This window comes from Haemaphysalis longicornis, unplaced genomic scaffold, assembly GCF_048455015.1.
Source record: "Haemaphysalis longicornis isolate Haplotype H1 unplaced genomic scaffold, Haemaphysalis longicornis Haplotype H1 scaffold_10, whole genome shotgun sequence".
Taxonomy (NCBI): domain Eukaryota; kingdom Metazoa; phylum Arthropoda; class Arachnida; order Ixodida; family Ixodidae; genus Haemaphysalis; species Haemaphysalis longicornis.
The window spans coordinates 102590140-102653553 of NW_027526204.1; the positions used below are offsets into that span (position 1 = coordinate 102590140).

At 45.2% G+C, this 63414-nt stretch overlaps 1 protein-coding gene across 1 annotated transcript; it reads right to left on the reverse strand.

The window, feature by feature from the left end:
• Positions 1-426: 426 nt before the first annotated feature.
• On the reverse strand, positions 427-42960 carry LOC144157882 (uncharacterized). Its single transcript, XM_077688599.1, has 11 exons — positions 42823-42960; positions 27107-27256; positions 23667-23874; positions 22412-22518; positions 17789-17988; positions 11932-12100; positions 8497-8668; positions 7062-7162; positions 6035-6179; positions 3568-3840; positions 427-901 (listed from the first exon to the last, which is right to left on the reverse strand). Exons 1-11 carry the CDS (start codon positions 42829-42831, stop codon positions 756-758), a joined length of 1680 nt encoding a protein of 559 aa, XP_077544725.1. The 5' UTR covers positions 42832-42960; the 3' UTR covers positions 427-755.
• Between the last annotated feature and the right edge of the window lie 20454 nt (positions 42961-63414).

Below are 63414 nucleotides of genomic sequence, written 5' to 3' on the forward strand. Positions count from 1 at the left end.
CGATAAGAAAAATAACTTCTTTTCTAAGAAACTCCATACAGTAAACCTGCAGATATTCGTGAATTGCGTATTTTGCATTCAAAAACATATGTGCGTTTGCTGCGGTACTGTGTTTGTTGGTATAATCAACGTATGGCTCGCATCGATCCCCCAAGGGGTAAAACGTGGAATGGACTGTGATAACCTTCATGGGTATTTTCAGAACTGTGGAGCCATGCTTCAGTGGAATCAACAACGTAAATGGGTGCTATCAGGATAAAATTGTTTTACAACAGACGTAAACAAATGTAGAAGGAATATGTTAAACCTAGTTAGAGTTTCTTTTCCCTCACCCTGTTGACATGCGCTTCTTATAGCTAAAAAAATTTACTAACACCATCTTTATGCTTTCAGGTTTGCTTGCTTGTGTAACTTTTCAGAGACATACGTTTCAACTCTTTCCCCAAGCTTTATTGATTGAACCAAATAACGAAAATCCACAAAACAAGAAACCGGTTTAGCTGAAAAACTCTTGAGTATAAAGCGCTTTCACAGCGTTGCAGTTAGTGCTCAGTACAAAAATGCAATTTAATTTCAACAACACATACCTGAAAAATCAGTCACGCGGAGTGCCTATATTCTAACATTAGGACGGTGAAAATCGTTTCCGCAAGAGAAGTTTTTAAAATATAGGTGCGCAGGTACGGTTTTTTTTTCTGTTTTTTCGGTATTATGAACAAAATAGCCATTTGTGTACAGAGTGCGTTGAGGCGGCGCTATTTCTTCTCCGGAGCTGCAGGTCCTGCTTTCTCAAGAAATGTTTCTCTCAGCTGGCGGCGGTTGGGCTTTCCTGTCGGCGTTTGCGGGATGACATCCGTGAACTCTACACCACCGTGAAGCCGTTTGTGCACAGCCACAAGATCTGCCAGTAGACATAAACACATTAGGTTAGCGGCGTCCACCCTCGTGAATGTTCGATGATTTGTTAAAAATGCGCGTAATAAAGCGCTTGCTTATGAGCAGGTTATGAAAAATCACGCTTTCCTTCAAACAGTGCAGGGAATTGTTGTGCATCTGCTATACCGAACATCAATGAACACCTAACTCCTCCACGTACCCAAGATAGCAGAAAACCTGCACAAAATATAATACCATTTGATAACTTCACGACGAACGTCTAATATGGTTGTCCTTATTTTTGTGGGCATTGAAAAAAAAGCAGCCCTGCTGCCGCGAATACCAGAAACGCTCCTCATCGGGCAGTTGTTCCACCTTGTACAATAAAAAAAGACGGCTAACAAGATTATGCACTCCTACGTCTAACGGCGATACGGTTAAATGAGAAGCTTTCGTGTGATGGATTCTTTCGCTTGCCAATCCCAGACTGCGAGGATATGCTACTCTGGAAGTATGCTCCACCTTTCTAGAATAACCGCAGCAATTCTGGGGTATGCACTGCGTATACCTAACGTGTGGTTTTGGGGTTTACGGCGGTGATCGGTACCTGCTGCTTGACGTACAGTGCGTACTTTTTGGAGCGGGTGCCGGCACAATGCGTTAAGCTCCAAATGCGACGTTAGGCCCAACGTTCTGCGGCTAACACCTTTACGGCATGCACTGTAACGTCATTCTCATCGTACGTTGAGCTGTGGGTAACGACTATCGACGCTCAGCTCAGGACATGGCCTAAGGACTATATAAGTGGCATAGTGTCACGATTGCGTCAGCTACTACTTTGCTGCATATAACCGTTTAGCAAAAACAGCCCAGGTAAGCTAGCGCTAAGCATCCCCAAGAAGCGTTTTTTTTATTTTTTTTACACATCAGCTACGATCATCATATTAGACAGAGAGAGTTGGCTTTCCTTCAGCGCGTTCTCGCGTATGCACATCCCCAGTAATAAGTTTAAAGCTCCGCTTTAAAATATATGGCGGACACTATACGACCCTTCACCACGCGAAGCCGTAATGGTGGAAGGCCGGTTCGCCAGCCGTAGGATGCTCTGGCGAGCGTGCACATCAGCGATAGCTCAGAAGTTCACGTAGGCGTATTTAAAACTTTGTCTTTCGGTACACTCAGTAAGGTGAATGGTGAAAGAGCTGACAGGAGCTTCTGCTTAATAAAAACGTCCGTGAAAAAAACTGTAGAGCAACAGGAAATGGCTCAATTGAAAAACACCTCTAGAGCACATAAAAAAGAAACGCAATAAAAAAACGATTGACCATTCAAATTCAAGTGCTCTAAATGACTGCGCACAAACGGTGGAGACCTGAACGGTATAGAAGTGTGTGTGTTTGCTCTGACTTCAAATCTCTAAAACCATTTCTGTTAAGTACTAAAGCTGCGCAAAGTAATAGCGGGTGCAAAAAAAGGTAGACTAAAAATGCACGTTAAGATGCCCACGATTCTTATTAGACAGCGCAGTCACGTGTTTCTATTAGATCGGGTTGCAATTGAAGCTTGGTTCGTGGGACAATTTTATTAAAAAGAAGAAACTCTTAGGATAACCCAGCTTGAAATTTAAGGACTCGTTCATATGAATGAGCCTTCGTAAGATATAGGCTCTGTCCACACATAGGGAATGGTCATCGTAAAGGTAAACCGTGACTTACCGCAGGGTACGCATAGTTTGCGAAAATCGTCATGGAATTACAGAAGAAAATAAACAAAATCTTGCCCTCAGCGCACCTCCATGTGTAGCATGTCCTGTTAAACTTTCAGGCGAAGCCATTGGGGGAATACCCCTTAGCAGTATGCAGAAGGACGAGAGCCTCAGCAATGATCACCTACCAAAACCACAGGGTTTACAATATTTCAAGTGTGATTGTGTGGAAAACACAGCTTTGGGTTGTTTACCCACGCAAACAATACACACTGTTAGGACGGTTGGCGTGATTTACCAAAATCCTATACGTAAAAAATATAATGGTGCTCTCGAACAGAAGTGATCAGGAATTTGTCCATTGTTTTCCCGACGAAGAATGAATGGACATCAAAAAATACTTCTTATTTGGGAGATAAAAACAGACTCGGCTATGATGCCAGGTGCGAAGGACACAAGAAACGGCAGGGAAAAGGACAAGAAAAGAATGAGGCAGAGTTTGGCGGTGCTCAAAGAAAGAATGACCAGAGAAAGTTCCGTGCATTTCTGCCTGTTGCTAAATACCCTGGAGCGCATACACGCTTCTCTGTTGATATGAGAACTTTTAGTTGGCTCCTCAATGCGCAGCGTGCACTGAAAGTACAGGAAGAGATTTGTTGTTGCCCATCATCGAAAGGCGTGTGCCCCGAGCAGCTCATTGATATACATATTTAGCTCTTTCTTCAGGCATTTGTGTGAATTCCGGAAGGTAGAATGTTCAGCCTTCGCATCTATAAACTTTAAAAATTGGTCTGCATACATTCCTTTGTATTAACTGTTTTGTTTTGTCAATTCACTTTCAGTTGTAGGCATGTCACCTTTCTGAATGCCCTTTGAAGACACACATGTTCTCGCTGCAGTCTGCACTTAAAACTCACAATGTTTACCAAAGCAGAGTGCCAGATTTGGGCGCTGGAAATAAGACTGATTCAAGGATACCGCCTTACTTTCGATGTATTTCACAAATTCTTGCTGCTTGGCCTCCTCCTCTTGTGTGGTTTTTGGTCGTGCGTTGGCCTTGAGCACAATAAAGGCCCTGGGTGCTTCTCCGTAGGCACTGTGAGGCACACCAACTACGGCAACTTGTGCGACATCTGCATGGCCTTGGAGCAGCTCCTCGAGTTCCGCAGGAGCCACCTGGAGGTCCATGCACTTTACCATGTCTTTAATCCGGTCCAACACGTACAACTCGCCGCACGCAGTGTAGTAGCCAGTGTCACCTAGAAAAATCACCGACCGTGAGTGATTTAAAAAAGCATTACCATCCCTTACCAAAGAAGGTTGACGGTAGCGCAAAAACTTTCTTGCATAAAAACTGCGTCAAGCGTGGTCAAAATGATGGCTAAAAGTGCGTCGAACTGCTTGCATTCTTATTAAACAGTCGTTTGGCAGCTAGAATGTAGCCCAATCCCGTTGTGGTGAAATATTGAACTTGTCAGTCATCATATTTGTCACCCTCTCCATCTATGCTCTTTTCCCCCTTCCCCCCACAGAGTGCCAAGTCAGAGACTATACAATCAGGCCGACCTCTGTCTTCCTTCCATTCAATAAATTGCTTTCTTTCTCTCTCGCTGAAAGTGTGTGCAATCAATCTTCCAACCTTCAAAGACCCGAAATCGCAAACTAAGAACGAACCCCCGGGACGACTTTTCGTGCATAAATAAACGCATATACGAACAATACAAAGGTACATCGATATGGGGTTTGCGAGATAAAGTTTTCACAATTGTGTTCCTTCTTCATGATCGAGGATTGTATTGTTTTATCTTGAACCATTCGTTTTTCGCGATTTTCAAGTAACCCTATTGACCCAATAGAAGCCCAGTTTCACGAAAGCACTTTGTGTCCAGAGATATGATCACAGTTTTGCGGTCGACCAACCGGTCTATGGGAACATGCATTAGTTTTTTGGCAGCAGAACACCATTGGTCCCACTGAGAAAGCTTTCGCTTTATAAGAAAATGGTGCTTCATATTGCACATGCTTTGTGTGTGGGACAGCTGCCAGTCGGGGTGGGGGCAGACAAGCTGTCCAAGAACATTTGTTATCTGGTGGATGTGACTGGTGGTTCTGGTCGCGTATGGAAGTATTTCACTGATCGCACGCATCGGTTGGAATCAACGGGCAGGGTGGTATAAACTGCAGTTGTCCATCACGAAGTGCTTTTTGGAGGACATGTCTGGGCTAAGAAACGAGAGGCACTACTCTGCATCTTCATGAGACATTGTCTGAATGTCGGACCCGTGGATTGGTTCGGCAGGCGATGGAAGTGCGACCGATTGCGCTTCCCTCCGCGTCGCGAATTGGGTCGGTTGGTTGTGGAAACGTAGTCGGTGGAGTTTCCGTCTGGTCTTTAAAACCTGACGAGGCGCTTGCTTGACTCTGGCGGAGCTTGAAGGTCAGGGGGCTGCCACCAGGCTTTCAGGCGTTTGTATCTTGAGTAACACGATTCGCGTAAAGCTCAGAACCAGCGAAGAACCTTTGATCCGCGGTTACTGTCTTTCTTTTTATTCAGTGCGCCAACCCTCTTACGGAAATGATTAAACGGACGTGTTGTTAGACGAGTTGATGCATGTTGCAGAAAGTACAAATGATGGGAAAAATGGAGGACCAAGCGGACAAAGACTGCGCCTGTCCTCGTATCTTTCTCGCTATGGTAGCCAGTGTTTTGGTGTATTTCCACTTTTTCATAAGAATGCTGCCCCTACTTTCGTTGCTACATGAATTGATATCTTCTTTCGTAATTAAGCGAAGACAGCTAGTAGTAACAAACAACAAAATGATAAGCGTTCTCTCGTTGTGGTTTGGCCGGTGTTATTAAACACCTTGAGCTCATCGTCCGGAGGAGAAATCAATAGGAATTTGTAAAAAAAAAATGGTTATACTGTTCTGTAGCTCTTATTCACTAATTTCAAAACGCAGTGAAGTTGCGGGAATTCTGCCCCTCGTCACGTTCATTTATTTGTGCCTAATTGATAGGCTGCCCGAACACAAACGCAAAGTTTCTCATGTAGCATGCGGTGTTTAGGCATTCGCTGCCAGGGTGGGGCTGCGTGGCTCGTTTCGAACAGTGCACAATAATAAGACGGCACAGAAATCAGACAACCCGCAAGATTAGAGAAGCGGCCGGAATTCTCACACTACAATACCAAAGCATTGGTGTCTCGTCTGCTCAGAGTTTTCTTCTTTCGTTCCTTCTGATGACTGGGGTCATGAGAGTTTTTAAAGCTGTGCGTTTCGAAATGAATATTTAGTTGTTAGTAACACTTTGTGTTGTCGTCTTCCGCTTGTCCTCGTCCGCAGTTCGCGCTTCCAGAAGCAAAGTGTTACACCAGCTTGAAAAACGAATAACCCTATCTGGGAACTGCACTAGATTGCCAAAACAAACGCCCAATGAGGGCAGAGAATACACACCAGACTTGACAAAACCTTCATCGTCATACATTTCCGCTGTTGCATCTGGGTTGTCCAGGTATCCCTTGAAACAAGAGGGTCCTTTGATACAAATCTCGCCACACTCCCCTGGTCCAAGCTTTTTTCTTGTGTCCACATCCACTACCTGAGAAACCATTAACACGGAAATACTGTAAAACAAAATACCAATGCACGTTTCTCTTCAGTAGTTATCTCTTAAAACGTCCCCATTTTTTCTGAATTGCACACTTATGCTTCCTTGTGCACACTTATGCTTGGGCAATAAATGCTGTTCTCAAACGTACCAGACAGGCTAGCTACATTGTTTCATTAAAATTTGATTTTTCTTGCATAAACATAAAGCGCCAGGAATTTGGACGCACGTACCTGAAAAAAACTCCAACCCAAACTGTGATCTATAATATATGCGTGTTGAAAATGCCTATCAGCTTTTATAAGAAATTTAACCTAATGGCTGCGAATATAAACTTTTGTTGGTGTTTGGTTCCTTAGCGACTTTCACGGCCTTCCTGGCTCAGTTGAGAAAATGGATAACGTAAAAATAAAAGACAGACAGGCTTTATTGCGTCGATGTTTTTTGACCTTGTGGGCATGATGTACTCTTACTTAACCAACTTGCAACGTTTTTTTGTGGTACGATAACGTTTTGCGTTAGTACAAGGCGGATGTCGTCACTGAGTCTGCCACATGACAGAATACTTTAAGATTGTAGCTATGATCGGGGGGTTTAGTATAGACCTGTAGGAATTATTTGCTCCTGCTGATGACTTGATGTACATCAGACACCTGAGACCTCAAATATGTGTGCTGAAACAAGAATCGCAAAAAAAATTTTCATGTAAAACAGCGAGTCTGTTCTAGAATGTATTAGACAGAGTGCCTGACGTGAAACAATTTAACTGCTCGCAAGAATTCGCTTAGAGCAATTCCATGCAGCAGCAATTAACCTACAGAAATTGCCCAAAAAACCCAAAAACAATTGCTTTCAATAAATGCGATACTTCACCTTAATGCTTGTATGCGGAATGAGCGTTCCAACGGTTTTGAAGTCGTGGCACATGCCGCGTGTAAAAGAGATCGCACAGCAGACCTCCGTCAGGCCATACGCTGAAAACAATTTGAGGTCGAGAATGAGCGACAAATGTTAGCGCTATTAGTGGCAGTACGCAATTTCGTGTAAAAAGCTAGGTATAAATACGATGTAATATAAATGTTGTATCACTTTTCTCATCGTTAGTTACTAAGCTCTCTGTGTGGTAAACGATTGCTTTATTGGTCGTGTTTGCGGGTGAACCATCAATTACTTGCGGTAATATTTTTACCTGAGTAATGTTGGTTTATTGCAAAGGTGACTCCACAGGCTTCTTTCCCCCCGAGAATGGGCATTTAAGGATGGGTAGAACACGGTTCGTAATTGCTACACTACAATTACGTCATAAGCCAGCACAAATGGATAGATTTCAAACTCACCATAAGCTATAGAAAGAAGTTCAAAATTGGACGTGCTGGCACAAATTTCAAAGACAGTTGTACCAAAGAAAAAAACGCCAAGGTAGAGAAGACGACATAGGCTGCACTGACCCTGAAAATGAAGCGCCGTCCTTGCGGTCCAGTCTTCCCGCTATATCTTTTGCTGGGCTGTTTTTGAAGCTAGAGATTACCGACATTGGCTCTGAATGTGCAGAAATCCTAGCAACATCCACTACTATACTGTGACATAGCGCACGCGCGGTTTTGTTACGGTACGCACTGCTGCTACGAAGGCTTGAACGCATAGTTGGTGACTTGAATATTATGTACACTGTCAAAGGCGGGTATGTAATGCTGTGGCCTCACCAGGTTGAATTTTGGGTGATTACAGTGCTGACGAGGTAGCCATTGGAAATGTAGCGGCAGCCTGGAAAGGACTACAAGACAATGGTATTGGACAACTGTCTTGTAGCCCGTTTTGCGCCCTCACGCCAATACATATTGCTTCATTACGTTAAAATCTCAGGTTTGCGGAGTAGAATAGACCGTCAGTAAAAATAAAAGAGCGTTACTTTCATTCTGAAAACTGCAACATAATGTTATCGTTTTTTTATTATGTACAAAAAGAGTTTGGTAACGAAGCGGTAAAGCGTTCTTGTTAAATTTGGCGGGATAATGAAGACTGCTGCTTATTGCAAGGCTGCGTTCACACCTTCGGAAAAATACTGTAAACGTTCAAAACTTGATTGTTCGTCCACAAAACGAACAGGATCCCGCGTAGAGCGAAATTTTCTCGCAACCGCGAGAAGCGTCAGGCTGTCGTAGCAATGAGGGTTCAGCCGAATGAGCAAGCATGCTGTCAGCGTAGCAGTTACGATGGGTGTCGGTTTTTAAAGACCTCACGCGCAACGCAGACGTACGTTATGAAATATAGAAGCGCCCGCAATGATAACTACCTATAAAGCACTTACCGTGGTAAATATTGGCACGCGGAAACACGTTGAGAAGACCACTCATTATTTGAGGGGGAAGAGCACTTCCAGCAAGGAACAGGGTTTTTACGGTGCTGATGTCGAGAGTGGGTGGCAGTCCTTTCTGTACTATCACCATAGCATGCGTGGGGTATAGCTGGAGGTTAGTCACCTAAGACGTGGAAGAAACAACGCTTTTGACGCAATGCAGGCATGTTTACGTTGTTGAGTAACTGGGCAAAAAAAAACAGCAAACATCAACGCCCTCCTGCAACAACGAAGCATAACTGCAAAGTGTAACGATGGACCTGCAGGAAACTAAAAGAAAAAAAGGGGCGACGACCATGATAAAAGATCATAGCCACAGTCAAAGTAATATTTGGGGTGAGGAATTAAATGAGTGAAATAACGGCGTCCCTGTTAGGATACTCCCTAAACTAATATATTACTAATGATAATAATCAATTACAATACATGGGTCTCCTTCATATTGGCGTAAATTGTGCATATGTTTGACTGTTTTACTCGCTGTTCTGCGTTTTTTTTTTTGTGCTTGCCGCTGACAGGTTTTAGACTGTAGCGAGGCGTAAAATCATGAATTTGTATTTTAGCAGTCTCATTACGTTCACTGGGGCATCTGCTTAATTAAAGTCTGTAGGCATATATATGGCTGCTTGCGGGTGAAACATAATGCAGGCTCCCCGATTTCACTCAATGTGTGGAAAATCAAGGCTTTGCACTGCTTGATACTAAAATTTAGCTATTATTCTAAAGTATCTGACGAAATCATGAAATATACATCTTGCCCGCTATTCCCGGAAAGGATATACTACACCATCAGTAGGTATTATGAACTAAAACAGCAATGTTTGCTTCAGGAGAAGAAGAATGTTTCATGCTGACATTGTGGCTTATGGTACTCACACCAGCATGAAAGGTTTTACATTTTCCTTGCACAATAAATAGTGTACTCAGCCTTCAAATGCGGCTTCAAATGAGTAGAAGAAACTCACTAGGGAAATGTATTTCCCAAGTAAAACAAAATTGTGCTGAGCACAAGGACGTGGGTTCGATTCTCGGCCGCGGCGGCCGCTTTACTGATAGAGGCGAAAAGCAAAAGCGTCCGTATGTACGAGATTTCGGCGCGCGTTAAAGATCCCCAGGTGGTCGAAATTAACCCGGAGCCCTCCACTTCGGCGCGCCTGATCGCCTGCATTGCGTCGGCGCATTTAACCCTACATTCAATCAATCAATCAATCAATCAATCAATCAATCAATCAATCAATCAATCAATCAATCAATCAATCAATCAATCAATCAATCAATCAATCAATCAATCAATCAATCAAAACTATTTTCTCCTAGCCGAATGAAAGTGCTTTTACGGCCGCTATAGCTTTGCCTAAAAAATGTGCAATTTTTTACTTCATTGTTTTATATTATATTTTAATTTTTATTAAGATGTTCCCTCCTACCATATATGTCCCACTTAAACTGACGCAGGCTCACATTCGGTGTGACATTGAGTGCAAGAAATGCACCGTTTATTTAAGGATTTCTTCACTAGCCCGGAACAATACGTGTTTCTACTGGTAAGAGGAAGGAGACGCTTTGATACTAAGTGGAGTGTACATTCACTGGAAAGTTCCAGAATTGCTTCAAGTCTTGATTCCATTGCGGTATCGGTTATGAGAAGTTTTATACGTCCTGCACTCTGCATCGCGAACGCAATCGTAGTTACCATTTATACGCATCTGACGGACGCGCAATCGCTTGGGTGTGGGTCCGATCCTACCTGGGCGGCGTGATTTTCTCATTTTTTCCTTCGGAAATTACGAAAATACCACCATTGTTCGAAGAAGTTAAACTTCTTTTCATATTTTTTCACAGACATGAACCGAAGTGCCGCTGGGGAGCGGCTGGTGAGGATGGATGTCACGTCGGCTCCGTGCTTTTGCCGCAGTAAGTGCGCTTCAGCTACCCCCAGTAATGTAAGAGTTATGTCGTCGGGCTCGTGAAGTACTCCGATACCCCCTAGTATAAGTGATCCCTTAACCATTCCATCTTAGAACCTTCTGTGAGCCAGTAAAATTTCTTGGTAAGGCCAAGCCTACCGAGCGACATGTCATCGCTTCCTCCACCACGGCTTGGACCCACTACACGGGGCCAGCAGCTGTGATCGCAGCAGAGATCCGCCTCTAGAAACGCCGCGTACCCAGCCGAAACGTGCGTCTCAACACCACATCAGACAGCGGCAAACTGGTTCGCCAAATGCACCAGACGTCTACAGGCATTCCTTACGCATTCGCATCCAAGTAACCCTGGTAGAGCATGGTCGGCACGCTGTGACAGTGGATACAGTGATCTCGGAAATATCTCGCAACGCATCCAGACGAATACGACAGCAACAAAAACCACGAGATACCAAGTTATTCGTTCTCGCCTAATGAGCACACTTAGATCAGTCACAGAAGTTTATATCAGGCACATTCCAAAGGACTACTCTGCACACTTGATCGGCATCACAGCCTTTGAAGCCTATCACGTTCAAACTGCATCGTATAACTACGATGCCCACAGGCAAATGCATACAAATTACAGTGTGCAATCGAAACGAAACGTTCTACATATCGCTCAAAACCGAGGTATAAGAATCCGAAGCAATGGCGACAGCAAAAAATCGGCGCGGATGTCAAGGAATCATATCACCGCTCGACCACGGCGCATGGATTCATTGCAATCGAAGCAAACGTATGTATTAAAGACCACTGGTGGTGGCTTTGCTGTAAGCAAGGTCAGCTGCTTAACCGTCACAGATCTGGCGAGACCAGCAATGGGATGTTTACTTTTTGCACTGCACCTTTTCCCAACTTTGTCCTATAAACTAGGCAAAGAACAAAGAAAGGAAATACAATGCGAAAGTGGTAAGTCCAGAATAGTAAGCGATTAGGTAACCCCACTGTTTAAGCTGTTTGTTCAGTGCTATACAAGATGTACATGGGTGGCTAGAGATTCTTTAAACGTTGTTGGGTTACGTTCGATGACCATTTATTGAAGCAGGTTGAGGGAAGATTACCTTCAAGGGGCAGCTGAAGTCTGCCTTGGGGAAATCTCTCCCCAACTTTGAAGAACCAACCATGTCCTTTTCAAATCTTCCAATAGCTAAAGCTCTCTTAAAACACGCGTATTGCGTATTGAACTTACCTTGTACTTTGGTATCAGTGGTAGGACTGATGCCAGGTCCATAGCTGCGAGCATTATAGTCTCAAGATGACTAGCGATGGCCGAGAAAAGCACCGCGAAAGGAGCCGTGTGCATCACTGGCAAGTAGTTTAGAAACACATCTCCCCAACTTTGAAGAACCAACCATGTCCTTTTCAAATCTTCCAATAGCTAAAGCTCTCTTAAAACACGCGTATTGCGTATTGCACTTACCTTGTACTTTGGTATCAGTGGTAGGACTGATGCCAGGTCCATAGCTGCGAGCATTATAGTCTCAAGATGACTAGCGATGGCCGAGAAAAGCACCGCGAAAGGAGCCGTGTGCATCACTGGCAAGTAGTTTAGAAACACATCTCCCTTAATCAGTGCCGGGTTCTTATACCTGCGAAAGTTCGTTTTGAAGAAAAAAAACTTCGGTCAGTTCTGCGCGGCGTCAAAGAGAAGCACGAAATCGTCTTTACACCAATGAAATACTTTACTTAAACTACAGCGCCAGAAGCATGCGTTCAATAGAGACATTGCTGGCAGATTTAGCTTTCGAATGTGCATATATATCAGAAAAGAGTAACGTCATTGTGAACTTTCCGAAAAGCCGCTTCTCGAGCAATTCCACTGTTTTGGTCATGCACCGTTAAAGCGGGGACTCTCCAGCCTCCACTGGTTCTTCGTGCGTTTTGAGCGCCGGAGCAACGCATTTATCTGAGATCGGTGATTACGCCCTTCAAGTGACGACGAAGTGGGGACAGTCGAAGTGACGACAACGGCCACTACATAGGAATAGATGATTAATGCAGGTCAAGAGCAGAAAGACCTGAGCAAAGATTGAGATCCCAACCCCATAGTTTGAAATGACACCTGCGTGATGTGTTTCGCAGACCCTTTCCCGGCTGTTACTTGTAGGCCATTTGAATATTTGCTAACGCCGGTGCAGTGGGACTATGCTAATCTATGACTGTCATCTGCAAGTTGGAACAAGCCATGTGAATCGCTTTTATAAATAAGGGTAAGATGTCCGTGGGGTGGACAAAAAAGTTTCTGAAAGCATGGCTTGAATGCTTCCATTCGAAACACATCGCAGCTACAGAGGCTCGTTGGGGGAACGCTTACCGTCGTTTCTGTAGTGGATGCGCACTTAGCGCACCTTCATGCCCTAAAGATGACTTTCTCATGCGCCGCTGCTCGTGAGGCTCCCGTTACCGGAGGCGATGCCTTTATCCTGTTCTTATATACACCCGCGCTCCTCTCGAGAAGCAGTGAAGTGGCGTCCCACCGCGGAAGCGGCGCGTACCATTTTGATACACAACCATTAAAGACGAAAGAAGTGTGCCACATATGTAGCAAATAAACTGCACGTTTAGATATAGAAGATGAGAAATGGCGGCACTACACGCAAATTATATGATCGGTTCGACCGTTATATTGTAGTTTTCGTGGTCTGATTGGTTGGTCAGTGTTCCTATTTTTAGTCAAAAATTGTGTAATCTTTTTCGTCCATATCTTCACGTGAAGTAAAGATCACCGGGATCTAAATTAATTCTTTATCGTCCCCTGCAGTGCGCCAAGGTCCAGCTCGCATGGATTAAACTGAAGATTTGAAAATTTCAGTGTTGTAGTGGTTGGCTAAAAAGATGAACTTTTTAAGAATTCTCTACAACTTTCTCCTTATTATAGCCTGCAAGAACTGTGTATAAAGCCACCAATGAGCGTTTTGTGGCCATAAAAAGCGAAGAACCATTGAACTCTGCAAGAAAAAAACTTTCTTGTGTGCGACACGTTACTTTGTCTAAGGCTAGGCCAGTGGTCAGTCGGCGGAAGATTTGCATCCTTACTGAAAATGGTTTCTTATTCCGCCGGGGGAAGCCGCCACGATAAGCAGCTCCTCTACAGAGGTATTTAAAATCGAGAGTCATAAAAGGCTCCAAGACACTTTGGCACTGCTCAGAAGTTCAGAATACTAAAGCGCAGTGTCCACATGCATGCCCCTGAGTGCCACTTTGAGTGCATAAGTGGACGTTGCAGGCAATGAGATTTTTTTGTGTACCATGAACCTTTGGGGGAGTGGTCATCGTCCCTGGCCAATCCCTCTGAGCGCGCAATGAAGATTTATTGTTGCTAATGTTCAGGTCGCAATGTGGAATTTCTGAATCCGTCGTAAGCTTCCGACAACAACTGGAATTGTTATTGCCCATTCATTTTGAGCGGGTTCGTCGAAATGGAGGCATGGTGTGCTGATTTCGCAACCAGATGGCAGCTGCGGCCTTGAGCTTCTGACAGCAGCTGTAATGGTCAGTGGCCAATCCTTGTGGTCAGTTAGGCAGTGTGCCACCTGGCGACGTCTTCTAAATAGGGGGCGACAACAAATTCCCTAAATCCAGCGGGGCTTAGTTTGAACCACTGCGTGCTGTGACATCGAGATACAGAGCTCCGTACTGTGAAGGTACATACCCGAATAAAGCCCTGGCACTATCAAGAGGCTGAAAAGTATGCTGGTACAGCCAGGGGCCAAATCGTTTGTTACATGTACGAGCAATAATAATATCTACATACACACAAGGATGGGGAGATCTATGACATTGGGAACAAATTGTGTTAAGTGGTAGTCACCAGAGACAATCGACCACAATTTCGCGCATGGTTGGAACGGGAAATGCTCTTAGGATTTGCTACAGAGGGACCGTCAGAGGCTCTAAAATTAAACGCTACTCCGGAAATTTTCCTCATCAGAAAAAGAGGATTGAGTGCCTTATCATTGAGTCAGGATACTGCGCCGCGTCAATAAATGACCCTCACATGCATTACAGGGACTTTGATGCCCGTTGTGCAGTGCAGTACTTCAAGGGACGCATCGGTAGCTTTGTTAGAGTCATGAAAGCTTGGGAGGCAATGTCTTCTTGGCTGCCTGAAATAAGCAGCGGACGGCATTGAAGGAATATTATCTGTCAACGCCAGCACACGCTGCGTTGCAGCCTCTCCTCCATTATGTGTGAATATTTACACCATGGAACTGCAATGGTTTTTTTTTGTACAAGCGAGGCAGCAAACTAGTACATTGGTGTCGGGGCTGCGATGTTCAGATTCTTCCTGGGTGCAAGCCGGGCTCTTCGTGTATGCCATGGCACGACCTACTGGTCCTTGTTAAAGACGCCGGCAGTTATCTTAGGCAACTGCTAAAACAAACCATAAGTTCGGCACGTGGCTTTCAGGTAAAGTTCGGGGAACTGACGCTGATGGCTAAGCTCAAGCCCCAGCGGAGATAATTTTTTTTTGCAAGATTGAATTCTAAAGAACGTTTTCTAAACCAATTCTGTGCGTGGTTTTTGTAATTAGGGTGATTTGGTATTGTTTTGTTCGGTTTAGCGCGGGGCTCAGCGTTTCAGTACATTTATTTACGTTCTGCATCGCGCCCAAAGTGCAGCGCTTGAACCTACATGAGAATAGAATGTCGTGTCCCTGTTGTGAGGCAGACTCACGTAAGGTGGATAAGTCTTCCGCTGCTGCCCTTCGCAAGGTTAGCTAAATATATTCACAAAGAAATTTTCCTTGATTGCCTTCGTCGTTTTCATTTTTGATTGTGATTTTGCTGCTATAGAATGTTCTGCTCGGAAAGCAATTTACCCTTCAATCACGACGCCTGGGGGAGGGCAACCACGCATCGAGTTTGGCTATAGAAATATTGAATGTTTTGCCGTGGTCAATAAGTATCACGAAGACACGTAAGCACTTTTTGCGATGAAGTGATCCCGAAGACCAGTGTCGAAATGCTGAACGCTTTGTTTCATTTATCATTATGACATTCCTCAGTCGCCTTTTGCATTGGTTACTCTTACTCGTTGCATACCCGCGTTTGTATCAACAAGCCAAAAACATATTAAGCGGCAAAATTCCTGATTTTTCTCCTAATTTGGCTTCTGTGTTTAAAACGCTGAAATTGCCCAGGCAGACGTGAGTACATATATCTAATACACTTCGGTGAGTCGAGAGTCCCGGAGCATGCACTACGTACGCCGTTTCTGTTGTCCTTTTGCGTCTTTTAAAGTGAAGCTTTTATCTCTCACTGATCTTGCCTGTACGCAAGAACGCACCCTAGGAAATCGAACTTTACTCAACCAAGGAACGCGTCTCTGAATTAACTGGTGCGCCACCTGGTGCGCCACCTGGTGGTAGTCCTGGAAAGTAATTAACATGCGTAGTTAAGATGCCAGTAGATAGGGTGCGTGCCCCAGTGCGATATGTTGACCTCTCGCTCACATGCTTGCCTTGTCACCATGCCACAAGAATACTGACAGCAGGTGTTATGTGGCGCGATGTAGTAAGCAACTGCGGTCACTGGGGGTTGGGCGCACGCTAGCGCCCACTCCAGGTGTGTACTGGCATCACATAGCCGACGTAGCTCTGCATCCCAGGTGCAGTGACTAGAGCAAATGACGATTTAACCTCAGTTTTCGACTTTATTTTTGATCTAAAAAAGCTCCGCGTTCCATATCGTTGTCGTTATACCGACGTTGTTGTTAGGCTCAGGAAATAGCGGTGTTCCTAATTGCCAAGCGGGAATAAGCCCTGCTAGTCGCCTGCTGCGGAGTCTATAGTCAGTCTTCTGAAATTAGTCACGTAGTTGTCAGCACATATGTGTCGCACACGTATTCTATTCCAAGGTCATGGCCTTTAGCTAGATCCATCTATATTTAGGGCGAGTGACCGACGTGCCATCTCACCGGATTTGCTTCTTCCTGCATATTTGCACACTTTTTTGAGATGCATTCTTAGCACCACAAAATAGAGACCACAAAGTAAAGTGGTGGTTTGCGGGAAGCGCGTTTTTCTTACATTCGCGATGAGCTTAGTTGGAAGCCTACCCAGGCCGATATTTTTAGAATTTTTTCACCTCACTCACTTAAGTTGGTTTCCAGCAGATACCTTCGGACTCTTTGACCCCAATTTGATCATTCTTGTGTCTTTATTTTCTTGCTTCAGTCAAGGCGTTTGTGAATGCACTCGCGCCGGATTTCCGAGCTGCTGCGGGACCTCAGGTTGTCCATTTCAAATAACGGAAAAACTAATAAAATGTGGCGAAGAGAAAGCTGTAATGAAAAACTGAAGAGATGAGCCCCACTAACGACGGAGCTTGTTACTTCAGACGAGGTCACCTGAAGAACGTGAGGTGCCACAAGCAACAAAAAGGTGGAGAGGGCACAGGAGTGTTCTACAAGCGTTATAACTAAGGCCTGATTCAGGCTAATACATTGATATTCTACAGCACAGATGGTAGGCTCTCTTTTCAGTGAACTACTTGCGATCTTTCTTGTATCGTGGTGTAATGATATTTTAGTAGCACTTATGACTGCGAAACAAGAAGTATTTACGTGTGACGCTGCCTAGTAAATGAAACAATACTTACGCGTACACGCTCATTAAAATCTCACACGAATTGCACTTTGACGCAGACTGACATAGCTGGCTTGGTTCCTAGTTCAATAAAACACACTTTCTGGCCTTTATTGAACATAGCTATCCTAATGGTGGTGCAGAATTGCATATGTTCTATTTTGTCTTGGCACTGGAAGAAGCTAACTGAAAGATACCAATTTTTTTTCGTTTTTATTGTAACGAATTGCGAGTGTCAAGTTTTGTGTTACTTCACATTTATTCTCAAATTCGACAAAGTATTCACAGTCTGTTTTGTTGATCCTGCACAGTTTTGCTGGACGCAAATGTCCCGCCATGAGCGACAGGCAGTTACAATGCTTATGTTGGGCGGGGGCTCGCCGAGGAAATGCAATCCGTTTTGTACAAGTAGCTTAGCTGGATATAGCCTGCTTCTTCGGTGTCTGCCCCAGAGATTGTAGTTACTCGACTACGAGCGCGCATCCACCTGCACATGAATCGCAAACAAGGCACGAGCTTGGGTGTAGGAACACCACGAGTGTGCGCAAATTTTCATCAGACATACTAATCACAGAGGAACTAAGTGACGAAAACGATTTCAACTATTCTCCGACCACAATACTGCACAGGTTCTAGCGCTGGAACTAACATTTGTTATTTGTAGTCGCAACAAAACCGCATTTCTCACCCAAAAGCCACGAGCTGAGAGAGGAAATTGCTGTGAGTTATCAGTGCGGCTTTAGGCAGGCCGGTTGTACCGCTTGACATATACACAGTGAAAACATCCTGGGGGCTTGCAGGGGCTGGTCTCTTGTACTTGCTTTGAGGCGTCTCCTTGACCTTGGTGAAATTCACAATGCCGTCGTGATCACCCGTTGTCACTAGTACCTGCGCATTGATCGGGTTGTGAGTTTTCATCAATTATGAAAACTGTCCATTACAGCCTACCTAATGACTTATATTTCGCCTACTTAAATGATGTGCTTTCAATTTGTGAGTAGTCCAATATATTGTTTCAAGCTGGCAATATTAAAATGATGCTATACCTCCCGGAAAACCTGACTTATTTTACTTTTTCACACCGTATACTTTGATTAAAAGTGTATTAGAACCTTACGTACTTTTTCAACAACCCATTTCAAAGTGAGCCAAAACACCAAACCTTTCGCATTATTCCGGCATCCACTAGACATATTTCATTCAATATTCAACTTTTTACGGCATTTTCACACTCCATTACATTCATTCTGAGCCTCAGCATACAAGAGAACGGTAATGATACAAGAGAACGGTCAAATAAAATAATAAATAAAAAGGTGCTCTCATTGTAAAAACGGGTACACGAGATCACCAATTCGATATCTCGGATCGCCTCTCGCCATCGCAGTCTGAATGAAGAAAACACCTTTGGCGTGGTCTTTGCCTTTGTATTGACTTAAATGACGTAGAAGTCCCCATGATTTCTTCTATACCGGTCACAAAAATCAAAATCTATGCTCTGCTACGCCAAATCAATACATGACTCAAATGACGAACAATTATCCGTGCTTTCATCTACAGCGGGCAGAAAAAATCAAAATCTCTGCTCAGAAGATGCAGTAAGCGGACAATCGGCCCAAGGTTAACTCCACCGAGAGGTTTGAGGCATTAGGAGTAGACAAAAGTTACAAAAAAGCTTGTTTAGGCCAAAAGGGTACCGCAACACGAGCGTCAAGCTAACGGGAAAGTTGCGCCCCACACTAAATACACTCTGGGAATTCCCTGTCCGTACAAAGCTCAGAGAATGCATCCTCAAAGTGACGATGTAATGGCCATGGCATAGCTTTGAACAACTAATCCGCAAAATGCGGCGACGTGGCTTACGCCGACACGGCCTTCTATTTTGGTTGGGGGGGAATGATGTCTGCCGGATATCGTCTGGAAAATTTCGTCCCCCCCCGGCTCTTTCCCGCAGTAACGACTCACTCGTGGGAGAAGAAGAGGCAATTGCTCTAGATTTGAAGGCCTCTATTAAAATCAGAACAGTGATAAACGACTGCAAGTCGGCAATTCTCAATTTCTCGCATGGGAAGATCTCCTTAATGGCGGCCACAATTCTAACTTGCGGCTTCTTACCCACGAAAAGAGCCAGTGAGATTCACCGGATCTGACCCCCCGTCCACTATGGCCTGGCGGGCAGGGGATCCGCCCACGACAAAAACCGATTTTTCCCCTACAGAGCGGACGTCAGTTCAGACGAGGCTTTCATCTCGCTCTTGGGGAGGGAGCCATTTTCGTCTTATAAAAATATAACTAACATTTACCGCCAGTCCAGGGACCCACATGTGCACCCCTCCCCACCTAAACAATAATCCCTGGCTTGGCCACTTCTTCCGACCAATTCATATACAAGTCGGATTTTCTATAGCTACTGTTACCCAGAGCCTTACCCCATAGTACCACCGTTTCCAGAAATGCGTGGAAGTAGCACACCTAACTAGGCATTATCCGGATGTAGCCACACTACGTCGCAATATTGGGCCTCCTCGATTATCAGTCCCAGATTGTCCGCGGACTACCTGAGACGCGATCCGGTGCTTGATTTTCCAATGTATTCCTATGTGACCTCCGGTCCGAACGCAGCCCTCGGACTGCCCGTGGACCGTCCAGTACTGGTAAATCCAGGATGCCCATTCTTAACAGTGGGCAGTGGGAGCAGATTCTGAGCAGCTTCCATCCGGAGAACAAACTTTTGGGCCACCCTACTGGTCTGAGAGACTACTATAGTCTAGGGACTTTTAACCGGCGACCAAAAAGCCCAATTTACAACTGAATGAGTTTAATTCTCTACCTTCAGCAGATTTCTTGTTTTTTTCGCGTATTTTCATTTGTTCATTATTTATGGATAGGGAGACCCTATTTTTGTCACTTCGTCTCTTTTTGTAGCTGAGTAGCTTAACTTTCTCTGGGCTGAGTCTTGGCAAAACTGTCATTTCCCGAAATCTGCGTTCTGATGTTTCTTGGAGTTCTCATTAGCGTGAGCGATGCGAAGGATCAGATGTGTCATTGTGGTTTCGTATTTTGCCATTTCAGGCGTTTTTTTTTTAATGAGCCAGATCCAGAAACCGAAACTAAGTCGGATAAACCTGCAGTGAGAAGGAAAACTCGGCAACTTACCCTAAAAAAGGGGTGGCTAGAAAATAGTTGAGATAACGCCATGAAAACGTGTACGGGGATTGTAGTTCGTATGAAATGTTTAACGGATCAAAATGAGCCAAATACATTTGTCCAATAGGAGTTCTGGCTTGAGTGTTCAGACTTTTTCGTGAATGATTTGGGAAGTTTCTTTTGTGTTTCTGAACTGGCTTATTATAAATTCCGTCGGCAATTGGGTGATCGGGGAAAGATCTTTCTCCAGGTGTGAATGACGAAGTGAACGGAGGAAGGGAACGAAATGGAAAAGAGATGTGAAACAACGGTTTCATTTCGTCCTTCCCGTTCGTACGAAATAACACATATTTATTTTACTCCTTTATTTACCATTTCACTACCTAAATAAATAGCCGCCGCTTACAAGCCCTGCCAAATCCCCTCCCCCTCCTCGCTGTGAGAGTACGAATCACTTCACCAAGGTGAAGAATAAGAAATGAACAGCCTTCTTGTGAAGCGTTTTGGAAATAATGGCAAAGCAATGCAGAGCCTGCTTACTTTGTTAGTGGCTTAAGGCGTGCCCAAGCCAATTATCCTACGGAAGAATTGTAACAGAGCAGCTAATGGTGCCAAGAGGATTCACCTGCTCTCCATGTATAGTTGTGCTGTTCTTTAGGCCCTGTTGCACATTTTAATGCCTTTTCCACCAACACTCCATCGCACAATGCTTGAAACTCCATTTAAGTAACATTTTTATACGAATTCATCATCAACTTAAGTATTTGAATTCATACGACCCAAATACGAACTTATCCTCCTAATATTGCATAAATTATGGCATAATTTTTAATTACTTGTGGCCATAAACTTCGCCTAGCTGCCATATAAAATATAGCACATAATAGTTTTGACGGCGCTATATTTAGGTCCGGCGACAAACTTCCGCTTCCTTCTCAAATTCGCGTTAGGTGGATCTGGCTCATTAAAAAACCGCCTCATTTGTTTTTTGGTACTTTGTATTGGATTCCGAATTTGTAGACTAAATCCCTCTGTGAAAATAGCACTCAGGGTACGTTTAATTTTATTGTTTTTTTTTGTTTCTATCGACTCCAAACTGCTGATAACAGGCCACCTTGGTTTGAGGCTGACCTGATGCGGGAGTGGTTCTCTTGTGTGTAGTCTTGCTATTATCATTATCGCCAAGCTCATGTATACACATACTTGCAATTCAACTTACAACTTCCTGTTTCGCTTAGCGGATCTACTAACTCCCCCACCCTTCTGGATTACTACATTACTACTAGGATTTAAAAACACACCTCTCCCTTTCGCATTTGTTTCCGTGCTGTCTCTGTGATGTGTTAGGTTGTGTGTGCAGTGAACGTGTGTATTTCTGCTAAAGGCCCAGTCGCCGTAACTTCGCAAATACACCTTGTTATTTCAGCATGTGCCCGACGTTTCACCTAAGCCGTGTTCGGCGCGCGCTCTGTATACATGTACATGTCAAGAAGCTTCAAAGCTTCTTGACATGTATATATATATATATATATATATATATATATATATATATATATATATATATATATATATATATATATATATATATATATATATATATATATATATATATATATATATATATATATATATATATACATACATATAGCGAATCAGAAATTGGAAATGAGGGGCTCGGTAAAATAAGACATAAAATAAGGGTTGGCAGTCAAGAAAACCTCGGAAAGCAAAGGGGAGGTTGTTGTGGGTCATAGATACAGACGAAGAATTTTTTGAGTCATAAAGAAAGAGACACGAGGAACCCAGAAAAGCAAAGCGGAGTATGTGGTAGGTCAGTTATTATCATTGAAACAGATATAGTTTTTTTAAAGAAAAAAAAAGTGTAGAAAATCATGCCCGCCGGGTGGAATCCGAACCAACGGCTTCCAGAATACACGTAGGGTGCGATCACACCTACGCTCCAGGCGGGGATGTCCTTCCCTCCGCTTTCTCAGGTATTATGTTGAGGTAATCGTTTCCTGCACTTGGGGGGGGGGGGGGGGGGAGGGGTTAGCCAGCGCACTCCGACTAATCGGGGGGTAGACGATTTTCTTTTTAACCCGCAGGCCGTCACTCGAGTCGTAGTGACGAAAGGGAACTGAGAGTGAAGAAAGAGTTCACTTACCTTTACCGAGGGCACGTCATTGCAGACCTTATGAATAACATCCGCGCTTGCTAGATCACAATAAACGAGGGTTGGCTTCGTCATGCTTAGGACTCTTTCAGTTTCTCCTGAAATTAGAGTAGGGAAATACGTATCGTAAAAACTTAAGTTGCTCCTGCCTAGATTAAATATAACCCTAAAAATCAACCTTTCGTCGTGCAAACAGCATGGAATTCATGACTAGAAATTTATTGCCTAACTGGAAAGAGACGGTAAAGAGAGTTAAAGTTATAGCAATGTGGACTAGTAAAGATAAAGTTCAGAATGTTTTGTTCATGTTGCTAGATTGTTCCGCCGATTTAACGGTATTTTTTAGTGTAATATCAGGTAAAAGTCCTACGTTGCTTGTTATATCTTTCAACGAATTTGTAGCTTAGGCTGGGACGACACACTAAACAGAGAGAAAGGCAGCACTTGGATGCATAGTTAAGCGAACCCATCAAGAAAAATGATTCCTGAGCATACAATATTTTCTTCTTAACCAGGAAACATTTACGATACTAAGATTTTGACATATCAGCTAGCGGAGATCACATTGCAAAGCCGAGGGACGTTGTTGCGGTTGATCACCACGCGCCATCTAACAGCGTAGAGTGTTATTGTTATGAGCTTGGCGCGCAAAACAAGTTACCACAACTACGGCTGAATAATCAACTTATTGTGCGCATACAAATTACACGATGGAGGGAACAAGAGAAGTTCGCATATACATTAAAGTGAGCCCTCAAAAGAAGTTACAGTGATCAGGGAATGCTTTTGCTTGCAACAGCAGTGCCTACTTAAACAAACAGTCACCAAAGCATGTTCTGTCTGACTAGCTCTGCATTGCTGGTTGTGGCTTACCATTATTGAGGCGGGTGATTTCGAGTACAGGAAACATAAAAAGGGGCTCTTTAGCGCACATTGTTGTAAAATACTTCCTACAATAGCTGAAATGTAATTTGCTTGAAAATGAAGCCAGTGCAAGGAGAGCTTTGCATATGTGCATGACAAAATACGCCAAGGCTGTACAGAGATCTTCGCCGACGCGCTACTATTCGAAAGAAAAAAAGAGCAAGCAATTTTAACAAATATTGTTAATTATTTGTTAGAACAAAAACAACTATTCTACGTTTATCCACAATGCGTTCTTATGAAGTTCGTTAGCAGGAGCCAAAAAAGGCGACAGGGCTCCCAAATATGTAGAGGCTGCAACAACACGTTAGCTCGTACTCACTCTCATTGAAGACGGTCTTAATACAGGCTATTACGGCTCCTGCGAAGGCTGTTGCAATGAAGGCAATGATCAGGTCTACAGTGTTTGGTGAGACGAAGCACACCGTGTCTCCCCGCTGAAGGCCCAGTTCTTGAAACCCTGCCGCAACGCACTCGCAGATGGCTTCCAGCTCGGCGAAGGTGTACCGCTGGCCCGTGGCTGCATCCATCTGCAGTGTTTAGATGCCTTTTCGCTCAGCTCCTCAAGGCGTCGCATAGCTCCGCAGGAAATTGTCAATGTAGTGCGAACTGCTCACAAAAGCAAACAATTTATTGATCTATGCTACATTGGGTTTACTAAAACATTCTCTCCTTCAAGCTGCTCTGCGTAAGACTACTTGGAAAAGCGCCAGTAAGAGAACCAGATGACAGGGGATTGAACTTATTCGTTCGGTGTGGCTGACGTGACTGGCGCCCGTTATTCTATATATTTAATTAAAAGGTAAACGGAATGTCGGAAAATTTCAAAGGTGGACATTTCTAGAACCAAAAAAAATCTAGTAGAGGCACTGAAGCAAATAAACAGTGGCGACACCTTGTTGCAGTTTGTATGATGTGGGTGATTTTTGGAGATCGTTCCGAACCTATACTTTGTATTGTTGTAAACTTTTGGTTGAATGAAAACGTGCGTTTTGCTCACGTTTCATGGAAGCTCAACCTAACCACTTGTCTGAGTCGTGTTATAGCCATGACTGGTAACAGCAAAGGAAGAAATGCAAAGCAATCATTCTTCACTGAGGCTATTCTGATGGCACGCTCCACAGATGATACTGTTGAAAAAGAACGCGTTCTGACTTCCAGCATTACAAAAGACGTCAGGTTGAAAAAACTGAATATGCGTGATTGCAGGAAGTCACAAAAAATAAAGAGTGGATGAGCCAGCTGGCGACAACGCTGCGTGAAAAACAAATATGGGCTTCTCTTCGCCCCCGGTAGTACTCTGTAGAAAATTGAAAAAATGTTTATTAGTGTCGGAATGTATATATACAATGGGTTCTCCTGAACTACCGATTTCGGGCACAGCCGGGGAGGTATTACGCCCTCCATTTTAGGTTGCAGTTTTTTGTACAGTGTTTATACATACTCACTACAGTTCGTGTCATCTTAGCGCTCCTTGTAGTACTATCCATAATGCGTGGCTGCCGCACTGCCTCTGAATCGATTAACAGTGTTCTCAGAACCAGCACGCGCTTGTTGAGGAAAAAAGCAACAGCCCAGACTGACGTCTCATTATCGAGTTAGGAACAACGTTGTCCGGAACGCGACTTCCACAACAACGAACATGTATACAACAGCCAACTGTAGAAGACGTGTTGTGCTTGTACATCTTAACACAGACTATAGCCGCGCTAACTACACACCACCACAGAGAGCAGACAACAAAGACAGCGTATAGTTTGGGGGGATTTTTTTGTCAAGAGTCGTTTGTTGTACGCACATTCGTAGTTCTTGGCGAATGCATGAAGTCTCCAAAACCAGTACTTCTACGTAATGTAAAGTACGTGGCCTGTTCAAACAAAACAATTTTAATGCTTTAACAAGATAGCGTAAAAAATCGCACCGAAATACAAAACATGGCAACAGTAATTTGTTTGTTTTATTTTATTGCATTTTAAGAACGTTAGTCTTTGTTGATGTAGGTAATTATAGAAATTTTAGCCTGTCTCTCTGTCTGACTGTCTGTATGTTTCTCACTCGATTCAGCCTCCATGCCAAGGAAAAGAATACTTGACTGCAAGGTTTACATAGGGAGGACCGTTTCATGCTACTAAAGCTCTGCTATTGGACAAATACCCGCTGGTTATTTTGTGTATATGAAACATCAGGAACAATGGAGGTAAAAATACGCACATAATCGAGAACAAGCGCGTAAGTAGCATTAGCCTTTGTGTTGTTTGTTGAGATAGCAATGAAATGAACTGTCCTAACACAGCGTAGAAAGGAGTGGTAAAATTAAATGCAATACGATCAGAACGCGTGTTCCTGCGGGGCCAGGCAAATGGAAACCGAAATATGAAAAACTTTTCTGCCGTGTGAACAGACGGTCCCCGAGCAGAGCAAAGGTGGGTAAATTGAATACCATTAAAAAAAACTTCACAGCATATCCACGGGGTGAATGATGATGAGTGGGCGAAGCTCCCGAGGGGAAATCATCGGTAAAACCGTGACTCTTCAGTGAAAGTTCGCCCACTACATCTGTGTCCGAACGTAACGTCTAGAAAGTCTCGCTTAAACCGCGCGTCGGCACCTTGGGGCTGAGCTCGCCTGATGCGTTTTGCAGACGCCTCACGAGCTCTCACTGCATCGGGGTCTGCCTGCCGATACGCGCGCTTTCTCGCCGCTTCCCGTTCTCTGACGTTTTGGAGATCCTCTTCGCGCCGCAGCCGTGCCGCTTCGCGTACAGCAGGGTCCTCGCGCCGTTGCCGTGACGCTTGGGCCTCTCGTTCTCGAACGCTGGGATCTTGGCGGCGTCGTCGCGCAGCCAGACGACACGCTTCGGCCTCCCGCTCTCGTACGGCAGGATCTTGGCGGCGACGTCGCGCAGCTTCACGGAGCGCTTCTGCCTCGCGGGCTCGCACATCTGCAGCCTTATCCATCGGGCGACTCCGAGCGCGCGCCAACAGCGAACGGATTTTATTACAACGCTCCCCGCCATCTAGTAAACAATCTAAGGGCATCTTTTCATCATATACAAGTACCGCCATCTAGTAAACAATCCAAGAACTAAACTAGAGGTAGCCACGCCATTTAGTAAACAATCCAAGAACTAAACTAGAGGTGGCTACATACATACGTCGAGGATGGACAGACCCACGCCTTAAGGAGCTTCGCCCCTAAAAGTTGTAGTTTTTTCAACAGGCGGTGAGTCAAAGGGGAGGCGAAGAGCTTGAGTGGGAGAAGCGGGGATTGGCTCCACGTTACAGGGCGAAAGGAGCAGGAGAGTATCCTCTCAGACGACGTTTGCAGTAAAGCAGCAGATACACTGAAAATGGTTTCCCTTCAGGATATTAAATTTCCCTCTACTTCTGGTTCCCTTCTTTTGCTAATTATCGTCCTAAATATCAATCTGCCACGAATGTGGAAAAAGTGGCTGTAGTCAGTCGTACGTGTTGGTTTCTCTTTGTCTTTCAAAAACTTCGTTTCCTTACAGGGTCAAAATTAACATCCAGTGTGTGTAACCACCCCTGTAACCTGGATCTTTCAAATTGTAGAACAAGCTCATAGTCTTTGCTCCTCTTGTGCATCAGATTAGAATACTCCTAGCCAAAGGCAATGCAGCGCTGCCTTATGAATAATAAAAAAACAGAAATGATATGTCGTTGTTCCTTACATTAAAATTTAAATGGGCAGGAAAGAATTTCTGCTCACGTATTTTAGAAATATCAAGCTGAAGTTACTTACCACGGCAGTAGCGTCGGGGTGCTGCCTTAGCCGACTCCTCAAAAACGTGGCGAAATCGACGTCCGGGATAGGCAGGTCTTTCACGGTGGACTTGAGCACTCTATCCTCAATGACCACATCTTCCACCATGTTTTGGGCGTTGAGCATTTCCTGCATTGGCAAAGGGTTCCTACTGTGATTCTTGTCGTAGTTAGGACCAGTGTGTTTTTCTATTTAACACCGAAGAGTAAATATCGTTGCTATAGCGAGAGAGAGAGAGAGAGAGAGAGAGAGAGAGAGAGAGAGAGAGAATAACTTTATTTCTGACGAGGCTCAGTCCTAACCAGTGTCCCTCAAATGAGGGGGGCGCGCCAGGTAATAGCGAGAACCGCTTTCCGTAGCTCCCGTCCTCTAGGTCATAAGATAGCCGCGGGTTTATATAGCGAGGCACTAAAAGGAATTTTTAAATTAATTGGCGGAAGTAATTTTAATTTTCCTTATACCTTTTGAAAGCTTATTGGCGCCGTGTCGTGTGTAAACGTGTTACACTCGTACGCATAGAAAAAGCTCCGTAGGTCTTATTGAATTATTAAAAATCACACGGCAAAAAAGAGATACCCTATTGTACTATTGCTTAGCAAGGGACATGCTTTTGTACAACTACTGGCATCTCATAAACTGTTACAAGTATGTTGCCGCGCGCCGCAGTGTTGTGATAGTTCGCATTCATTTTGGCAGCATATTTGTGGCAGTTAGATCTAAAAATTCCGCTTTGAAACGTTTAAATCCACTATCCAGGGAGCCATTTTTGTTTAAGGTGTCTTAGGCTATGCCATTTAGGTAAAGATGAAGAGCGTCTACGCGGCTCATATCAAGGCTGTCTGCGCCGTCATGGGCCGCCATTATACCATGCGTTCGCGTTGGGTTCGCCACTATAGCTTGAATTGAAACGTTTTAGTGACCGTATATTCGAACACAGTGCCACAAAAACTAAAAGAACGGTGTATTAGTATAGAAGTTGAAAACAAAACAGGCAGTTTTAAATAGAATAAAAATTGAAGTAAAGCGTATTTTGCCGGAACGCTTCTGCCTACTATTGTGCAGGCCAAGCTGGTAGTAAAAACAATGTTAATATTCTGGTGTAAACTCGTTAAAGACTCTTATTTTGTTAATTTTACCATTATTTCCAGTAAGAAATTGTTCGACGAGCTTGGAAATATTTTTGAGCGTGCCTATGATAAAGTTGCTTCGTGGTGAACTGGTGCACCGACCGTCAGCTGCAGCTGAACAAAACCTGTTGCTGAACGAGCATACTTGAAGGTAAAAGAAAACGTGGCGTTAGACAGCCGTGGAGGACGACAAACTAGGAGGGATACAGGCTCACGTATCTGTCGTACGATCTTGCCTTCGCCGTAATACGATTGATTTCTTTTAAGTGCGAATGCACTTTATAAGCGACCCCAAACCATCCACCGCCGGCGGCGGCGGCGGCGGCGTCGGCGGCGGCGGCGTCCGCAGTGCTCCTCTATATTTAAAAAAGAAACAGCATCCGGCGCCAGGTTTCGATCCGAGGACTTTGCGGCCGCAGCGCGACGCTCTACCGACCAAGCCACGGACGCGACGCTGATATCAGTGTTAGTGATGCGCCTTATATCTTTAACGCATTCAAACTACGTCGTCAGCGGCGTGCGTTGGCGACTCAGCGGCGTTATAGCGGCTTGATAACTGCGTGGTGTACACGTGATACTACAAACCCGATGGAAGAGATGTCAGAGAAGGCGGCGAGGCGGTGGGCTGCGGGGGCCGAGCGCAAGCGCCGCAAGCGGGCCGACAACCGTGCATTCGCACTTTCACATTCTCCCCCTCGGGGAAATGCGGGGGAATTTTTTTTTGTCTGCTACAACTTTCAAAACGGCATATTACTCGCTCAGTTATACGTTCCTTGGACTCCGGCAGGACCAGCGTTAGGTACGGTCACCCACTGCCTGCTCTTTCCCCGAACAGGAAGTTGTTACGACTCACGGCTACCACGGCACAGGGATGATTTCGGCTGCCTTGTAGCTAGTAGACAGGTTAACGCATAGGGAAAACGCAAATCGTAAAAAGCGTTAAAAATACAGTTGTCATACAAGCCCAAGCCAGAAGCAGGGGTCTTTCCATAAGCCCTCACGACGACATGGATTCCTACATGCAGTTTTCTCTCTAGTACGGCTACTGAGAAATTCTATGGTTTACGACAGCTTCGCTGGAGAACCACTTTCGCAGGGCGGGATGGCAGCCGTTTTTTGTTTAAAAAATTGAAACCGCGGGATTGAGCAGTATGTGGCCCAGCCCAAGTTCTAGCCTTGACATAGTTGTGGCTCTGAAAATGTGAACTAGGGTGAAGGAAGCCTTCCCTTACACAAAAGAGTTTTTTTACTTTTGCATCAGTGTTTTATTAATCAAGGTGCGTAAATTTAATTAAATGATTTGAAGTGCGACTGTAGATGGTCAGATTTAGTGCCTCAGAGCAAATTGTAAAAATTCTGGCCCCCACAGGAGGTTCATAGCACCTCAAGGCACTTTCTGTCAGGCGTTACGTCTGATCTTACGTAATGAGTTTTCCCTAATAAGGGCACTGTAAACGTACAACATCCACCGTAATAGGGGTGCAAGCAGCGTAACGACCTACGTTGTTTGGTAAGGTTGCGCCAGGCAGTTGCTTGAGCGGCAGAGCTGCAACGTGGAGCCAACAGTACGTGGTCTTTCTTTCCCAACACTATGTTTTGCATTCCAGTCTATAACCATCCCGAGCTGCTGAGCTGTAACATGTACTTGACAGCAGGTATTTCCGCTAGATGCGCACATGCGTTCTCCGACGTCAGTTGCGAGGCCAACGGGCGATTTGGGTCGTATTCCGCAACAATGCATGCTTTGAAAAAACTTTGTACTACTATTTTCATTACCTGTACGTACCTTAGTGCATACCTGACGCGGGGCACAGCTGTTAGGATGCGAGTATAATATGCATGATACAGGGACTCGCTTTGATGGGACATTTTTAATTTGTGCCGTTACCGCAGGCTACCCCTAGCAATTATTCTTATTTTATCGTTATGATTAAGAAAATGATTCTATACGAGATGTGTAGATAAGAGTCTGCGCTTACACAAGATGTTCTGGGCAAAAAAAAATATATCAGGAGATAAAAACAAATCACCCCGGACCTCAAGGGAGTATCCCAGCTACGGATCAGCTCTTTCAACTGCAATTCACATTCCCACAGCCGGTCTCTATCGAACGCGGCTCTGGCGGCAGTACTTCGTACATACCTTGGTTGAAGCCAATGCTTAATAGCAGTGCAAGTTGCGCTGGACTTTGCTGTGAATACTTTTCAGAACTGTTCTTTACAGTACAGCTGTCGCTATGTGCACGGAATGATGGGGTTAGCCTATTTGGTGTTTTTTTTATTTCGTTGTTTTTTGCCTTACTTTACTTTTCATATGGCTGAACTTGGTTTTTTTTTTTGCAGTGGCTAAACTGTATAGACTACCGTTTTAATTCGCCAGTTGTAACCAGTATACGTACACTCAGCTGTTGAGACAAATTCCACCCTCTAGCGGAAAATGGGCACAAATACTTGTTAGTACCCTTTGGTAGCATACACCGAAGCTGCCCATGGATAGGGTTTCATGGATATTACACGTCCATGAAGAAATCTGTGATAGAAAAACAGCCTGCGGCAAGCCATCTTCAGCGTGAAGGCCCAACAGAAAACGGCTTCGATGATTGTTTTGCCATAGCTGCTTAACAGCGAAGCTGTTTAGAAGATTGTAATTTTTTGTGTCCTTAGTTAAAAATAACAAGGAACGGCGAAGCGCGCGTATGTAAGCGCAGGCCTCGCGGCAACTGCTTGGAAGTTAACACCACCACGGAAACGCGTATTGCTCGCGTGTGCTTGCCTGAAGATGACCGCCCAGCGTCCCCTGCGCACATTCGTCCAGCCAAGCATGCCAACTTGTGAAATTGGTCAAGATTGCGGCGACCACCCAGCAGTTGTAACAACCAAGAAAATGCTGAGCGCTTCTGTGTGCGTACTTTGCGGTGACCGCCCAGCGTCCCTGGCGCACGTTTGTCAAGCCAAGCTTACCCCTTAGGGAGATTCGAAGATTGGCCCAGAAAGAATTCCAGCGTTCTCCGTAATCGTGGCAACACTTGCTCGGAACGAGAAAGACACTTCATAGCGTACGCCCCTGTAAGGTGTTGTCCAATTTTTATCACTTCCAAAAAGTCAAGTAAGCTCCCACTTGTAAAGGTCGTTGCGGCAGTGACGAACATGCAAATCGGCTGCAACAGTAGACTTAAACCTTCGTAATGGCCGCGATGGTTGCCTCCAGCTTCGCTACCTTTTATTTCTACACGTTAGTGTGAGCTTCCTGCATTTTTCTTGGTAAATAGTGTCGTAAAAAGTGGCTGATGAGAGGACCCTATCATTGCGCTGTGTTACATTTAGTTGTCCGAAAACACCATTTCACACCAAAATTGTAAGCCTCATTGAAGTGCAGTCTCAGTTCAATACATGCGTATCAAAGCGAGGAGAGCAGTCACGAAAACCGCTGTGGCTCTCGTTTTAGGGGCGAAGCTCCTCTTGCTCGGGCCCTGTCCCGTCCCTCGTTGCTGCTGTATCCGGCACATTAATGCTGATTGTGGCAGGATCCCCACAGCCATTGGCCAACCAAAGATCGGCCGAAGAGGTCAAAACGTTCAACGCGTTCGTTGCTACCCAACAAGGAGGAGAGGAAGAAGAAGAGGTTGTGCTTCGTCGCCTGCGAGCTGAAGACACGTACCGCGGTACGCGACACAAGACGGTCTGCAGAAGGCGACGGCCAAAGTGGCTAAAATGTCACACACCGAATTCGCCAACTTGCTCATGGAGATTATCGTCGTCTCAAACAAGCCCTACATAATCACTACAAACATCGACGTCGTCGACGGGCTTGTCAACAGAGCGGTGGTAAGCTTGACGTGTCGAGTCTTTATATGATGTGCGGGCGAGTGTTTCACGGTTTTACCGATAAGCATTTTAGCTTCGCCCCTCTAATCATCATTCACTTCGTGGAGATGGCGGGATTTTTTTGCAAACTTTTCCCAAATAAAGTTATGACATTGGGCCGTTAAATTGCCTCTATTACTATACTAGGCTTCATTTCCTTGGCACACATATTTATTTTATGGTGAGTGTGTGAACGGGAAGGAATGCCTGTATGATTTCAATACATGGGATTCTACGAGAAGGCAGCGGGAAGCCTCATGCCTCTGTGTTAAAGGGACACTGAAGAAAAGTTGTCAAGCTCCCGTTTTTGCTTGCACTGTGTAGACTGGCTCAAATTACCACACTTTTCATTGTTTGTCCGGTTGACAAATCGGTAATTATTTTATAAAGCTCGAGAGAAGAAAAACTACCATGCGTGGTCTGCGACGGCCGCACCAACTAAACGCTGTGACGACGGGAGGAGGTGCGCCGTGATTGGACGGTGCCCACAATTGGATTTTCAAACAAGTTTCTGTTTCGGTTCTGCAAAACAGCATGCTTGACATCCGACGCTATCTGATGGGTATTCTCGATAACTCAGTAATCGTCATACCACGCTTCTGCCGTGTTGTCGGCTGTGAAATGCCTAAGATAAGCCTCCCATGACGGCTTAGAATCGCAGCAATCACTAGCCGAGGCCTACGCAGTGGATGAACGCCCTCCGCGTCACCGCAGATGCTCAAATGCCATGGGCTTTTCCCTCATATTTGGAGCTTGCCTCACTCATGGGCTTGCATCGTAAAAAGCGTGTTCGCACAAGAACAAGGGTCTGCTGATTCTGGCCTGTGCCCCCTGCCCGCAAGCAGTCGGTGCTTATGGCAAGAGCACGCAAACGAAAACTGGCTAGCGCGTCAGTGTCAGTCTGCGCGCGCTCTGCGAACTCGCTAGTGGAGCAGCGAACTTTATGGCCTAAAAATGGTTAATTCAGTATAAAAAACGTCGTTCGAAAACGAAAAAATCAAGTTATAAAAAACAATAATGTATCCTCGGGGATTCGAACTTACAACTAGTAAAATTGCATCCCTAGCTCTCCAGACACCTCCGCCACAGGCCAGCGCTGCCGGCTTTGGAAATATGAGGTATTTAATGTACAACCAGTTTACACTTTTATTTAGTTTTACCATTTAAAGCAGCTTAGGTGACTGTTTGTTGTATAGCGCTCGTGCAGCAAGCGTCCCCCAAAATGTCCTGAATGTATCACGTCTAGCATTCGGATTTATTACACGGAAAAGCGTTCGCAGATGCGTAGTCGTGCTGCTGACCGCTGTGCTTGTTCACCCAGCGCAAAAAGTGCGCCCTGCTCCGTAGTTCTACACTGCACGGTAAAAGTTTCAGTTGATTTTATTTCCTGAGTACCTATATTGATTTCGCTAAATTCTCCGGCCTTCAAGTGGCCTTAGATTTTCCTACTAACGTACCCGTCAGCGAAGCATCGCAGGTGCTCTTGTGCAGCGCTTGTGTGGAGTGACCTGGACTTGGAGCTTGATACAGTGTACAAACTAACAAACTAAAGAAAGGCACATTGTTCTATTCACAAACGTGTTGTGGCTTAGTTTCAACTTAGCAAACGAATGGCGACCACCCGTCCCTGTACCATAAACAATGGGCCGACTGACTGTGTCTGAAGGTCGGTGAACCGTGCAGTGGCGCAGTCAAGCCAAGTCATCTCCTCCTGACGTCGCATGAAAACACCACAGGAAATGAGCAAGGATGCAGGGAGGACGACAGCATTTCCTAATAATTTTTCTACTAAATAAATTCGCGTAAACGCACTCCGAGTTGTCGAAACATGGCCTGTGGACTACGGACTACAATTTGCATTAGTAATCCCGCAATGCTTACAAATCACCTCAGTGTCCCTTTAAGATAAAGCTGTAGTCCTCACAAGTTTTATTAAAAAATCCGGAAGGCATAGTCACCATCAATTCCAAATGATGATATAGAATACCTGTGCAATCTCTAGCTCCGTTTGCAGTGTATCCTATACAGCCTATACATCCGTTTGGGATGTATCATATACATAGTTGCTATAGAGATGTATGTTCGGGATGTGCCGGCTAGTCGAGGGCTTCCCAAAGTGAAATTTTTACTTCGTGTATCAAATCAGCTTGGTAATCTTGTCTCTCCCCGTGCGGCTTCTCCCGGCCTTCCCACGGTTCCGCTAAACGTCGGCCAGATTTAGTCATGTTTGACTGAATTTCCCTCCATCCTGGGGACCAGTGCGGCAGAGTGTCACCATGGCTACCCTGGGATGCTCCATGCAACCTCTGGAAAGCCGCTAGAATCGTAAGCTTAGCAAAACTCGGCTCTTGAATAAAACCCTCTGCGGCTACAACTAACGAAAAATGGGTTCCTCTAGTCCCGCACTCTCTCCGCGCTTGCATTTTAGAAGTTCTCGTGACGACGCTACGGCAGGACCTCTATGTTTTACAAGACGCACAATTGTGATACACTGAAATAGGAATAATGGAGCGCATGGCTTTTATTACATGCCGGGCATCCTGGAGACGAGCCGCGTATGCGCAGTGCGAGCAATTTAAGTAGGTTAGTGTTTAACGTTTGTATGGAAGTAATATCATTCGGTGTCTGAGGATTTTGGTTTCTCTTCCCGCCACGTTCGGTGTCCGCTCACGGAGTGAAAAGGGCCCACACCTATATTCCTTTATTTCCGTTTATTTCGCGACGAGCACCCAACAGACGATAGAAAAACGATAGTCTTTCCATAGCAAGGTTGGTCATGAACTCTTGTAACTTGTTTCTACGGTTTATACGGGATCCGTCACCAGGATACACGGCCGGCGCTGAAAGTCACTCGCTCCGTTGTTCGTATTTCAATGAATCACGATGGTAAACTAGTATGAAGATTGATTTGTTCTAGCTACGCCATTCCACGAACGTAGGCAACAATCCTACGTCCTTAATGATTTGCAACACCGCGAACGACGGAGATTACCATCTTTGGTGAACCACAGCCTTTACAATAACCTGCAGCTCCATTGGAGGTGCTCGTCGGTGAATTGTACAGTCGATAGCAAGAGACCGCTGGTGGCTGTCGGTGGAGTTTTACCCGGGGGGGGGGTGGGGGGGGGCAATTTAACCCGATTCGCTGAAACCAACCTTCCAGAACCAGTTGCACTTTAGACTTAGCCGAATAACTCTTACACCCTCCTTTTCAGCGTCACAGACGTGCTCATGCACTTCTCCGTAATCGTGGCAGACTCCGTAGTCGTGGCAGAAACTTTTACCGAAAGTTTTCCGTTCTGCCGAAACCAAGCACGAAATTACATAAAACGACAACCTCAGGATTAACGGCTTCAGATAGTGTTTCCACCCTGCACATGGGTACGACCATAATGTAGTCACAGTTAGAGAACCAACTGCCAGCGATATTCTGTTTCAAAATGCCTACAGACCAGGTAATTAGGTGTCACGCAGAGCGTTAAACGAAGCCTGCCTATATTGCGTGTCCTGTTCATTTCCCGTCCTAAAGAATACCAAACAACCTAAATTTACGAAAAGAGGGTAGAATTGAACGAATAGAAGATTTTACAGAGAAACTAACGGCTCTTGCGAAAAATGGTTGCGGCTTTGCTGAGCTAACTTTGGATATGCAAAGCAAAAACCTTGGCTTAGTCTGGCTGAGACTTGGGTTCGCTTGGTTAACCTTTTATTTAGCTGTATTGCCGACCACAGATCAAATCCGTTCGGCCCTGTGCAACGCTCACAGAAGGAGGCCCGGCCTCGCTTTCATTCTCGGCGAACGCGGCGTTCCTCTTTCACGGCTAACGCGGCGCAAGCTGAGTAACACAGCCCGAGACAACGCCATGGCGTATGCGTGGGAGGATTTGGGTTTGGTCAGCTGCCGATCAACTGGGTGGCCGCTGACGTCGCGACCGCCAGCGCTACGTGAGCAGAGCGACTTAAAACAGGGCTTTGTGCGCAGCGCCGACAGCGGGCCTGGAGAATCACGCGATGTGCTTTGAGGGGTGTGTCGCCGGGGGGTGTGTCTCATCTCAAAAGGTTTACTTGCGCATCCTTGGCGAAACCGCTGGATGAAAGTAGTAAAACTTCGCTTTAAAAGTTTGGAACTGCTGAGGCTCGAACTTCGGCCGCTCCACCAAAAACTTACGATTCTACCCTCGTATACTACAGCCAAGCAGGAAGGCGCGTTCAGCGTTTGTTCAAATTGATAGAAAGAGCGTTCAAACTCAGCTTGTAGATAGTGCTTTGTGCCCGCACGGAAGTGGCGGGTATATATCCGGAAGGGAATGGAATCTCGCGAACGGGCACACCTTCCTTCCGTTTGTAAGGTTGGTGCGCATTACTCTAGTACAGCACACTATTCTATTTACGTTGTTATATTTCCTGCATTTCTAGCAGCATTCCGTCATTGTCAACACATCTGCCTTTTAAGCACCCTTTTCGCCTACCACGCGCCTTCCTAAAAATTTTGTATACGTGGTTACACACTGCCGGAAGCTCGCCCGCGTAAACACTCAGCTAATCACTACCATGCTACCCACAGGCCTGTGACGTTTGCGTTACGCACCGGAACTCTAGTTTAAGCACCCGTTTACACCGGCGGATCTCGCGAAAAGTTCTTCTCCTGCTTCATTGTTACCTACGCTATTCTCAAACTTACATGGAAAATTATTCACCGTGCAGCTGCGGTTCGCGCCCTATTTCACTGCCTGTGCCGTTGTCGAGTAATCGTTCTTATTTCCCGCTGAGCAAATTAAGTATGCTTTCTTCGCTGTCTTGGCTTGCTGCCAGGATATCCTTTTGTGCGGTGGTAATGTGTAAGCATCGGTGAATAGCAGTACATCTACTGGTTCCATCAGCGTTGCCCTGAATTTCTTATTTATCAATGAATTTCTTTATTATCTATGACGTTGTTATTCAACACTAATTTATTATTCATCAGTAAACAAGTCGCCCTAATGGTAGAAGGCTGCAGTCTTTGGAGTGCAGCTTTTGCCATCAGGACCTCATCGTCGAGGTTCGTGGTCCCGGGCAATCATCATCGCCGTCGTTTGGAAGTTCTTGAGAGTATGGGCTGCGCCTCACCAAATGAAAGGTCTTGTCCCGTTCAACCAATCCTTCTGGCCTGTGTGCCCCAATAAACACGTATTTTCAGGCTGGAGAGTAGCAACCTAACGTCTTTGTTTAAAACTCACTCTTAATTTTCTGATGCTTGTTCAGGAGTGGTCTCAGCAATGGCTGGAAATGACGAGTTTTGCTATGTGTAAAAACCACCGAAAGCTGGTGTGTATCCTCACACATCCGATATGATGGCCGATGGTATTTTATGTGCGTGTAAACTTGGCCCATAAAATCTCAGACTCCATTGAACAAGAATTCACCGGTCGCACCACCTGCCCCCGTATCACTGTCCAGTGACCCGCCTGGGCACATGCCTACCACGACAACGCCCTACAATGTGCTGCCGTAAAAATGACGGGCGAGTGACCCTATAAAATCTCTACGTTGGACAGTTCCCCCACGAGTAGGTACAGCGAAGCTTGAAACGACCAGTTTCGATGTGTGTATAAACCAACGAAAGGAGGCTTACATCATGACACATCCGCTGGACGCCTGATGGTGTTTTATGTACCAACAAAATTTGTGGCGTAGCAATAACTCTAGAGGAGAAACTGCTATATACCGGTTAATGTTTCAGTACCGACTCACCTCCCAGCCTACACGTTTGGATTGTGAATCATAACGGCTCTTGCAAAAAGTTAAAAACCGCATAGGCTCGAACTTCGACCTCTCCCACCGTAACCCACGACTCTACGTTCGCATACGGAGGCCAAACAGGAAGGCCTGGTCAGCGTTTGCTCAAATCAATACAAAGAGCGTTCAAAGAGAACTTGTAGATGGTGGCTGGTTCGCATCACCATAATATTCTGACGTTGCCCTTAAGTTTTATTGATATAATCGCACGGCATTTGTAGGTTGTCAAAGATAACTACATATTGCTCCTATAACATGCATCAAAAAGTTTGCTTGCATTCGTCTCTCCAGCACGTGAAACCTAGTTGTCCTATGCCAATGCTTCGTGAATTCTCGAAGAAGAGTACAATGGTATTATTCAAGCAGACAATATCGACGGCAATGTTCAGTACACATTATCAAATCATTCTTTCTATCGACACACAGGTAGTCTGCGGCCAGAGATAAATCAAAAGTGAGATGTGACCCATTAAAAATAGTTTGGGTGACCTTACACCAATAAAACAATTTGGTGTTAGCTTTGGAAATTGAAAGGCAATGTATACTACTACGTATATTGCTAGTGTGAGTGATATGGTGTGTACAATCGTTCAAACGTTTGCTCGTTATATTTTGCTCTGGTAAAAGGGGAAAATGAATTCGTAATGGGTTGTGTAGAATCTACCGGGTCAATGCCGGCTTTGCAGCTTACAGCGAAAGGAAGACCACAGGAAGCTTGTGAGCCGTGTATCTTCTGCTTCTAGATGGCGCGGCATTTGTTTAGTGTCCAACCTCCTGATATAAAGAATTACAAGTAGCGTAACGCAGTGTACCGAATGAAGCTCTCGCTACTATCTCAACACTCTGGCAGGAGTTTAAATAAACGGAAGGACTCGACCTGATGCTGATCATTAGTACTACAGTTAAAACTGGATGTAACGAACCTCTGTGTAGCAAATTCCCGAATTTAACCAAGTTTTTCGATTCCCCATTGCTACCCCAATCGAAGCCCATGTGTTTGCGATCTCTATGCAACGAAACGTCGCGGCGGGGAACCTTCATGTAACGGCGTCGGCGAGCTGATCAGCTGCTTTTTCACTTTTACTCCAAAATCGGCCAGAGAAATGAACTAATTTAGCGACTACTAGCACTACCGTAGTGAGCTAGTAGCACTTTAAACGTCTGGATCGCCTAAGCAGGAATTTAGTCATGATGATGATGGTAATGAACGGAGGGGCTAGCACCATCCCGTGGCTAGCGTAGCAGTGACTTCGGGATCTGCTTGTGTAGCGTGACAACGCACCAGCTAGCAAGAGAAATACACTTCACATTTTTGTTTTCTCCCGCACCGCAAACTACCGTGCGTTTCCACGCGTGAGGGTGGTTTCGGTTCAGGACTTAAACTTTGAGTTGCTAGGCCATCCTGTCGGCGTGTGGTCGCACGCCTCCACTTCTATCGGTGGTATCGGTTCGACGGTGATGAGTGCTGCTGCTAGAAAACGCAAAGTTGTCTTTTCAAGAAAGCGCACAATTTCAAATGCCGTCTCCGCTGGCGAGAAAGAAGAATGTCGCCGCCTACTTCAGTATCCCAGCTAGCATCTTTTAAACAATCTTGAGTGCGCTAAAGAGCATTAAGCTCGCAAAAAGGCACCTTTTAGGCCTAAGTTTGGTTTCGCAACGCGTTAAAGCACCGAAAAGTGTTAAAAGGTAACAGTGATACTTAAGTTACGTTTTGTAATACGGGGGTAAGTCACCTTGATTTTAGGAGCGCCGTGCGCGAGCCCCTTCTTTCCCTCCGAATTTTCTTATTTCGACCCGCTATCAAGCCTTTGCCTTTCCTAGACCGGTTTCTGAAAATCCATTCTCTTACCCTGGCGTTCCACCGATTGTTTGTTCGTCTCCAGTAAAGATTGCGAGGTGAAGGATTCTCTTACATGCTGCCCTAATAAAGGTGTTCATTTATTTTCTTTCCTGCAGGTGGGCTAGGTAATTCCCGGAACATTATCTTGAGCTGCATGAGTCATCGTTTCTCCTATCTTCTTTTGGTTACGAGTTTTATGATGTGGGTAATAATTGAAAGATTTTCTATTTTCTGGCGATTGTGAAATCGGCTCTGCCACCTGATTCTAGTGACGCCCAGCACCCTTACATGACTGCTTTGAGAGGAGATCCACACCTATATTCAGGGTGACTTTTAACTTGGCTGTGTGGCACCATCCCTCGTTTGCGAAACACAGCTTGTGACGGAAACAGAACCGTCGGAATAACGAAAAGTATTTCAAAAAAGCACTGGGATTTATTTTAGTTCGTTTCTGCTCATAATGTACGCTTTCCTTTTATGGAAGGCTGGCGTGAATGTTTCGCCTCCCTTTAGTTCGGTGACCCGATGATAGTGCCGGTATCACTCCCCGTGGAAAACAGGCTGCGGTGCCTTAGTGGTTAAGGCGTCGCGCTGCTGAGCGGGTTAGATTCCTGGCCGCGGTGTCCGTTTTTCTGATGGAAGCAGAAAGCAGAAAACATCTGTGTGCCGATATTGCAAGCCTGTTAAAAATCCCCAGCTTCTTTACATTAATCCGGAGATTTCCACTGTGCCTTTAGGTGTGGATTCGGCACGTCAATTACCGAAAATTAAAATTTGTGTCTGTCGCTGGAGGGTTGCTTTGGTGTGATAGTGTCAGTTGTGAGAACTGCTGGCTATCATGTAGGCCGATTATGCTACCGCCGACTGGGCCTAAAACGAACCTCACAGCGCACGCGCGGCTCCTGCTGCAAATGCGTCTCCGTTATTGTGCCTCCGCCGTAGCATCAATGTCCTCCTTACAAAACTTCAGTTGCACCTGCGCCTAATTCCAGATTCCGGATAGCCCTCGAATTTTGCTGCGTCAGTCGTAGTTTTCGGTTGGCAGGAATGACCTACTACCGGAGACGCTTGAAGAGCACGACTGAGTGCGGACACCTATACTGCCACCCGGAAATAAATAAGTCAGCTTAACAACGCTATCGCGTTAAATGAGAACGACAAAATATATGCAGAGACCGGTGCCATCAGGCGAGTTTGCAGTGGTGGCGCTGCTTTGCAGTAGCTTCGGATCACGTCGGTAGGGGGACGCCAAGTCGATGCTGTAACGCACGCACACTCAGGTACTCGACACGCACCGTCACAGCGTGAACCCATTGTGAAATGAACTGTGCAGTAAGTGCCAGGCCGAGTAGGGGGCAAAAGAAAATGGGATTATATAACCCTGATGACCTGCAGCAAAACATGCGGGGGTTAGTACAGGGTCGTGTTAGGACTATTTTTGCGTGGCCGATTAGGTTTCCTTAAGAATAAAGTCGTCTAGGCTAAGCTAAGAAGTGTAATAGTGCTGAACGTAAAAAAGATACCGTATTCATAAAAGGAACGGGAGCAGTCAGTGGAGAGGAAAACAGCTCGGCGTTGATAATGCAATGCTGCCCATGGTATGGTTATACCCGTCCTTGCACTCTCACAGGGAATGTTAAAGAGGGTGGGCGGCTGACTGAGAAATCAGCAGGAAAAAAAAAGTATTCGGCTTTTCCTCCGTTAGAGGCTTGTTGTTCTGAACGTGTGTTTACACAAAGTGATTCAGCCTGAAAAGTAGTGGCAGCAATGTTTTAGGTCCAGGAATCAATGGCACAAGCACGGAACTGTCTGTCTAGAGACACATTTACATGCTAAGTGTGCTTCGTTTACTGAATATGCTTCAAAAGCATATATTTCTGTACCCTCTTGGCGAAGGCGCTTCAATAAAGTCCTCATAACAGCAGCAGTTCGCGAACTAAGCCTCGCGCCCACACACAAAAACAAACGATTATATGCTAACATACACACGCACAGACGCACGCACAATTGTACTCGTCGCGAACGCACTACTCGCACAACTTGCACTGGCGAATTTCTTTCATGTGATCATCCACGCATGTTTATCTGTGTATGCATGCGAGGTTGTGTGAAGCGATTGTTTGCCAGCAAAGGAGGGATTCGGTTAAACGCCATAATCATGCATGAATTCTGGCCTTGATATTTGTGGTTTTATTTGCTGCAATTTAAGGGCACCAAGATGAAGCGGCACTGAGCTTTCTTATATGCGCTTCGCTTTGCTTTGACTGCAGTCTACTGACTCCAGCAGGAGTCACGTTGCAGCAGTGCAGCTGTTCTTCCAAAGCAATCTTGGGTAAATACGTATTTTATAAAAGAAAGCAAAAGAAGTTTTCGGCCAGGGTGTTTTTGACTACCCCGCAGGATATTTTAAGAACGCAGTTTGGTAATAATATGTGGCAACGCAATGGTCGATACGAAATTGTTCGCTAGAATTGCTATATATTTAATGTGAGCTGCAGAAGTGCCAATTATATTAAAAGGAATTCGTACAATGTGTTGTTTCTTTGCTATAATGCAGGTCATTGTTATAAATCCACTTTCGTAGCTCAACGCATGAATCTGGGTATTACTTCAACATACTACTAATAAAAAATGTGATACTGCGGCGTAAATAACGTCTCTTTACTCCACTATTAGCGCCTGAGCACTAATTCATTATAAGACTCCCTTGGTTTGTTGGCGTAACAAGCTGTGGTCAGTCTAGAACGTGAACTTTAAAACTCCACCTTCTACAGCGATTAATATGATACTATGTTACAACGTTAGGAAAAAGCTACTACATTCTAATTCTGTTAAAACAGTATTGACCATGCTTATTCTTCAGGTATAGACTACATTTTTTGCGGTAAAGCGATCGGCTACAGATATGTTCGCGTTCAAAAATTTCGATGGTTTCCAGCGAGGCTACTACCGTGGTTGTTTTGCAAAGAAATTGAGCCTGTTTGTTTTTATCTTCTGTATCAGGGTGTGTTGCCCTAAATAAAAAAAAGAACAAATTTCTATAATTCCTATTACAGCAACGCGCTTTAAGCAGCTATAGAAATGTAATACCTGTGGCATTTTGTCCAGCAGTCGTTGCAGCGTTGAAGCTCTGACGAGTCTGTAGGCCAGCTGTATTCAACCTTGCTGCGTTTAGAAAAAACTGCAGGGAAATGAATAAAACTTACCCATGGGGCCTTTCGGTTCCCATTAGAGCCAGCGATTTAATGTAGCGTGTTATCTTTCCACAGCTGTCGCGCCATATTTGGTATGCCGAATGGTGCCGGCTGGGAAAGAGAGAAAGTATGCAAGCAGCAATAACTGCAGCAAGCAGCAATAAGCGGCAATTATGATGGTACTTTTTATAGCCTTGGTCGTTCTACTGATTAGGAAATGAGCGCTCATTACTAATTATTAAAATATCTAGCATTCAGTCGTTTCTGCCAGAAATTTGGCGTTGCTGGCCCCACTTAAAATCATAAAACAAAGCTGTAAATAAATGCATCAGCGTAACAAGTAAGTCATTCCGTAAAGTTCTTGCAATTACTACTCTGACGGAAAGACACTCCTTTTGTCGTTATATAAGAAACTTTGTTAGGCAGCCTGCAGTCGTTTTTTTATTTCAATTTAGCGTGTGAGCTTGGTGAAAGAGTACGATGATTTCTGACCGGGCTCAGAAAAAAAATACTTTCATGTCAAGCACGCCAGTAACCTTTGTAGTCTTTTTTTTTCAAGCGTTAAGAATGCACGCACACTAGGTTTCGTTCATCATTGGAGTATTGGGAATTACAGCGGGTGACGTGACGATGCATGCTAATATAATCTCTTAGGGCAGATGACATAACCAATAGCATGTGCGCCCACGGCTACCGATGGCGGCATATTTGAACAATTCCTACCTGCAGAGATAGGGGTGGCAAATGTCTAGCAGTAAATGTGCGGTGCTTTCGTCCACGCTACGGCTCCTTCCGCACACTCTTTGTCTACTAACGGCGAAAAGGCATTTTACGTGAGAACACCGCATGTTTCTCTGCATGGTTGTTTCTTGATACCTGGCTTGGGGCGTCTAAATAGGTTCTACGAAGGAGAGCCTCTCTGTGGTAACACATATTCTCCAGTTAATCGGAGTCAAGACTTGTCAAACGCTCTTCAAGACAGTGTTGCAACTTTAAAGCTTGCTTCTTTTGGGCTCTGTGCGCTACAGCACACCTGTAGATCTCCGACGTGCCATGAAAACATTCAGGTACTTCAGGGTATGTAAAAACGGGCCTTCTAAACCTGTCTTGGCTTCAAACGGTCTCACGTCAACGGAAGCCATTAGTGCTGTGGCTACAGATCAGCCTTCGACTAATTACTATACAATTCGTACACTGCGGACACACATTTGACGCTGCATGTGACTGCTAGATCAACACCTTGCGTTTATACCACCTTATCGCCCCTGTTGGTAGTTTGCAAAGGTAATTGCTGCCCAAATCAATTTCACGCCTAAAACGACCCCGATCTAAAAAAAAATATTTAAAACAATGTTAGGCGCCGGGATACCGTTACCCAAGTTCCGGATTTGCCCCGGCTCGTACAGAAAATGCGCGTTTGTGGTAGATCGTAAGCATTACTTTGTAACAGAAGAAGTGGCGGAGGAGACCGCTCTTGACCGAGAAGCGCTCGGCTGGCTGCCAAAGCAAGCCACTGATGATGATGAGTTCCGGGTAGCGCTCGGTCGTTGTCTTGGTCTTGGCTGCGATGTCTCAAATTAAAATTTCATTAACATGCATGTTGATACGTAACAATAACCAGATGACGTAAGCCAACACCTCTTCTCACGCAACTTTCCTACAGCGCATGTGCCCATTTCCCCATCCTGCGACATGTGTATACCACATTACAAAAGTAGATTAGTTTATATGAAGTTGGGGTGCTCCTTCAACCGAGTGCTTCCAATTTTATGTACCCCCTTTTCATTTTGGAGCTGCGGAAGAAGATTACGAGCACCAGTACTCGGAGGCCCGCCTACTCTCTGCCTCTCAGGCTGAAGCACCACGGCCATCATACGCTATCGTAGACTAAAAAAGAAACACTTCAACATTGTCCTGATGAAGCAGAAACTTCGTAACAATAAATCTGCGGGTCGGCTGTCCCTGGCTCGGTTTCACGGTCGGCGCCATTAGGGGCTAAGGGTTATTCAGGTTAATATTGCTGGCTGATTTGAACTTTAATGTTATGCTAAATAATAATAGAAATATTTATTTTGCAACAAACGCCATGACAGATAAATGTAATTAAAACTGAATATAGTTAGGACGCAATGGTTTGAATAAAACAGGCAATGGGGGATTGGGAAATGATTGATTGATCGAGTAGTTTGATAGGGTTGATTGATAGGATTGTATTGAGTTCTTTTTCAATCTAGTTTAAGGCCACGTAAGTAGAGCGGTGGTTTTCTGAAAAAAAAAAAAAACAATACTATTTCTCGTTCAGGGAGAGTGGCTGGCGCTCAAACTGTCCGCCCCTATGCGGAGAACTTCCCTAAAAACGTTTGGCCTTTTCTTGCCTGAAAAAAGGAGCCTTTATAACGGAAGCCGCCTAGAAATATTTTGTGAACTGAGGGGAAGAATAGGCTGCTAGAACAGACCCTCTTCGCTTCATATAAAGCTTTCTCGTCATTTGTGTTGCATCCAAAATATAAAGTAAGAAACGGTTGGCGCAGCTTTCCAACCGTAAAAGTTTTTTACACGAACACAAGCCCTGAAGCACGAAGCTGCAGTGCCATGACAGGATGCATAAATTCCGATGGTAATATTTGTGCCTGCGACAGTGCGTGTGCCTGCGACAGGTCAACGTGTGCGGGGCTGGAGCGGATGAAAGCTGTGGATATGACGTCGACAGAGCGTTATCGTCTTCGTAACCGTAAAATATTTGTTACCAGTTCCAGAATGTTCTAGCGAACAGTGTAATGGCACAGGATACGTTTTCTGCGAAGGTAATCAACTATTTGACGTCGCACATAATTTACAAGCCGAAAATACATGATCTTGGTCGCTAGTTTAGTGACCAAATGAGCAACACGTATACAAAACATCACCATCCCTGCCCGCAGAAAGTTTAGGGAAGCGTGAAGGGTTTTCAACAACAAAACAGCGTCAAAAGGGTGTCTTCAAACTTGTATAAAACTGCATCCAATCTGCGTTGAAAGTTAGTCGAATAGATCGTCACCAAAAAAGAGTTAAGCCGCATGCGAAGAACAAACCCTTGCGATGATTTTTCGCCCACCAAGTAAAGGCATCTTTGAACGATCTTATGTATACCGATACTTGTTTAATAAAATAAGGTTATACTATTGTACTCCTTCGTTATGATCGATGCGTGTATGGTCTTATACCGCTCGTTTTTCGCGATTTTCAGGTAACTGTTTTGATACAATGGAAGGACGGTTTCGCGCACGCGTGGTGCGCCCAAAGATCTTATCAGAGCTTTTCGGTCGACCAGTCTGTCGATGGGAAAATAATTAGTTTTTTGACAAGACGCCATTGGCTCTACTAATGAAGCTTTCGAGTTAAAAACAAAAAATTCCAATGTGGTTTTCGGCACTAGAGGAATAACCTTCAGTCAACTGACCAGCCCACGCGTTTGGGAAGTAAGCTATGGCGTCTTTATGGCGCTGAGGCTAAACAGACTTCGTGACTTCGATGGCGGTTAGAAAACCTCCTATCTTTACCTGATCAGAAGTACATGTTTGTGGCGTGTTGTCAGCATGCTCAGTTTTATTACTGTGATTGTGTTTATTGTATGTGGCAGCGATGTATATTTATCATTGAACTAATGGTGAGGCATCGCATTGCCACAGAAGCCTTTTCTTCTGTGAGAACTGTTATTCATCTGAATTTTCATCTCATTTTTCATTTCGTTATTCATTTCGTTTCGCTCATCACAGCAATAGATGAGAATAGAAGGGCAGCGGTTATCTATTCGCCTATCTACCATCACCTTTGTAGGCCACAAAGAGTCCGAGGTCAAAGAATCATTAGTGTTGACGTAAGGTAATTAATGTTAACACTGTAGGCCACAATAGATAGGCATTCCTTCTCCCGAGTACAGCTGATCGGCGGGTAATACCCTAACAAGAATAAAATATGTGGGCATAGCACTTAAACTCAGAAGAGTAGGGACCATTTCTCTCCCTAGCATCATCCTTCTAATAGCCTCTGGAGAGGGTACGGCAGCTCTATACTTGTTTCGCACTGTCTTCGTGCTGAATTACGTAGTAGAGTGTTAGTTTGATGCAGCACAAAACATTTTAAGCGAAGTGACTGAATGAATCTATGACCATCAATCGCCATCAGTCCCTCGTGTCATATTTGAATCCTTCGCGCACTTCAGCGATGTTGGCAAATGACACACTCCAGACTATGAGTGCGTCCGGTGAATGGAAGGCGTGGTTTCCATAGCCTCTAAACGAAGCACCATGCGCAGGTGCTATGTGTTAGTCAAGCGGTGGCTCCAGGGTCATTCCAGCACCTTCCACAATGGTTCTAATACAGCAACAAAGGCTAATCCTGTAACCTCAGTTCGAATATATTCTAAATAGGCGAGAATGGGATCGGAAGACACCGTATTAACACGACTACACCTCATCCCTTTCTGGCCCCCAGAAGGCGAGTTTGATCCCCGCCGTGGTGGCTGCTTTTGTGATGCAGATGAAACGCGAAAACACCCGTGTTTTATGATTTCGGTGAAGGTTAAATACCATAGGTTATTCAATACTATTCCAGAGCTCTCCACTACGTCGCACCTGATAGCCCACGTGGAGCCTCGAAGCGCTAAGCACTACTCCCAACGAATCAGCCTTTTCTGAGACTCTAACAGCGGGATATATATATAGAGAGAGAATGCAAAAAAGAAAATACACTATAAAGAATTCAAGCGGTAAATAGCACTATACACCACGGAGCTGTAACGTCGGTCCTCACTAAACAACTAGAAAGCGCACTAGAGTTGGCACAATGGGCCATACAACCAATAATGTTAGGAGTAAGTCTCAGGGACAGGAAACAAGCCACCTGCATAAGAGAACAAACTAGAGTAGATGATATCATAGTTCAAATAAAGAAAAAGAAATGGACTTGGGCTGGTCATGTGTAGATATGATCCGACAACCGGTGGACAATTAGGGTGACAGAGTGGATGCCAAGAGAGGAGTCTAGAAGAAGGGGAATGCCAATATTCGGTGGAGGGATGAAATAAAGAAATGCGGGGTAAACTGGGCACTCGAGCAGCGCAGGACGAGAGAGGTTGGAGGTCAGTGCGAGAACCCTTCCTCGTGCAGTGGACCTGGCCAGGCTGATGCTGATGATGATGATCAATGTCACTAAGATAAAAAAGTTAAATAGGCCAACCACAATTCTCCTTTTCTTCACTACACCTACTACCTTTTTCCCTCTCCTCCTTTCCCCGCAGAGTAGCATGCTGGCGAACTGATGTCGGCAAACCTCTCTGTACTTTCCTCTTTAATAAAGAGTTTCTCTCTCTCTCTCTCTTTATTCGTTGCAAGAGAGTTGGCTAGAAAAGGAACATGGAACGGATTATACAACCTCAGCGAATATGCAAACATTTCTGATAACTCAACATATTACCTGCTTCTCAATCAGTCACACAATTACACCTGGAAAAGAAAAACACAAGGAAAAAATTTGGAGTGGCTTATCAAGGCTATGCAAGGATATACGTAGCGTGAATTTTTGTTCAGCTCGTTATTTTTAGCTTTCCTGGTTGTCTAGTATTAGCTTGATTATCATGCTCACTGCTGCTTCATGTGACACATGTGACACATGTATATTTATGTGACACAGCATCTGACACATGTATATTTATCAAGCGGCTCCGGCGCAGCGTCACCAATCGCCCTGGAGCTAAGCTGGTTCCACAGGTCCACGCCGGTGTTGCTGCGACGCAAAGCCATCGGTTGCACAACCCGCCACCCCCATGCATGATCATCAAGTGGACCGGGTCGCCACGTGCCGCACTTGCGGAGCACTGCCCTCCAGGAGCCACGCGAAACTGCTCAACCTCGGCCAGTGTAGCTCACGCTACAAAACCAAGAGCTAAAAAAGTTCTGTACCTGGATATTGTTAGGAGACTTTAATTTTACCAGAGTCATCCAATGATTTTTCTGGAAACGAAACTTCGGCGCACGATTCAGGTACAGGGCGCTCCGCTAGAGGCGCCACCGCCGCAAAGGGGGCATACAGCGGCCGCGCGTGAGAGAGTGAGATAATCAACTTTATTGAGCTCGAAAATTCGATGGTGTGCGCAGGCACCGAGACGGTGTGCATCACTATTCAGGGGACCCATATGTCTCAAGCAACTCCTGGCCCCTGGCTGTGAATGCGAGTTGATTTGGCAGGGCGGGGCTGGACGACAAGGTGTTCCATCACTCGGGTGTTTAAAGATTAGGCGTAATGGGGGGAAGTGGAAGGGGGGGTTCTTGAGGTCTTTCAATCGACTATGATGTGTGCCAGAGTGCCTCTTTCCGTTTTGCACAAAGGGCAGAGTGTGTCGTGCTCCACCGGGTATATTCGGTGTAACAAAACGGGATGCTCTAGCCATCCCGCCTGCGTGCGCCGCAGGATCGTTTGCTGTCGCTGGGTTAACTGCGGGTGCTGTTCAGGAAGTTTGCACCTCACGTTTCTGTACATCTGAGTAATGTCTTTAAAGCTCGTCACGGGATACGGTAGCTCAGCCGGCTCGTCCTCGGCCAGGATGGACAGTTCTCGGGCGTGGTGGTCGGCGAGGGCGTTGCCTTCCACCTTCGAGTGAGCCGGTACCCACACGAGCTCGATGGCTCGTCCCGGAGGCTTGGGTGAGGAGAGAATGGCTCGCAAACTGGCAAACTGACAAAGAAAATTAATCTCGATGGCTGTGCGTCAATAGCCCGGTTCCTTCTCACAATCTTGTCCCTCCGATATTCGTGCTGCCAAATAGAAATACCTGCATCCGGTTGTGGAGGGGCAGAATTTTCCCGAGCAGATACTGAAGAGGTAGCAATGGGAGGTTTGGAGATGCACCCTCTGGCAGCAGTGTGCGCCAGCTGGTTGTCCGTAGTTTCCGGCACAAGAGCCATCCAGGATCCGTACCACGCTTATGTAAACATTTCCGCTTAGTAATTCTTGAATTCTTCAAAGGATCGTAGTGGCTGTGGAACTTGGGAGGAAGGGCTATGCGTTTCTCGAAGAGAAACATACGAATCAGCGAGCATACGATATGTTCGAGAAGGAAGATTAGAGACACTGTTTCATATACTTTGCGAAGCTCTTTGCAGAGCTCTTAGGATGCCGAAGAGCTAAGCTTGTTGAAAGAGAAAACACGCATTTGTAATTTGACGTGATCCGATAAGCAGGTGCGCGTTGGTGCATATCTACACGGTGGACGTCGAACTGTCATGTACTATTATGAGCGATATGAAGGGGAACACAGGAATGCGTAAACCACACACGTAGACGCAGCTGCGGGGGATACGCAGTGGCCGCCGTAGGAAACGTGAAAAGGGGGACGCTGTTCTAACAACTGTTTGCATTGTCGCCGTGAATCATATCGGCTGTCGCACGATACCCTATATTATCAGCGCAATGGCGTAAGCTGCTGCTTTGTAGAAATGACAGCGTGGTGGGAGTGCCAATAGTAGTGGAAGAGCGCCCTCATTTCCCCTTTGTTTTTCGCAGCGCCATCCACGGCCCGTCCCGACTCTGTTTCGGGACTGTTTGCCACGCGTTCCTGTATTCCCTTTGATGTTATTTATAATGTACCGCAGGGTAATTGCACATACCTAATTCGTCTTCTACCTTGTCTTGACGAGGGCGTTTAATTAAACCTTTCCTGCCCTTCCGAATGGCGCGTAAACGGGGTTGTCGCATTACTCCCAAGGGAGCACGTTCCCATCTACTCAGCTTTCTCCCATGTACTCCTCTACCATCCCATCTACTCATCCGCTCAATATTGAAAATGCTCAACTTAACAAAGCGCTTCAGAATCTCTGGAATAAATTCCAAGTCTGAGAAAAGAGATTGAATCACTTCGCAAAAGTGTGCACCGTATGCCTTCGGCGTCCGCGACACCAATCAAGGTTTATGGAAGAAGCAGCCGATCGGGAGTTTCTCGAAAAAAATGTAAACGCCCTTCATCAACGCCGAGCCCCTCCCCCACCCCCCCTTCTCGGCGCCTTCTCGTTCATCGCTCCTGATAAAGCGATCCGATCCAGCGTGTTATAAGCACGGGTTCTGTATCGGTTCAAAAAGTACTTTTCACATGCCGCCGGTAGGAATTACCACCGCCGCAAAATAAGACCCGGCACAACCGGGGCCACATCTGAGACGGCGCTTTTTCGATAAACAGTGCATGGTGCATCAAAGGGAACGAGCGCACGACCCGCCCCGTGCGCCTGCGAGTTCACCGCCGATAAAAAGTCACGTGCCGCCGATAGCAACTGCAGCAACGTACACCGCGAAAGGGCAAGGCCAGGCTGCACACATGCGGCCAGGTCTTTCGTTCGCTTTTCCAGCCTTGAGCGGAGTGCGGGATCCATGTTGTCAACCAAGATTAAAATGCAAAAGAGCTTTCCCGTAGCAGACGGCAGTCTGAGGAGCGCAATAGTGGAAGTACATGACCGCTGAGGAGCGCAGCATCATACGAGGGAAGGCTACCGCGCCGTCAACAGCGAAGAAAAAGTTGAAAGGCAGAGGAAATGCGGCGCGACGATAATGCACGGTTTTTGATTTACGATTTCTCAGCTAATACTCATCTATTTAACAAAATTCTTGCAGGAGAATATTTCTAATACATTGCGTTATTTGGTTACATCTACATCCATGCATCGGCGGAAGGTATTTCCGGGGCGGTGCGAGCATCACTAACCGGGAGGTGGTTATCCTTCTGATCACTACTCCTCGTGGATGATCACTCTTAATTATCTCGGTCACTAATTGCCCCCAATGCTGTACTGGTAACCGTTGCACTTCCGATTGGTTGCCGCATATTCTGCCCCTAATGCCATTCTACTGATCATCATAGCAGGGGAGCTCAACACCTGAGGTACCCTTTAAGGTTACTGAACTTCCGAAATATGCGGTAATAACTTGAAACAAGCGATTGAATTTCGCCAGTTGCAACTGCGAAATTAACATTTTTTAACTGCACGCTTACAGTACGTTGTTTATGAGAGCGCAGCACTCCCGAGCTTACGTTTACTACCCCGTGTGCAGTCAAACATGGCAAACTACCACCCGCCGGGGAAGTGACCATTATTCCATTTTGTTACACCTCAGTACTACAAAACTTCGACACAAACTATTCTGTGGGTAATTGGACATATTTTCATAATTTAGGCAATGCATAGTATATTTCTATACCCCCGGACTTTGTCTCTGCTAACATTACGATGTTGCGGGAAGCCACTAAAGGGGTGGACAAAATTGTCGATGTCGTGCTCACCGACCACCAAAGGTTCCACCTACTGCGTGCTCTGGAGAGGCTTACTCACCGCTATATCAGTCGACTCCAGCGGCACGCCGACCTTGTGAAAACTGAAGAAACACTACAAGTTCGTTCAGGAATATCAAACAACTCTACATAAGTAAAAATGGCGCCATCTTTGCCTCCGCGCAGGCCATAACGAGGCCTCTCACACCCCTGGGCTATCTTTGAAAGCCTAAGGTGACAGAGAAAAATGAAGCGTCCTATTGTCAAGGAGTTATGCCTGCCTGATTATCACGACGTTCAAAGCACCATTACCTCAAAGCTTTTTTCTCCTGCAGCTGCGTATTTGACCTCTCTTCCATCCGTTTCCGCAATCGACATTCTGAATCCCTTTGAGGATGCAGAAGTTCCTTTCACCATCAGAGAACCTCAGATTGCCCTCAGTCAAGGCAAAATGAAATCAGGCCACGATGACGACCCGTTACTATGGAAATTGTTTAGAAATCTGCGACGCATTGGAAGAAAATTTTTCTTGACACCCTTGACAAATCACGGGATTCAGGCCAATTTGCGGACAACAACTTTAAGAAAACTCTCATTCGCCCCATACCGAAGCCTGGTAAAAATCTCCGTAAGCTGAAAAATCTCCGACCAACTGTTTTAAACCTGACAAAAAAATTGGTTGCTATAGAGTGCCTCTTTTAATTTTCACGGTATTGTGAATGAATTTAGGAACTTAAGAAGAAAGTTTGTTCCCATTTTCTGCCTTTTGCCGCTGCTGACGTATTCTCAGCTGTATTTTTATTGCAGTATTGTCGCCCAGATTGTTTCCTTATGTCTCCTCGCGAGGTTTGATACGACTTTCTCGGTGCTCCTGCTCGTTTCCTCCTTAAGTCGGATTCATTAAGCTTTCTAACACGGTTTTCAGACATGTGAATGATAGCTATACTTGTCTCTTCGTACATTGCTTCATCTTAATTCATCACTAAGTGTACAGCCTCTTCAATATCTTTTTTTTATTGCTGTTTCTTGGTGTTTTAAACAAACAGCACCTTTTTTTATTTGTCTAAGACGTGTTGCTGGCATTTTAATGTTAGGTCGTACTGAGTTTTTAACAAGATCGTATGAGACTACAGTAATAAATTTGTGTTCGCTGCTGTTGTAATCTTTTAGTGCTTCCAAGTCAATAAATTCTGCTAAAAAACATGTACTAATGTGCTTACGCCAATCAAACTCCTTGTGTCAAAATGTGGCAGCCGGGATTCCGAGGGAGGGATCTCCGCTGTCACATTTTGGTACCAGTAGGCTGATATTGTATTAAAATGTTGGTCACCCTACACTTGTGCGAATCAATAGTTTACTTCAAATGTGCTTGGTGGATAAGAATTTAGAGGAATACATGAGGTCTTGCCTAAGATTTTAGGGTATTGGCTAAGGCCTTCATGTCTTGATATCAAGCTTCTTATATTTCCCTTAAGCTTCTGCAGACAGAGTAAAGCCGACTTCAAAGCTTTCGGAGCATACTGATGTGAAGGAATGCATAGGTTAGTAAGCAGGTGTTTTAAAGGAAACGGTTTCTTTATGCTTTTCATCAGGCAACTTGTATGGCCTTTGTGACTAAACCCTTGGCATAATAGTGAAGGACTCTTTAGGGCGCTTAGTATATATCGCTCCTTAGGAATACACGGGGCGCTATTAGCCTTCACTAAATAGCCCTGCAACATTGATACTTTCCTATCCGACTGCTGATATTATCCCTCTAAAGTGCATCACTAGATATGCATTTGCGTACAATAATAGGGACAACTGTAAAGCGCTGGTCGTATAAAAGTGTGCAGCAGTCGTTTACCCTACAATAAACATTTGGCAGTTTCTGCAATTTTTTATATAATACTTCTTAACCAATACTAGAAAAAGATTGATTAACGTAAAAGGTTAGTCAAATTTTTTTTGCCGATTCGAACTTTGATGTCACGGTGCTTCTAACTGCAGTTCTTCCACCCGTAATGAACAACGTGACACCATAATAAAATATTAGACTAAATTCAATTTTTTGTTACTAGGGACACGAAACCTAATGGGTTCATAATGCGCATTTCACTGATGGGGTGATTGATTTATTCATCGATTGATTGAATACGTTTGTTCTCCCAGTAAATGTCCAAGACCACAGATTATAAACGTTGTGGTCTAGTGAAGGGCGGTTCGGAAGGCTTCGGAGTATAGCGCTACCCGAACTTTCTCCATAGAAAATTTTGTAGGCTGAATAAATAATCACTTACTGGAGCATCCATCTACAACAGGAAATTGTTTTGGCAATCTTTTCGATCAACTATCCGGTTTGCACGAACCCGAGCCATGAAGTATCGCACTGCAGTGACACGACAAGACACATCCTTTTACTCTCCTCCCAGCTGCACCTGTGACGCTGGCGGCTAGTTCAACATGCGATAAGCTCAAACGGAAAGTTGGCGTACATCCGATGTCGAGCGGTGGTTATCTGTTTTGCAGTACAAACAACTTCGGACAATTCCCGAGAATTTCGTGCAAAAATCATCGCAAAATATGATTCTACACATATCCTGTCTGTTTTACTGCATACAATAACGGAACTGAAAACCTGGGATCCTGAGTCACCCTTTCGTGACTGACATCAGGTATATGCGAGGAAGAGAAAAATTATTCTCCAACAGTATTACGCCCTCGCAAAACACAGTCATTGAACTGACCTGCCGATGCTTGGTTGAAATGAGCTATAAAAATGCGCGCCAATGCACCCTGTAAAGGTGGTTGGAAAGCGAAGCTGTAAACGACACCCATAACGATTACCTATGCGACGCCACTTGAATCCACACACGTGATCTACAAAGAGGGAAATGCACTTAATAACACCCTTTATTACCTCAAAGAGATATTCTTTCCTATGGAAAATGAATTGCTTGCTCATCAACGGTGGTTGATTGTGCTGTATTGGTGAAGCACGTGAGTGGATATTCTTTTGTTATAAAATTCAAGAAAGTACATAGACCATGTTGGACGATCTCATTTCTCCGTCTCTGCCGCCGCCGATGCAGGCAACGAGATCAGCGGCAGACACGTAGGAGAAGTGCGATGCCATGCGTTGATGTGAGCTTCGTTTTTTTTAGAGAGTAAATGCTTTTTGAAAAGGAGAAGACATCGGCCTTAGAAAGTGATCTTGGGCCTGCAACTTCTCACTGTGGGGAAGGTACTGGTGATAGAAATCGATAAATGAATAATGTACAATCCACAAAACCTCACACACAACGGGTGCTGAATCAGACGAGTACAGTCCCCTTTTTAGCCCAAGATTATCTGCCATAAAACCAAAAAACATTGAGCCATTATTTTGCAGTTGGTAAATTTTGACGCAACCTAGAGCAGAGAATCCAGAGAGGAGTCACTAAGAAATGTAAGCAGGGCTTTAACGGCTAGGCTTTGTTTCCTGTTGACCGTCCGCACGCCTATAATCTTTTGTTCGGACAAAGGGCGAGTGTCCAGGCATAGTAATGCTGCCTCAAGGTTCTTTCGCTCACTAGAGTACTTTGGACAAGCGCTAAGCAAATGTTGGATAGTCTCAGGAGAACCGCACAAAATGCAGTCCGGGCTGCCCTCCCGCCCGATTGTGTAGAAATACTGCAGGGTCAATGTTAGTCAAAGATACAGCCTGTGTATCAATATCCCTTGACTTCTGCAAAGTCGAGGGGCATGACTGAGCAAGAACTTTCGCTCTGGATTGAGCCTGTGAAAGCGTTCATGTCGATTCTGTGGATCCGACGAATGCAAGACTGCAGATTGTTTCCGTGCTCGGTAGAGTATCGGGTTAACACCCCGCCTTGTGATGGGTATAGCCAAGAGTTTCATTGCGGTGTGCCTGCTGTACTTTTACATCCGCCGACTCATTTCAAGTGAAGCCACGGTGACTTCGTATGCACTGAAGCACCACCGCAGGGCCCTTTTCACTCAACTGTCTAAACAGGATAGCGGCATCTGTGGTCAGCTGATCATAGGCTCCTCGCTTCATTGGGTACCTTAGTACCTGCAGCGTTGGTTTTCATTGACAAAAGATAGTCCACTGCTGTGGCCTTTCACAAGAAATGTTGCGGAGCGTTTCGCGCAAACAGACCAGTTTTGCTGCAGTAGACGACATCCTGTGAGCCGTCCTGAAACGTTCCTTCCCAGGCATAACCACTGCTGCTGCCGACAAAGACACCATGATCGAGCCGTCAATGAAAAGACGCGACGCCTCCCTGTACATTTAACTGATGTAAAATAGTGAAAGGTGACTTAAGATCGAAGATGCCATGTGGGATTTTTTACCGATTCCAGGAATCGATAACCGCACCTGTAGATCTTGACTGTAGATCTTGACTGTTCATGTGCTGTGCGCCGGTCCGCATGCTGCTCCGTCGGCGCAATAGATGATATCAAATTAAAGCAGGTTCCAAGTGATGCAAGCAGCTCTTATTTATCCAGGGTATTCTGTAAGGCAAAGTAAGCAAACCATGTCATTATATTAACAAAAAATTTGGTTTGAGTATCCCTTTGAAAATGGGATTGCGGTGTCTAGTGCAGAGGCAGCGGGGCCGTATTACGCCGTCAAGCCATGCTGGAGGGTCCAACCAAACAGATCCCACAGTAACATCTGGGGAAGTACTGGGAACATATAATAGCAAATTCTTGCCTAAAAACAACAACAAAAAATTACGCCCATCTCCCCGAAGGGAACCATGAGTAGTAGGATGCGGAGCGTCATGGGGGTTAAACTTTTGCACGTTGTCGAAAAGGTTGCTGCATGAGAGGGACACATGGTAGTGTTCAAAGGACAACGTTAACTAGGTCGAATTTGTGGAACTGTAAAAAAGAAGAGTGAGTAAAAAGTCCGGAGGAGAAACGAGGCTCTGCCACGACGCATCGAACGCGACATGTTCGTTGCCCCGCAGGAGTAATTTACAATATTATTCTGTCGTGTAGCGCAAGTTACATCGGTGCGCCCTGTTTGAACATCACACTAAAATGACACGAACATGACCCGGTGTCTCGCTCAGAGCTTTGGTTGCGTACACCCCTAGCCTTCGCCTCTTTGACGATACCTTGGTAATTGCGGTGACCTTGGCACGTTGGAACCTTAAAACTTCCCGGCAAGGATATCTCTCTTATTTGTAGCAAATATTGTACTCAAAACCGCTTTTTGCGAAATTTAGGCTAACCTCGATGAGAGTGTAGATTTTAGTACTTGGTGTATTTTGAACAGTTTCGTTTCAGTGCTTCGTCTAGTTGAAGTACCTCAAAAAAAATGGCGGTCTGCTCGAAATTTTGTTTTTTGCTCGGCAGACCAAACGGATTTCGATCTTTAGAGAAAAGGTCAAATAACACCTTAGGTTTCTTATCCACAAGCACCAATCATTACCACGGGTAACGAGGGCATTGAGCGGAACTTCGCAAGTATTGATAGGAATGCTACCTTTCAGTCGAAATTCCCTAGCAGTATTTGTTGGAATTTTCTCTATATGCATTCAATTCTTTGTTTCTGTCTGTATTTTTCGATACTTACACTCGTCTTATACTCACCGGGTATACGTTAGTCATTTCAAACAACTTTTTGGGTCTGGTGCTAAAGCGAAAATTTTTCGGTGTCAGTGATGGCACTGCTTTAACCAAAACCTACTGCAGGAAAGAGAATTTACACAATGAGAAGGCACATAATGGTGAAACCGGAATAAATGCTTCCGTGGTTGCCATCGAACCTCGGTCCATCGAGCTATGAAGACGACGTGTATCCAATGGGGCCATGCCGACATGGTCGGAGATATCTGGGGGGCGTTTAGGTTTCTTGTGAGGCATTCCTTTGATGTCCTCTAAGTTTGAACCTATACTCAATTTCAGTTTCCACTTTTGCTCTTGTTTGAAATGAAAGTTCAAATTGATTTATTACAACCACCCCTTTCGCACTAGTTGTTTGTAATGGCAGTGCAAAATCTTGCTGTAATCTTTGAATTGCGCCTAGTATATTGTCAAAAGCCAAAGATGGCGCAGTTGCCTCGAAGGATAAACAAGTGTATTCGAGCGAACTTGTGCTCCCCTAATAACTCAAACAATACAGAGGCGTCGAAGCAGTAGTCAACAAAGTGACATGCGCAGGCGAGTGTCGGCGAATCAAAGGTCGCGGCATCTGCTCCGAGGCCAATTATCTTTGGGGGCGAGTGTTTCTCGAACCACTGAATTACATCCAGAACACTGCAGATCAAAGAAGGTTAATCTAGGCTCTTTACGTTATTTCGAAACGCTCTCCCTATCAAAAGAGAAAGCGATGACACGTACGGCATATAAATAAAGAATGAAACACGAGCTTCCCTTGGCACACAGATAGCACAGATCGGCGCACACGGGCGATAAAACCAAAACATAAATAAGCAAACCCAATGCATGGTTCGCAGAAATATCAACGATGCCTTGACTTTACGGGAGAACCAATGTTCAGAGTTTGGTGAAGCTGCAAGTTACATTCAGATAATCTCCTCCGTTTCTTTACCACGTTAGTATGGGAAGCCTAAAGTATGATTCGAGTCAGCAACCAGCAATAAATAAATAAATAAAAAACTTAACCACACCTAAAAAAGCTTTGAAACACTTCCGATAAACGCTTTTACTCGTTACTTCCCGACTGGAAGCACTGAAAAGCTACAGTCATCGAAGCCCCAAAAAGCTGCGCGTGACGTGCTCCTGGCAGTAGATTCGCTTTTGGTTTCTGCTTTGCTTTTGTGGAGACCTGTTAAAAGTACCTACCGAATGCGTTGAATGCTGAAACTGAAAAGAAACCTGCCAATAGCTGTAGACATCGTTACAGGGGCGTAATTCGGGAGCTCAAAGAACTCCAAGACCGGGAAACTAGACAAAAAATTAAAGCCGTTAGACTCAATGTGAAAGCTGTCGCAAGTGGTGAGCAGTGATTCGCCATAATGGGCTGGGGCGCCGTTATCCGCTCACTCTAACCACCTATCACGCTCTTCGCCTCCCTCTCTCACTCTTCTCCTGATGAATTCAACGGGGGTTTGTCCAACCCGTTTGAAATTTCCCCCCTTCGCAGTGCTCGTGCGCTCCCTGCCTGAAACTGTCCCAGCGGGAGTTCTGTTCTTTTTGTGCTTGCTTTCCCATCCTCACGTGCCGGCGTTGCACTGCCGATTTTTTCGCTTACTATCCTAAAAACGAAACCAACGAGCGTTCCTAACTAAATGAACGCCGGCGCTGCCGGTTAATTACGTATATTTTGTCTCAAATGCACAGCAGTTTTTTTTTTTGCGCTAAACAACGGGGAGACGTATGACAAGCGCCGGCGGTTCACGAGTTTCTAACTCATATTACTACATAAACCGCTTGGCTCTCGAAGCCTCTGTGGGACGCCATGATGACAGCCGCCACGCCGGAACGCCGTGGGGCTCTAGTTGGGTTACGACGACAAGGCAAGCCTCGAAAGCGCTGTGCACTTAAAAAATGTAATTCCACGGCTGTGAAATCTGCTGAAACAGCGGACCGCACTTCCGCCTGCTGGACGCCACCTCCTGCAGAGACGCGGTTCGCTCACAACGCCACTCGCCGCTTTATGTACGTGTACTAGAAGGTAATTCACTGATGTCTGGTTGTTTATTAATCCATATATGTAAGATGTTAGTCGGCCGCGTGCCCCGACGCACAAGCTGAGGTCGCAAACTGGACGGCCGCCGAGGCAGCAGCGCAGGTTGTAGGCTCAGCGCGGTACTCTCGCTTGGCCTAGTGGGCATCCACGCACATTCTGAGCCCCTAAACAGCTCTTCTGCTAAAATCTTTTGGCAAAGTATTTAATTTTCTGATTCCCGAAGAGAGGGAAGTTTTAGCTGAGGTACTTTGCGAACGATATTTGAAGTAGTGCATGTTTTTGTGGACTTCAGTCTGAACGAAATCATTTCGGATTTTAAAAAAAGTTGAAGAATATGTTACTGGATCCCTGTTACCTTCACCTTGAGAATATAAAAGCTATTGCGGTCATGGCCCCCATTTGCATCGTATTATCATTCGCTATAGCGCAATAGACCTTAGTGCTGACATCATCGTACCATTTTACGTTTAGCAGCGCTCCTGTGCGGTGAAATTTCTGCCTTCTGCTCGCAAGCCATCTATTGGCACATGCCTTTCAATTGTGGGGATTTCAGCTGGCGCAAAAAAAATTCCGCTGCAAGATTTGCGCTTACGCCAAGTTTTAGCTCACGGTAAGCGCCGCCAACGACTCCGGATTTTCTCTGAAACGTGGCCGCAAACGCTAAAGGTTTACACGTATTATCACGCCAGGTAAGGTTGTGACAGCAGGTGGAGAAATTTAGAGTTTCAGCGGAAAATAACTTTCCATGCTTGTTTTGAGCAAACAGTGTAAAACACCGAGCAAAATGTGAAAATCGCGCCAAGCCAGGAGATAGGAATTACCAAAAATGAAAGCAGTTTCTTTGACGCGAAAGCTGTCAAGTGCAGCGCAGTGATTCGCCAGAGCGGGTCTGGCGGCCTCTCTTGACCAGTTTCAGTACCAGCTTGGCGTTGATACCGCAGGCAGTCACGAGAGGGCACCACGGCTCTTACAAATGCCTATAAAGAGACACCGGAGTGAGTTTCAATTAATTTGAGATATGCATTATAATGATTTTTCCTAATTTGTTGTATCGTGTACATATTTGAGGCCTAGCAACGGCCGCCTCTTGAGGAAGCGGCGCACCGCAGAGATCCCCCTAACACATTGGATATCAGTAACGTGTGCTTGTACGACCCAGTGAAATTGACACCTGCTTCGTAACGCGAAAGAGCCTGGTTTGATCCAGAGAAAGGGAAGCGGTGACCTTTTCGAACCCCGTTTCAGTGCGTGACGCCACGTTTACCGTTACTACAGTGGCTAATACCATGACCTTTAAAGAGCCGCACCCCTAAAGTGCTCCGCACTTATAAACAAAATGTAACGTCTCATGCTGGAAGTTTCTTGGTGAGTTTGCTGTTTTGGGACAGATATACCCCTAATGTACCCCGTACCCCTAAAGTGCTCCACATTTATAAACAAAATGTAGTATCTCGTGTCTGAAGTTTCTTCGTGAATTTCCTGTTTTGGGACACATGTAACCCAAATGTAATCCGGGACAGATGTACCCCGTACCCATAAAGTGCTCCACACTTATAAACAAAATGTAGTGTCTCATGTCTGAAGTTTCTTCGTGAATTTCCTGTTTTGGGACACATGTAACCCTAATGTACCCCGAGGACAGATGTACCCCGTACCCATAAAGTGCTCCACACTTATAAACAAAATGTAGTGTCTCATGTCTGAAGTTTCTTCGTGAATTTCCTGTTTTGGGACAGATGTACCCCTAATGTTCCCCGGGGACAGATGTACCCCGTACCACTAAAGTGCTCCGCACTTTTAAACAATGCCAAGCCTCATGCTCGAACTTTATTCGTGAATTTGGTGTTTTAGGATAGATGTAACCCCAATGTACCCGGGGGGGACAGATGTACCCCGTACCCCTAAACTTCTCCGCACTGTGAAGCAAAATGTAAAATCTCATGCTAGAAGTTTATTCGTGAATTTCCTGTTTTGGGACAGATGTGTCTGTGCGTCTGTCCGTGCTGCTTCCCCTTGACCTTGTGTTGCTGCGATGACTATACACCATTCAAGTCATTTTTTTGCCAGAGACACATGCATAGTTTATGTCACCAAACTAATCGATACTATTAGGTATGTACCTACCCAATTCTCGGCACTCAGTCCTCAGCAGCTGTAGAGCCCTAATCACGGCGGGGGTCATGCCAGTGATACCGCGAAGAGTGCTCATAATCTCTGGGTCTAGACATGCCGCTTCCGTATCCTCAACTTGGCAACGTGTAACGCGCGAAGTCTGTCTGGCGAGGGAAGCTTAGCTGCATAAATTACAGAAGCTCTCATATGTTAAGTGGGATATCATAGTACAACGGGACGTTAGAACAGGAGACGGCTTCATGGAGTTCTGTTGCGGGCATATTCTGTGCTACCGAGGACCTTAAGAAAAAAAGAACACGGGGTGAGATTCTTGATCTACAGGAAGATGGCAGAGAACGTAGAGGAGTACTTGAGTAATTACGAAAGTGGGAGTCATTGTGATTAATCTAACCAAGCGATACAAGTCCAACATAGTACAAGCCTATGCTCCAACAGATATATTTTGTGGGCTGTGAACAGTTTTTAAGGGGTTGTAGAGTCTGCAATGAATAAGGGAACAACGAAGTTAACCATTGTAATGGGTGACGCTAACGCAAAAGTAGGTGAGAAGAGAATACGAGAAAGTTCATTTGAAAACGTTGGAATAGGCAGTCGCAACAGTAGAGAAGATACGCCGGTTGGATGTGGTAAGAGAAAAAAAATTGGATCATGTTTTACACTTCCAAACCAAGTTATCACGCGCGAAAGCAAGGACCATGCACACAGCGTTCCGTGAAGGATTTCCTTAGAGTGAGATTTCGCAGCCTGCCGTCTAGTTATATCTACTGGACGATGGGACTCATCATTTCGCTTTCACTGAAAGCAACGCACCGACAGTCCAGCCCGCGTGCCATCCAAACCGAGACTGAGGAACCAAGTGCTGGCAAAACAGGCAGCAAACCAGCGTTTTAGTGTGGTGCATTTGTGTTCCCTTGTCTTCCTCACTGTAAACCACGACCGGCTTTACATATAGCGACCTGCCATCGCAGCCAGCGACAATGGGAAGCAGCGTGCTAAAACAGTGACATGTAGGGACGGCGTGCTTCGTGAGATCGAGCCGAGTTTAATCCCCAAACACGCCAGCTTCGTTTCGCTCGCAGCGGGCCCAGCGACGTTTCGCATAAAACGTAGTGGTCGTAGGAATAAATACCGATTGTTCGGATTGCTACCTGCAATCCCGGCCAGCAATGAGACTTCACAGTCAAGTCTAGAACCGTTTCTTAGCTATGCCAACATTAGCGCGCACCAGTAAACCACATTTCTACCATAAGCGCCTGCTAGAATGGCGAGCTTTTTCGTTTGTTTAAACATGCGGAAACTTTGTCGACTTTCGCTTTGCGTCGAGGAGCTTTATTTGTGAATTCACGGGGAAAGCTAGAAGTTGTGTACACACTGAAACAGGGCCATTGTGTGTACGGAAGCGCGTCATTCTTGCG

Bases quoted from the DNA above. Each gene is read 5' to 3' on its own strand.
- LOC144157882 (XM_077688599.1), bottom strand. The intron at 23,875-27,106 runs GTAAGTAACTTC...TAAACACTGCAG, and splicing joins ACCCCGACGCTACTGCCGTG to ATGGATGCAGCCACGGGCCA. The intron at 7,163-8,496 runs GTAAGTGCTTTA...AATTGTTTTCAG, and splicing joins GCGTGCCAATATTTACCACG to CGTATGGCCTGACGGAGGTC.